Genomic DNA, 72,089 nt, shown 5'->3' with positions numbered 1-72,089 from the left:
CATTTAGAGGGTTGGTAACCCCCTTTTAGATACTTGATAACCCCCATTTCCTCCCTCTTAACGGTTTCTTTGTTCACTGCTTGAGGATAAATTCACCCCCTTTAACATTTTATCCGAGGAAAATATCATTTCCCTTTCTAAATTAACTATATAAATTGGAGGAATAATAGAATGAAGAGCGCCCTCGCAAAAATCAGCTCGAAAGGTGCCCCTATTGCAGAAAACAACCAATAGGAACTCCCTTGGAGTTGATTTTTGCAAGGACGTCCTTCATTCTATAATTCCTCCATAAATTGGGATTTGCTAGGCAATTTCGCATGATGCCATTTTGCGGCTTACTTTTTACAGGATAGAATAGAATCATTCTCGCAGCTGATTTTGTATTATGTAAGAGCTTCTTTTCGTATTATTTTATTTTATTCTCTTTTTTTTAAGGAACAATTACCAAAGGGAGACAACAATTAGGCAGAATTATCAACTCGACCCAGGCATTTCAGGAATTACCAATGGTGGATAAATTTTGTACGGATGAAAAAATGTGGTCGAAAATACCCTTTTAGAAAACACGTGAGCAGGGGTTTTTTTTTTTCATTTTCTCTATCTAGGTTATGTTTTTCATTTTTTTAGGGTTTTGCAATGTTATTCTTTTCTCAATATATGTTTTATCTTGTTTAGGGTTTAGGGTTTTCTTCCTCTCCTATGATTTCAGGTGGATAACCCTATTTTTTTGAGTTGAAAACCCTATTTCAGGTGGATAATTATATTTTGAGTTTTTGTTTTGAGACTTGAAAACCCCTCTTTAGATATTTGGTAAGCCCCATTTAGAGACTTGGAAACCTTGTTTAGAGACTTCAAAAACCCCTTTAAATCTGAGGTCTTTGTGGTGTCACTATTTGTAGTGAGCTATCAGAGACTAACTGGTGGAATTAACACTATTTTGGAGTTTCCATAGTGCTTCCAATTACTGCTTCGGTAGTTGCCAATGTTTAGTCATGACAATACAACAATAAAGCTCCTAAATGTTGCTCCTCTAATTGTGAAACAGTGTTCATAAGCTTTTTTCCCTTAACCAATTGCCTGAACATTGCATGGACTAGATGAATTCAGCTCTGCTCAATAGAAAAGTTCAACTATGGTTGATTGTTCTAAATTCATTTCTCTAAGAAGAATGTTTGTCTCTTCTTCCGTGAGAACACCAATATCGTAAGAATGAACCTTCCTATGAATTAATATGGTTTTTGGATGACAGGCTTAAATAATCTTCTGTTGGATGTGTTGTACCTATCATGATGTATGATTTGATATTTCTCTAGCTATATGCCTTATCTTAGAAGTTTAAGAGCAATGATCGTTCCTCTTACAATTATGCCTCTCAGGAGAAAGAAAAAGGAAAATTCATTTTTTTTATAAACTCTGTTTCTCAACAGAGTTGCTTTAGTTGGAATATCTAGGCCGTATAGAGTTCATTAGTTGAGACACCCCCATTTAGAGAACTAAATGAAACGAACTGGTTATTGTAATCATGAAGATGTTGGGAATGTTTGGTCAATATGAACATGCTCATCACATGATGAAAATGATGAAAAATTATATGGTGGCCATTGAATGATGGGAGTTGCTTGTATTCGAAGTGTGATCGTTTTTTTTACAGATTTGTTGCATTTTTTAGGGTAATGGAAGTCACTGAAATTATTGTTGTAAATACATGGTTCCTTTTATCCCTTGTATAGAATGGCCAGTGGTAATCTGGGGTGATGAGTGACAACCTTATAGTAGAGCATTGTATTTATCAGTTTAGATTGAGTTATTTACTATGCTATACTCATTTTGGTATTTTGAAACGGTTGTGTAGATTTGATTTGTATTGTGTAAGTAGTTTAAGGAATCACATTAACCTTGGATGTGAGCCTAGTGTAGAGATCAGAAAACTGCCTGTTTTGTTATTCTCTTAAGTTTGATTTATGGCAAAATTAGTTTGCCTTGTTGTAGACACTGAAATGTCTGATATATGAGTTGAGAGTGTCTATCATGATTTCTTTTTATATCTGTCCTCCATGATGAAAGCATTTAAATAAGATAATAATAGTGCCGATTTTTTATCAGGGACTTTAACAGGTTTTGATATGGTGAATGATGATGATGATAAATGATTTGAGTTTTGATAGAAAAAGATTTCCCATGCTGTAAATAAATAAATAAATAATAAATAAATAAATAAATAAATATATATATATATATATATATATATATATATATATATATATATATATATGAGAAAACGGTTCTTACACATATGTGTAGATAAGTTATCTACACACTAGCTTAAAATACAGTGGGGGCCACATTATTTGGGTGATCCAAACCATTCATTTTTAAGGCCCTCACATAGATAGGGTGTCCACAAAAAATCAGATCCATAGGATCATCCTAACCATTCGAACTGTGGAGGCAAAAAATGGACTAATTTGTAAAGGTTTAAAGACATCCATTTTACCTCCACAAATCGTAGGGTTGGGATGATCCTATGGATCTGATTTTTTTTAGACACCCTATCTATGTGAGGGCCTTTAAAATGGATGGCTTGGATCACCCAAACAATGTGGGCCCCCACTGTATTTTAAGCTAGTGTGTAGAGAACTCTCTACACATATGTGTAGGAACCGTTTTCTCTCTCTCTCTCTCTCTCTCTCTCTCTATATATATATATATATATATATATATATATATATATATATTTTAGATAGTTATAATATAATTTTTATAAAGGCACAATCGACGGAAGCTAATGCACCCTGTTGTTTCTTTCTTCTCTTGTCTTTGATTTAAAATAATATGAGTTTTGATAACCTTATTATGTAGTTGATAACCTTGTTTGTTTTTTCACAGATCTATATATTGTGTCTATTTTGATAAATGGCAAATGTACAGTAAAAGGGGGGAGGAAGGCTAAGATTCAAAGGGGGAAGATTCTTGAGAGGAGGGGGAATATGCAAAGGGGGAAAATGCAAAAGCAGAAGGGGAAGGGGAAGGGGAAAATTGAAGGGAGGAAGCGACATGTAAGTGTATTCCATGTTTATGTTTTCAATATGATTCAGTTTTCATATGTCATTTTATGTTTTGATGATGTTAATTGATTTGCAGGCTCCTTATGTCCCTGCAAGATGTTCGCCTTCGTGTTTCAAGAGTGCATTGGGTAAGATGGGGTTGTAGCAACACCATTAGGAGGCACTAGTGAAGACCGCATTCAAACATTTGATCCACCTTGAACAAATTGTGATGCACAAGCCTCTTATGAGAGCACTAAATGATAAGTGGGATCCTGCCACCAAATCATTCAGATTAGGCTATATTTCAGTTCCTTTTAAGGCCAACAATGTAACGTTGGCGTTAGGCCTACCAGTCAGAAGGGAGGCAATAAATGTGGACAGGGTTATATCAACTGACAAGAGAAACCCTCCTCCTCCTATTGATGGGTGGCCATTTCCTAAAGCCAATGTTGTGGCATCTGTTATTCTAGAGGAAATCAAGGCAATAGTTGGGAGAATTGAGGAAGAGTACATAAACAAAAACCGTGACATAGTGTAAAAGAAGAGAAACCATTGTTTCGGCCATTTTTTTAAACACCTGCAAAGACACATAAGATACCAGAAGAACAATGTTGAAATAAGGGGAGTTTTCAAATCTCTAAACAGGGTTGTCAACACTCTAAGTGGGGGTTTTAAAGTTTCAAGAATGAGGGTTATGAAGTCAATAAACATGGTTGGCTAGGGGGGCTCAAGTCTAAAATATGGCTGATCAAGTACCTAAATGGGGGGTTTTCAAGTGTCTATAGAGGGCTTCTTAGGTCCAAAGCAGGGGTTTTCAACTAAATTGGATTATGTATAAGCAGGGGCTTTCAACTCTCTAGGAGGGGGTTTTCAAAGCTTCTAAAGTCTATAAGAGGGGTTTTCAACTCTCTAGAAGGGGGTTGTCAGAGGTTTTAAGGTCTATAAAAGAGGGGTTTTCAAGTCTCTAAATTGGGCTTACAAAATATCTAAAGAGGGTTTCCAACTCTCAAAACAAAACCTCAAAATAGGGTTATCCAACGGAAATAGGGTTTCCAACTCTCAAAATAGGGTTATCCACTTGAAATCATAGGAGTGGAAGAAAACCCTAAACAAGATAAAACATATATTGAGAAAAGAATAACATTGCAAAATCCTAAAAAAATGAAAAACAAAACCTAGCTAGATAGAGAAAATGAAAAAAAAAACCCTACTCACGTGTTTCTTGAGCTTTGCCACCTCCAATGGCGGCTACAAGGTGAAGGAGATGACTGGTAGGGTTAAAAAACCAAAGTTCAAAATGAAAACAGTAGAAACGTGGGAAGAGGGAAAGTAGAAAAGAAAATGGGGGAAAGAAGAGAGAAGAGGGGAAAATAGAAAAGTAAAAACGTTGTCTTTAATAAAAGGGCATTTTCAACCACATATTTTCGTCCGTACAAATTTTGTCCCCCATTGGTAATTCCTAAAAAGCCTTGGTCCAGTTGATAATTCTGGCTAATTTGTGTCCCCCTTTGGTAATTGATCCTTTTTTAAAGTAAGCTGGGATTGAACATGCTGTTAAGTTATGTGAGATCCACCGTTGGATTAGGTGTAGATCTCACAGTTAGATCTTCTTGTGGGAGATTAGGCAAATTGGTTAATGAGGCAACCCACTAGAATAGGCAGCTAGATTTAATTAGTAAGTAGATTAGATTAGAATATTCTATCATTATCTCTTTCCATAGTCTGCTTGATCTCTTTCTATGTTTATCATGTATGTGCTCAATATAAGCCCACCTTGAGCTCTATTGTAAATCAATCCAAGAATTAGTGAAATCTCAGAATCATGTCATGGTATCAGAGCCAGCGATCCCCTTGGCCTGAGCAAAACCCTAGCAATTCCGTTCTCCGGCGGATGGCTAGATCAGCCGTCCGCCCGGCCCCATTAGATCTAGGAACCCATGTCTTCCCGCTGCAAACTCGAACTCCTTTCTCCCTGTCTACTTCTCTCTTAGACCCTTCTACAAATAGCTTGTGGGCATCTCTTACAACTTAGAGATCTGCATCTCTAAATTGTTGCATCCCGTTTGCAACCTCGGAGTTGTGCCTTGGCCCTACTTCTGGCTGTTCATCCATTGGAACCCTCGACAGAGGTACCCAAAGGCCATTCTTCTCAGTCCCCAACTTTCTTCTTTCTCATCTCTCATATTACGTATTGGTGAGTGAAGGATATGAAACAAACAAAAAAAGAAGAAAAGAAAAGGTGTTCTTACTTTTGTTTGGGGAGGTCAGAAAAGACCGAGAGATAAAAAGCAAGAGAAGAGGGGTGGAAATTACATCCTAGTATTTTTCTCACACCACCCCATTTCATGTCTTTCAAGTAATTTCTACTCATGTACATGATATCTGCACCCCATTTCATCATCATTTCTTACCTTTATCTCTTTGCACTTTAGAACCACCTATATTTTTTTATCACCTTCATCCCTCCAACATACCCCAAAATGATAGTGGCACCTCTTTGAATTCAAATCCCAAGAAAGAGAAGATGTCATGTGCCACAATAGCACCCTTATTTTACTATGCACACATCCTCTTTTGTCATTAGCAATATTTACACTCCCATATTTGATATTTTCACCCCATTATTCTCTTGGAAACCACCACCTCGCCTTATTTAAGACCCCCAAATTTGATGCTTACACCCGCACTTTCTAAATCCGTAACATTCCCAGGCTTGTTAGAATGCTACTACTTTTTGCCGCATCATTTATCGTTCGTTGTCGCTCATCTTATTTTCTTTTTCTTTCAAACCCTTATCTCTCAAATCTTCTCCTATTTCAGTTGAGGTACCTTTCTTTAGGTGCGTGCCTGAAATATTGACTCATTTCAGTTGAGGTGCTTCATTCATTTTGAAGTGAGTGCCTGAAGGAGGATTTTTAGTTCCATGAGGATCGGTATTCAAAGCCGACCCATGCTATCTCCCATCGAGGCTCCTTCTTGCCCATTCCGGCATTGGTCCATTGTGACCCATTCTTGCCCATTCCGGCATCGGTCCATAGTGACCCAATTTTACTCGCCCATCGAGGCTTGAGTCTTCTCTAGGATCTATGATCCATTGGCTTTTATAAGCCCTCTTGGTGGCATATCAACAAGCGGCATTTTATCAACAACATCAGGATATTATAAGATCAAGGGATATTCATCAGCAAAATTCGTCAGCGTGCTCAAATCATAGGATTCTATTTTCCTATGGGAATTTCAAGTGGAGGTTTTTATTTTTCATATAGGAGATTTTTATTGTAATTAAACGTATATCGATTTTCAATCCCTATACGTTTGAGGGGGCATGTTAAGTTATGTGAGATCCACCGTTGGATTAGGTGTAGATCTCACCGTTAGATCTTCTTGTGGGAGATTAGGCAAATTGGTTAATGAGGCAACCCACTAGAATAGGCAGCTAGATTTAATTAGTAAGTAGATTAGATTAGAATATTCCATCATTATCTCTTTCCATAGTCTGCTTGATCTCTTTCTATGTTTATCATGTATGTGCTCAATATAAGCACACCTTGAGCTCTATTGTAAATCAATCCAAGAATTAGTGAAATCTAAGAATCCTGTCACATGCGACATAGATGTTCAGATAGAAAGCCTCAACCATTGAGCTACATGTCCAACTCCTATTTATTAGGTTAGCTCATTAGAATCTACTATTTTATTTTTGTTTATTAGGTTAGTTTATTTTATTTTATTCTTAATCACACTTACATATGAGCATAAAGCTCATCCACGATTCTAACTTTTTTTGTGTTAGAGGGGTGCGAATTATCCTACAGGAGGTGCGAATTTATCATCTCCCATTTGTAAATCTCAAGACAAATTGTCAAGGAAATTTTCCACGGATAATTATCTATACATCACTAAAAATTGAAATTTTGGCATTTGGCGGTGTCTTCACATGGAAATAATAAATATTAGCTTGCAATTAAAAGGAAGGAAAGCAACAAAGGTTGCTCATTAGGATCTTACTTCCAGTCATTCCCAGCTACCTACCAAAAAAAGGAACGAACTTTCTCTTTCTTTCTTTAATTTTCATTTCATTTTAACTTTTGCTTTTTCCTCTTTGTTTTTTTTTATCCTTTTTAGGTGGGTTTCGAAATATGGCATCAATGCCCCCCTGGTCTGTGTACATACGAGAAAAACAGGCAGAGAAAACCCCATGAACTTGGTCATGGACTAGGAACCAATGCATATGATAACGGACTAGAAATAACTACGCTTTGGTTTTTCTTGATGAAACCACAAAGAGAGACTGATGGATCAAAGATTCAAAGACATAGAATCTTTGATCAAGATGGTGTTCCCAACGGTTCCTATTTCGATACGTTGTTACATAGTGTAATCTCGGAACAGAAGAAATCAAGCCAAAAGGGCAAGTAATTTTGTCCACGCACACCATATCTTTTAAAGGGAATAACTTTCTCTACAGGTATCAGAATCGCTCTTAAGACAAATCATTGAAAAGACGATGAAGAGATTTACATGAGGACCAGTTAACTAAAGTTTGTTGGAAGTTCAAAAGCATATAAGAAGATGCCATTTAGAGTCAAAATTAATTTTGAAGTCGAAATTTACTACATATAGTTCATTTAATACATACATCCCCAATTAAATCACAGTTATTAGCAGCTCCAATGTCTGAGACATGTGGTAGAGATCCTTCTTGCCCGTTGATCTAAGCTTCATTGAATAATGGGGTATGGAAACATTATCAGCAGGTTCACCACTAGGTTGAGTGAGGCAAACGTTGACCATTCTACTTAAAAGAAATTGATTACATGTGCTGCTTTTTAGGAGTGATCGTACTGTATGCCTCTGATGGGTCCGGATTCAGCACTGATGGGTCCGAACTCAGCACTGATGAGGCCCGAACTCAGCAACCAATTGGCTGTTGACACGTGGCCCTCACAGGGACTGCTGCAAAGCCAACACCTGTCCCTGCTAGGTGTGACACCTGGACCAATCAGGGACTTCCACCTACCCTTCCTAGGTATGAGACCTGGTCCATACAGAGGCCACCACCTGTCCTGGACAGGTGGCTCAGAACTACCACCTGTCCTAGACAGGTAGCTCAGAATCACTATAAATAGCCTTCGCTTGTGCTAAGGTGAGGGATCTGAAAATCAAAACCCTAAGCTTTTGCTCTGACATTGCTCTGCACTCCTGCTCATACTGACTTGAGTGTCGAAGCGCCCGTCCGGAGCACCACTCCGGGTTGGTCCTCTGACCCTTTATCTTCTTGTCTGTGCCCTTGTGCAGCGCAGGACTCCACCAGCCCTTCAGTTGTGGTGTGTCAGATCAGCCTTTCCGGCCCTACCGTAACCTGTTACCAATTTTAGACCTAACAGATTTGGCGCCATCCGTGGGACCCCGCAACAAAAAGCTGTTCGGAACCTCACTTAAGTAATGGTAGGAAAAAACGGAAAGCATGTGCCAACCTCCTGGACGACCCGGGCTACAGCCCCCCGCGAAGGAAGAAGCGAGCGATTGGCCTCGCAGATAGAGGTCGGGGCGCCAAGGGAGCGCAGTCCGACTCGCTCGGACCGTTCAGACCCTACCCTGACCCCGAGGGAGATGCGGGCCCTTTTCCAAGAAATGACTGCTGTGATTGCGCAGTTCAGGAATCCGGCCACCGCACTCCAGCAGCACCCAGCCGAGGCCTCTCAGCCCGCCCAGAGGAGGGGAAGCTCCCGCAGAGAACACACGCCCCCGCCCCGGGAGCAGACTCGTCACTCTACAAGACGAGATCACCTCTCCCGTGACAAGCATGTGCGCCCCGAGCCTCGCCTACATCACCGGTCACGATCTCCTTCCGTACAAAAGCATGGTAGCAAGAGAGACGCCACGCACGGAGAGGGATCGCGGCACCGGCGAAGGAGTCCGGCCAGTCAGTCCGGATCGGCTATGAGCCCGCCAGCAAGGAGAGAGAGGCCAGTCCACCGGGCTGAGGAAAGAGAGGACCCGGTGTTGCGAAGGATCCAGCAGATCGACCACCGGATCGAAGAGCTCGCCAGAGAGCAGGGCCGGCCTGCCTCCTGGATCTTCACAAGCGCTCAACCATTTTCGGAGAAAGTGCTCAGCGCGGAGGCCACCGCGGGCTGGAAGATGCCGCAGATTTCGCAGTATGACGGGACCACCGACCTCGTGGACCACTTGGAGACTTTCAGGACCACAATGCTCCTCCACGGGGCGTCAGATGGATTCCTTTGCCGAGCATTCCCCACCACGTTGACTGGAGCAGCGCGGGACTGGTACTCGCGGCTCAAACCCAGGTCCGTGGATAATTTTGATGATTTTGGGGATGACCTGGCCCGTCATTTCATGAGCAGCAGAAGACCCAGGAAGACGACGGCTTCGCTGATGGCTCTCAGACAGGGAGATGATGAGGCCTTGAAAGTGTTCGTTGGTCGCTTTAATAGGGAAGCTCTTCAGGTTCCCAACCTGGATCCCTCCGAGGCCACGAACGCCCTTCTGGCCAGCGCCCGATCAACTGACTTCAGGCGAGCAGTGGCCCGGCGCAACCCGCAGTCCCTCGCAGACCTGATGGCCGGGGCGGAGGAGTACATCTCGGTGGAGGAAACTCTCGCCGCCCTAGACTCTGCTAGCGAGAGAAGGCCCGAGGAGAAGAACCCTACCAAGCAGACTTAGAGAACGGCAGTGGAGCACTCCGGCGCGTCCAATTTGGTGTGGAGATCAGTTCCGACCACATGGACCCGCCCTAGTGGAAACCACCTCAAAGACCTGCCCGGCCTGGCCGCCCTTAGCCGGAGCCGGACAGGATATGGCGCAATCGCTAGACGCCAAAAAGACTCTAAGTGTTTGCAGACTTAGCTCTCATTCTAAGTGTTTGCAGACTTAGAGGACGGCAGTGGAGCACTCCGGCGCGTCCAATTTGGTGTGGAGATCAGTTCCGACCACATGGACCCGCCCTAGTGGAAAACCACCTCAAAGACCTGCCCGGCCTGACCGCCCTTAGCCGGAGCCGGACAGGATATGGCGCAATCGCTAGACGCCAAAAAGACTCTAAATGTTTGCAGACTTAGCTCTCATTCTAAGTGTTTGCAGACTTAGAGAGCGGCAGTGGTGCACTCCGGCGCATCCAAATTGGTGTGGAGATCAGTTCCGACCACATGGACCCGCCCTAGTGGAAACCACCTCAAAGACCTGCCCGGCCTGGCCGCCCTTAGCCGGAGCCAGACAGGATATGGCGTAATCGCTAGACGCCAAAAAGACTCTAAGTGTTTGCAGACTTAGCTCTCATTCTAAGTGTTTGCAGACTTAGAGAGCGGCAGTGGTGCACTCCGGCGCGTCCAAATTGGTGTGGAGATCAGTTCCGACCACATGGACCCGCCCTAGTGGAAACCACCTCAAAGACCTGCCCGGTCTGGCCGCCCTTAGCCGGAGCCGGACAGGATATGGCGCAATCGCTAGACGCCAAAAAGACTCTAAGTGTTTGTAGACTTAGCTCTCATTCTAAGTGTTTGCAGACTTAGAGAACGGCAGTGGAGCATTCCGGCGCGTCCAAATTGGTGTGGAGATCAGTTCCGACTACATGGACCCGCCCTAGTGGAAACCACCTCAAAGACCTGCCCGGCCTGGCCGCCCTTAGCCGGAGCCGGACAGGATATGGCGCAATCGCTAGACGCCAAAAAGATTCTAAGTGTTTGCAGACTTAGCTCTCATTCTAAGTGTTTGCAGACTTAGAGAACGGCAGTGGAGCACTCCGGCGCGTCCAATTTGGTGTGGAGATCAGTTCCGACCACATGGACCCGCCCTAGTGGAAACCACCTCAAAGATCTGTCCGGCCTGGCCGTCCAACGTCTTAGCCGAAGCCGGACAGGATATGGCGCAATCGCTAAGCGACAAAACACCTGCCCGGCCTAGCCGCCCAGAAGGCTTAGCCGGACAGGATATGACGCGTTCACTAGGCGACAAAGGACCTGTCCGGCCTAGCCGCCCCGTCCAGGAGATCTGCCCGGCCACGACGCCCAGGAGGTTTGGCCGGCCAGACTTCTGGTTCAAATTTCGACCGGACTGGATTGCACAGGGGCTCCTGCCCGGCCGTGCTCCTTCAGGCCAAGTCTCAAGGCCGGACCAGGCCGCCCAGAGGCCCCTGGCCACCGCGGTTTTTTCTGGCCCATGCCTGAGGCCGGCCTCAGCTGCCCAGAGGCCTCAAGGCCGGCCAGATGCTGCTTTAACCCTCTTTTTGCTTCCCCTAGCCGCTGTCACGACTCGGAGAACCAGGGGGCAACTGATGGGGTCCGGATTCAGCACTGATGGGTCCGAACTCAGCACTGATGAGGTCCGAACTCAGCAACCAATTGACTGTTGACACGTGGCCCTCACATGGACCGCTGCAAAGCCAACACCTGTCCCTGCTAGGTGTGACACCTGGACCAATTAGGGACTTCCACCTACCCTTCCTAGGTATGAGACCTGGTCCATACAGAGGCCACCACCTGTCCTGGGCAGGTGGCTCAGAACTACCACCTGTTCTAGACAGGTGGCTCAGAATCACTATAAATAGCCTTTGCTTGTGCTAAGGTGAGGGATCTGAAAATCAAAACCCTAAGCTTTTGCTCTGACATTGCTCTGCACTCCTGCTCATACTGACTTGAGTGTCGAAGCGCCCGTCCGGAGCACCACTCCGGGTTGGTCCTCTGACCCTTTATCTTCTTGTCTGTGCCCTTGTGCAGCGCAGGACTCCACCAGCCCTTCAGTTGTGGTGTGTCAGATCAGCCTTTCCGGCCCTACCGTAACCTGTTACCAATTTTAGACCTAACAGCCTCAAATTTCTTGTGGTAGCCCATCGAATTTGAAGAATTCTGTGTAGAATCTTCTCATTGGAACTTCTAGCGTGGTTAGGACTTCACCTACTATTGGTCAAAACCATAAAAATTTCTACAACGATCAGAACTTTTAAGTATGTCCGAGACATGTCAAAGCCTACGATTCAGCATGTCAAAACCACAAGATATAGTAAGAATCCCAGCCTCCAAGCATGCAAGAAGCATTTTTTTCAGAACGTCACCGTGGCTAGACTTCACCGACTACTGGCTTCGTTGTTACCCGATCTCCTTACATGCAGAAATGAAATAGAAGATCCCGTCACTCTGTTTGATATCTCATCAATCTACCGATCAAACCTCTAGGGATGGGAATCACTTCCATTTAACCATTTTATCACGTGCAAAGAGTCACTCTCCACTATGACCCAGTCCAATAGCTCTTGATTAATCAACTTAATTCCATTCCATGGTGAACAGGGCCTCATTAAAATAAGTGTTTCCAATGGGGCCTGAAAATGCCCAAACGTTATTCCCAGTCTTGTCCCTAAGAAGGCTGCTAATTCCTGCTGGCCCCGCGAACCCCATACTAACGCCATCGAAATTTAGCTTTGGAATCCACTACCCGGCAGCTCCCAATGCTGATTTAAGGCCGGTCTCATTTCCCTACAATTGCATACTACTGACCATCCTTGCCAAAGGTCAAATGCCAATACCAACCGGAAGCTATGTAGCGCTCTAACCCGGGCGATGGTTAGAGCTAGAATCTTTAGAAATAGGAAATAAGGGGAATTTACGTTTCCTTCAAAAACCCTAGCATTCCTCACCTTCCATAGCACCTAGATGGGGGTTAATTATATGACCTTCCATAGGATTTTTCCTTTCTTGCTCCAAGGAACCAAAGAGCATCGAAATCAGAGAGCCTGGATGGGAATACCCACGCTATGCCAAATCTGCACAAAATTTTGTTCAACACGTACTTTGCAGTCTTACAATGGGGGAGCAAGTGATCTACAGTTTCACAAGCCTCCACACATAGGGAACAATGGTCTATAATTCACATATTTTGGTTTTTATCAATCTTCTCTTTTAGATGTTAACAGAAAACCACCAGGGTCTCGAAATTGTTGAATGATTGATATCGATGACTCATTGCCTTGCAACACATTGCCCAAATAACCAACACCCTCGATGCATTGTCTTTTGTTGCTTCACATTCGAACCGCTCTCGCTAAACCTCGAACACATCATTCAAAAGCTTCATTTCCTTCTCTCTTTGAAGGAAGCTGCTTGGTCGTACTTTACCCACAATACCTTCTTGTGCAATCAGGTGATCATAGCCGAGGTTTTAAATTTCGGTTTTGGAATGCATTTCTGTCCTCACTGAGACGAAATCCACAAATGGTTATTTTTTCTCACAATTTTTTCGATCAGAATTTCGGCTGAAATTTCGGGATAATATCAAATAATTATACAAAAATTTAGAATTTTGGATGAAATCTCTAAAATTTCAAATTTTCAGCCGAAATAAAGTAACGTTTCGACTTTACCCAATTTCAATTTCGTTATCGACCAAAACCCTAAATTTAAAACCTTGATCATAGCCGTAGCCCCATTTTCCATAACAGCATAGTGCTTCTTTGAAGCTAGAAATCTCAACAAGCATAGAAGCGAGGTGGGCTTCTTGATGGACTAGCTTTGGTATTGGTGAAGAAGCGGTGTTATGTTAAAAACTGAAAATATGTTAAAAGTGAAAATAAATCTGTTTAATTGTCCGATAAAAAAAACAAAGAAACAATATGGGGCGGTAATCCCGGTTGACAATATATCATAGACCAATAGGGGCGACTTTGCAGCTATCTTTTGCAATGGCGCCCTTCAATTTATCATTGCTCTATTCCTTATGGATTTAACGATTTGTTCTACCGATAGAAGACGATGATCTTCTCCTGTCATTCCTACAAATTCATTCCCGCATCAATATCGTAGAGTTCTTCCAGGAGTGCTCCGATCAAAAGTGTAATTAAACTAATAATTATCTTAAGCTCTAAATATTATTTCAAATGCAACCATCAATTATAATAACTCAACAAAATTACCAAGATATTATTTTTAAAAATAAAAAATCTTTTCTCTAATAAAAGATCACATCTGTTTTATAATTTTCTTACCAATATCTTGCAACTCTTACATTTTGTAGGGACCTCAACCAGTTTATTAAATGAAAAAGAACAATAATACATTTAATTATGAAAACCATCAACCCTATTCTCGAGGCACACTAGTTTGAGAGTCATACCCAACTCAGGGACCTCTACCAGTTTATTAAATGAAAAAGAACAATAATACATTTAATTATGAAAACCATCAACCCTATTCTCGAGGCACACTAGTTTGGGAGTCATACCCAACTCACTGCTCTACATCTCTAGAGAAGTCTCGAGAAATGAACGGACCTATAATTGGCCCTTGTAATTTAGCTTACTGTAAAGATTCGTAATTTGAAATTATGAATCCATCTTCGTTGTAAACAAGCTGGGTAAGTTTCCTCTTTCCTATATCACCTGTTCCATCGATGATCTATGTAAATGTTACATGGATATGCTCTTTCGCCCGGATATTTGTTATACACTCTTCATCTTTGTTCCAAACTACGAGCATGTTTGAAGCTCCTTGTCTCAAGCTCATAATTTTCTCCATAAAAAATCCCAACTTATTGCAAAATGAAAATCACGTCAGAAACACAAGGGGAAAACAATTGCCTCACCTTTTTCTAACCAACTCACATGCAGATCTCAACAATCTCTGATTTGAGATGGATCGATTTTTTTTCAACTTGGAGAGCTGTCTTCCTCTGCTCCCCCAACAAACCGTCCACGTTGGAGGCTAGTGGGTTCAGTTTTTATACCAAATCGCTCACATATTCCTCCTTCGCTTCTATTCTGCACAATCAAGAAGGAACAAAAATATGTGCATAAGTAAGAAATACACAGATCTGAGAAAACATATGACAAAACAGTCCAAAACAAACACAAGCGCTTATAAATAGAATGGTATTTCGCAACAACGAAGATTACCTGCGGCAAACGGAGATTGATTTTGGATTTTGAGACGACCGAAGACTTTCCTAAAATGAGAGAGCAAGCAGAGGCGATGAAAGACTCAAAGAAGCGCTTGGATGAAAAGTAGGGTTTTGAGGTCTTTATAAAGAAGTTTGAGTATAAGGATAGAGTCAAATCTACGGTGAGGATTTCTGTAGGCTTACTAAAAGAGGCATAATTATTAAGGGATGGATTTCTGTAGGCTTACTAAAAGAGGCACAATTATTAAGGAACGAGGGCAGGACTTTGGTAACCCGCTCGGCAATTGGTAGTAGCGAAAACCGCGAGAGTTTCTCGAGTAATCTATTGACATTGGAATAGATTCGCACCAATATAGGGCTGGCAATTTCACCCGAAAAAGAGGGGATCCGCCCCGCCCCGTCCCGTTTGGGGCGAGGATTCCCCGATTTGATAGGGGAAGGGGAAGGGGAATTTAAAAATTCCCCGGTGCGGGGAGGGGAAGGGGAAGGGTATGTAGTTGTCCCCGCCCCGCTCGCCTCGTTAATCAATGCCATTTTTTTGTATATTTTTAACTATTTTTTTTTTAAGGAAAACTACTAGAAACTCTGTGGATCGGCTACAAGATTCCTGCAAACATAAACTTAGCTTGTCTTTTCCTTTTAATTAGCTTCTGAGAGCATTTTGGGAACTATAATAACCTTTTGACAGATGTTGAAATAATAAAGACAAGCTGAGTGTATGCCATTATCAAAAAATCGTAGTGCCAACATCGGTGGCGAAAATAAAATAATAAAATAATAAATTGCATTTTTATTTTGGTTAGGGACTTAGGGTTTCCTTAATTCCTTCCCACGAAAGAAACATTGCTCAGGTTAGGGACACAGTTCACTTTTTGCATTTTGGTGATTCCCAAGCCTCTGAACATTGCTCAGGCATCTATTTGGGTTTATAACGCCTGTTGGTGCGACCGCTGCGAGGGCACTCAAGAGTCAAGTCAGTATTTCAAGGGATTTTGCTATCTTCTGAAGAGTAAGAAATATATCTCATTCGTCTATAAGTATGTTAGTTTATAACATTTTTATATATTGAAATTGCATCAAGTTGATTAGGGACACCCATCATCAGTGTATCAATGACTAAAGAGGGGGTGATATTGGAGTGGGGCGGGGCGGGGATTTTGTCCCCGAAGGATGCGGGGAGGGGAAGGGGATTAGATATTTCCCGCGGGGAGGGGAGGGGGATTCCCCACCATCCCCGCAGAGGGGAGGGGAAGGAGAGAGGGGAAATTCCCCGCAAAAGGGAAGGGGTATGGGGACCCAACATCCGGCCCCGACCCGCCCCGTTGCCAGCCCTACACCAATACGAATCTTAGGGCACGTCTCGCTGGCAAAGTGTCTGGTCCGGTCAGAGGTGGGATCCATTCGCACTAGCGAGACAGACCACTTTCACGGAAGATATAATTGCCCTCCCTTTTCTGCCACGTAAGGGAAGTACTGAAAATTCTGTGGCTGTTAGGCTCGTTTCTGATAGACACACGTATAATTTCACATGCAAGATTGGATCCGATTGGTCTGCAACAAGTCAGGCCCAAAAACCCTTTAGAACACTATGATCGTGTGTTCTTAATTTGATCCATCAAGCCTCATTCAACGACCCAGGAACAGAAGCTCAACCCTTCTTACCCATAGGACGTTCTGAAATATGTAAGGTCACCTCGTCATCATCTGCAATTTCAACGGTCTTGATTGCACATATACGTCCCCCATTTGGAAATGGTATTTTCTGCATAGCCCTTCTCTATTATTATTTTTTTCATGACAAGATTATTCTTAACTTTTATAAAATAACATATATTCACTTAATTTGGTATACGTTGGACCACTAAGATATCCTGTTTGTGAAGTTCCTAAAACACAAGTGTCTTCATTATCATTTTCCATATGAAAAAAAAAACACTCCTCTCCTAGTACATCTATTAGCATTCCACTTGAAACTTGAATCTAGATCGTTGATTATTTTTTCTTAATCAACCCTTCTGGTCCAACATGAGGATCATCTATTTAAGTTTCTAGGGCCCATTGAAAAAGGGTTTGAATCATGCTACAAAGTCACGTTGGCGTGGCCAAGATAATATGAGTCCAAGTGTCCAACCACGATCACATTGATAATGAATACTGACGATCATCATTGGACCTCACATGGTGACATGAGTCAAGACAGTTGATCTAGTAGACAAATGAGTCAAGACAGAGATCAAAGTGTGATCATCCGATTGTCAGAACTTTAATCTGCAGCAGAGCCTATCACGTTCAAGTGGCACGCCTATCATGTTCAAGTGGCACAGATGTGGCCCAGAACATTTGTGTTCCCACATACATACAGGTATTTTTAAGAGGCCCACTCCATTGGATGATCCAAACCATTCATTTCTTGGTTCACAACCCAAATAGGTTGTGCCCTGAAAATAATCTCCACAGGATGATCTAACCCTCAGACCTACATAGGAACGGCACATCATAGGAAACTCTACATATTGGGGTGCTGAGAGCATCCTATGGAGATGATTTTAGGGATAAAGTCAATCAACGGTTGTTCCCAAAGAATCCATTCGATGATCTAAACCATTCATTTCTTGCTTCACAACCCAAATAGGTTGTGCCCTCAAAATTATCTCCACAAGATGATCTAACCCTCAGATCTACATAGGAACAGCGCATCATAGAAAACTCTACATATTGGGGTGCTGAGAGCATCCTATGGAGACGATTTTAGGGATAAAGTCAATCAATGGTTGTTCCAAAAAAAAAATGATAGAGCGGGGCCCATTGTAGTTTTTTTTTTGGGTAAATTAGTGTTGCATGCTGCAAATTTGAAAAAATGACAGAGGAAATGGTGACTTTTGAAAAAACTCCACAGAATGCTATTTTATTAAAAGAAGGATCTTTTAGGACAAAAATACCCCTCAGTTTACTTTAATCTTTCTTTTCTTTGTTTTACAGTTTTACTCTTTTACTTTTTCGTCCAGGTTTTACACTTTCTTTCTAGGTTTTACTCAGACCCATTTTGTGTGAAACGGCCTAATTTTCCGACGAGAGAAGCTTTCTTCTCCGGCGAAACATCTTCATTTCTCCTGCAGTAGATGCTCATTTGTCCTGAGAGGGTAGAAGGAGTTCTCTAGAGATGCCCCTTTCTCATTTTCTTTTTCCTTCTCCAAATATCCAAAATCTCATTATCTTTGTTGTGTTACTGTGGCTAATGGAAAAAAGAGTTCCGAATGTTACTGGAATATGTTACTTGAATTCAACATTTTAGTCGAAGCCAAAACGTCTTAGTCAAACCAAAAAACAGTTAGTTGAAGCCAATCAGGTGGTAGTCGAAGCAGAAAAAATATTTGTGGAAGCTAAAAATTGCTTGGTCGAAGACAAACAACACAATGACGAATGTTACTCGAAACACATTTTTGGCTTCGAATAACCTTTTTTTGCTTCGAGTAGTTGTTTTTGCGTCGAGAAGGAGAAAAAACGTTATTCGAAGCTTAAAAAAATTAGTCGAAGCGAAAAACACAAATGCGAATGTTATTGGAAACACATTTTTGGCTTCGACCAAGTATTTTTTGGCTTCGAATAACCTGTTTTCGCTTCGAGTACATGTTTTTTGCGTCGAGAAGGAGAAAAACAGTTATTCGAAGCCTAAAAAATTTAGTCGAAGCGAAAAATACAACTACGAATGTTACTGGAAACACATTTTTGGCTTCGACCAAGCAATTTTTGGTTTCGACCAAGTATTTTTTGGCTTCGAATAACCTTCTTTCGCTTCGAGTACCTATTTTTTAGTCGAGAAGGAGAAAATAGTTATTCGAAGCCTAAAAAATTTAGTCAAAGCAAAAAATACAACTGCGAATGTTACTGGAAACACATTTTTGGTTTCAACCAAGCAATTTTTGGCTTCGACCAAGTTTTTTTTAGATCCGAATAACCTGTTTTCCCTTCGACTACCTTTTTTTTGCATCGAGAAGAAGACGGAGAGATCTCGAAACCCTTTTTGAGAAAGATTTGAGAAGGAAGAAGGCCGATGTGTCCAATTTTGTGCGTTTGAAAAAAAAAACCACTACAAGTTTTCTTTTGCAAATGCAATTTGGAAGCTCCAGTAACTATTTCGCTTCGATTAAACTGTTTTCGCTTCGAGTAACTATTTTTGGCTTCAACTACGTTTTTTGTCTTCAAGATTGAGAGGGAGAGACAGCTCCAAACCATTTTTCAACAGCAAGAGGGAAACCCTAACTGTAATAGAAGATAAATTTATAAAATAAAGCAACCCTAATTTATTCCCTTACTTCCCTTCAACAATGAGAGAGAGAGAGAGAGAGAGAGAGAGAGAGCGAGCGAGCTTGTACCTACTTTAGAAGAGAAGAGAACAGTTCGCCGGAGAAGAGAACATTTCGCCGGCAAACCAAGAGAAGAGAACAGTTCGCCGGAGAAGAGAACATTTCGCCGGCAAACCATCTTCCTCGTATATATGCTTGATGAAGGTAAAAGGTAAATGGAAAAAATAAAACAAATGCTAAAGGGTATAAAGGGGCATTTTCGTCCTTGAATTCCCTTTGTCTTTAAAAGTAACATTTATAAGGGTTTTGGAAACAACCAACATTTTTTGGTTAATTTTTAAAGACTATAGCACGTAACATTAATTCACCCTTTTTTTTTTGAAAAAATACCTGCTAGTTGTTAAAATGGTGAGGTGATGTATAATCATCACCACTTTTTTGTATTTCTTATTTGTTCTTGTTTCTTTCTTGGAATAGGTCCCAGTTGGTCTTCAAGTGGGGTATGTTGTAAATACAATAGGGGAAGAAAGGATTTAAAAGAAGGGCTAGAGAACTTGAGAGGTGTGGAGAAGAGAGGAGAAATCATCTTTAGGGAATTTAATCGGATAGAACTCACCCCTAAAAGCTAGCCGTGAGGGTGCACATTTCCTTATAACCCATCCCCATCCATTTCACTTATCCGATGTGGGACTATTTGCTTTTGAGTGGAACCCCAACAATCTCCCCCTCCACGCGGAAGCAACGTGGACAATCTCACCCTTCCACGTGGCGGCAACCACGAGATACTACACCGGGGATTCCGAGATCTTCCCCCGACAGACATTCCGCCCTCGGAAGCAAACTGCGGTGGTTTCCGAGATCTTCCTCCGAGTGACACTAATGTAGGGTCGACGCAACGGATTGACGCTTTGATACCAAATAACGCAGGGGTGTATAGCGGAAGCTTGTAATTGAAATATTCAACAGCAGGTGGTTGAATTGAGGCGACAAAAACAAGTAGCAGATGGCTTGTTGTAGAGATAGCAGTAGGTGGCTTTCTTTAGCGAACAAATTTCGTGGCAAAGGTAACAACGGAAAGGTAACAAATTTTAATTCATAAAAGCTGTAAAATTTTGTGTACAATGAAGTCTTTTTGTAGACTTTTCATGGACGTTTCGTACTGCCACTAAAACTTAAATTTTGTTCCACTTTGTACGTCCAATTCAAAAGGAATTCCTAAATTTTCTCTAAATCAAAATCATAAAAGATATCCTACTCAACTTTCCTAGTTGTACTAAAACTAAAACTTTTCTGTGATTGGCTAAAATAAAAAAAAGACTCCTAATAAAACTCTAACTCAATCCTAAAAATCCTCTAACTTTATACTTTCTAGAAGAACTCCTAAAAACTCTCAGCATTGAACGTCCAACACTAGTTAACAAAAAGTCTTGATATGTAGTAATCAACTTAGGCCGTTGATTTAGTGATCGTGGAATCCATCGAGATGCACCTCATCAGAAACTTCTGCCCTCGCAAGCAAACCGGGGTTACCATGTCCTGAGCTCTGATACCAATTTATAGGGAATTTAACCGGGTAAAACTCACCCCTAAAAGTTAGGTGTTAGAGGGAGGTTGCCCATTCCCTTGTAACCCATCCCCATCCATTTCACTTATCCGATGTAGAACTATTTGCTTTTTGTGGACCCCGATCCGAGGAGGACGGGTGCGGCGAGGGACGCGAGGTCCCCACATCAATCCTCTAAGATCTCAACAACGTGAAGGAGAGCTCTGCCAAGGAACTCTCGAAACTGTTGCCACCCTCACAGCATAGCATGAGTGGCGATATAAAAAGAAAGAGATACATCCTGATCCGGAGCCAGGACTCGAAACCAAGATATGTCTGCAAATAACTCAGAGTCGCCATCCATGGATGCGCCATGGAACCAAAACAAATGCTCTGTTTGCAATGGATAACCAGAGATACAAAAGGTCCGTGCCTGATGACGAATGGAGAAGGTCCGAAGAGCGCCCTCAATTCGCCCGAGTGCGAACACTTGGTCTCTTATGCCATTTATTATTAACCTCGAAGAGTTTTGGGCAAAAATCATGTGAAATGGGAACAAATATCCCCGAGTGAACGTCTACCTAATCATGCATGACTCGGGGATGAAATAATAAACACACATAAAGTAAGATAGAAGATGTGTCACCTAAAGACAACTAGGTTATGAGTGACATGCCTAACAGGTGTCTAAGTTCTGGTGGACGAACACATGCATGCTACAACTAAAGGTATAGGTCTGCACAAGAAAGTAAGAAAACACAACAAAATATACAATATAACACAACAAATCCTAAGACTCTAAACGATTTAGCCCGAGTCCTCGGATGGTCTGGTATTCATCCAAAGAAGCCTACGTATCCCCGCCTCCACGAGAATCAAGGCAACGTAGTTCTCCGCACCTATTCTAGACTAGGATGCCTAAGACACCTAGACCTCTATCTTAGACTCGATCTAAAAGACCGGACTAGTTCTTAAAGCTTCTTGCGCGATTATTTAAATTCCAAATGGATTGTAGATTTTAGGACACCCTATATGCCCTAACTAAATGCAGGTTAGCCCTAAGCTAATGCAGGTGGTTCCTACAACCTATGTGTAACTAGGCTGTATTTCCTAAGAAAAACAATAGGATTGCTAACGCATCTTAGACCTAGTCATCAGTCGGCGATGTGAATCGCCAACTGACCGGACGGAGGCGCTCCTATTACTCTAGGACAAACCCCTCACTCTAACACAAACACAAACAAACCACACAACACATCAAAGACAAACTCCTAACTCTAAAACTCTCTATCTAGGACAAACTCCTAACTCTAGAAGAAGATCTTGTTGAAAACAAGGTTTTAAAGGTTTTTGAAGAAGGTTTAAAATATTATTTACAAAAGTTTGGCTGCACTTGGGATGTAAATCCCAAGCTGCACTACGTACCTCGGAAGAGGATCAAGCCAACGTAGTTCGAAACGAACTCTCAAACTACGCTTCTAAAAGAAACACTCACACTTCAGATTTTTAAGGTTTTTTATATTTTCAAATGTTTTTGATATTTTTAAAGTTTTCAAATGTTTTTGAGTTTTAAATTTCCAATGTTTTTGGATTTTAAAGCTTTTCCAATGCTCAGGACCTTTAGATGAATTCACTCTTACAGAGAACAAACAAGCATAACCATAAACTAGGGCAAAGCCCTAAAGCAAAAAGGGGAAACCCCAAACAAGCAACTAACGCCTCAAAGAGACGAACCACAACAAGAAAGATAGCGTCCCAAGAAGAGAGAAAACGATCCAAGATCCCAAGCAAGCAAAGCTTTAATAAGACTGAGTTAGCCTCTAATCAAAGCGAAGTAATCAACAACTCTAAAGGAGAAACTCCGAACTAACAACACTAAAGAGGGGAACAAATGAGTCAGAGACTCTCTAATACTACAACTTAGGGGAGGAATGAGTCAAAGACTCCCAAATAACGCCAACAGAAGAACCAATGAGTCAAAGACTCTCTAGTAATACCACAAAAGAACGAATGAGTCAAAGACTCTCTAATAATACCGACTAAGAAAACGAAGTGAATCAAAGACTCTCTAAAAGAAAAGGAAACACGAGTCAGAGACTCCACCAACACCAACTAAAGGATAGATGAATCAAAGACTCTCTAGAAAAACCAATAAGAGAAAAATTGAGTCAAAACTCTTTAATAACACCACCTAAAAGACAAATGAGTCAAAGACTTTCCTATAACACCACCAAAAAGGCAAATGAGTCAAAGACTCTCTAATAACACTATCTAAAGGATGAACGAGTCAAAGACTCTCTGATCAAGGCGGACTCCTATGCGAATGGACTATCGACTAAGGAGAAGCTTACAAGCAAAAGGAATAAGAGACCTTGTGCACATTTGGCAAAGATAAAACACCCAGCCGAGCCGGACAGCTACCTAGCCCTAGGGTGCAACAAATGTGCAACCCAATACCCATAAGGGTAGGGGTATGCTGCCAAGCCGAGTAGGGTGTTCTCCCAAAACCAAACGGCGCACAAAGAGGACTAACGAGAGAATGAGACCGGGCGGGTCTCCCAAACACACACAAAGATGGGTTCCAAGTAACCTTATCATTGCCCTCACATAAGAGGATAGTAAAGAACACTGAAACCTAGAGATTAAAGGTCCCGATAAAGGAAAGAAAATAATAAGGAAAAGAAATAAACACAATTTGAATATAACCTGCAAGTCTTGAAATATGGGGGAGAAAAAGGTTACCAATATCAAGGAGGTGTGAGGGCTGCTAAATCTTGAAGGTGATAAGATTAGAATGAAGGTTTGAGTAAAAGATTTGAAATGAAGCCAAACCCCAGCCCTCCTTTTCTTCTTGGATCTCCTTCACTGTTGTACTCGGAGAACGGATCGGATTCCAGCAAAATCAACGGGAGAAGCTGAGCCGATTCGGTCTCCTCTCTCTGATTCTCTCTATCTCTACTCTCTCCTTCTTCTTTTTTGGCTTTTAAAGAAATGGGGGAAAATGGCGGAGGGTGACCGGTGGTGACAATGGTGGGTGGGCCGAGAAAAATGGTAGTGGGTTTGGAGAAGATGGGTTAGAGGTGATGGGAATGGGTTTCGGATTGCAGAGAATGGGGTTTAGGTGGTGGAGGAATGGGCAGAAATGGTGGTGGCCGTCGGACGAAGCTGATGAAATGGGTTTGGGGTTCAAACAGAATAGGGTTTGGATGGTGATGGTGGCTGTAGAATGGAGGCTGAAGATGGCGGTTGGGGTGGTGGAGCTCCGATGAAAATGGGTTTGTGATGGATGTGGGTTTGATGGCAGAGGAAGTGAAAAATAGGATTGATTTCAGATCTGGGCAGAGGTGGGTTTTAATGGAGGAAGGTGGAGGCGGCTTGGCCGGAGATGCGGCCGGAGACGGGGAGTTGCAGAGATGGTGGAGGCTTTGATTGTGGGTTTGCCGGATTTAGTGGTGGCTCCAAATGGGTTTCTCACCGGAGAAGATAAAGATTAGAGGTGGCGGCTGAAGGTCGAAGACGATGGTGATCGGAGAAGGTTGTGGCCGGAAGTGGAGAGTGATGGTGGCTTTGCCGGAGAAGGCGGCGGTGGCGGCCGGTGAGGGAAGAGGAGATGAAGGTTGGATCTCCGGCGGATTTGCCGGAGATGATGAGCTCTCTCCCTCTGCAATTCTCTCTTTCTCTCTCTCTCTGCTTTTCTTCTCTTTCTCTCTCTCTCTGCTTTTCTTCTCTCCCTCTCTCTGCTTTGCAGAGGAATTTTTTTTTTCTTTTTTTATGTTTTAAGAAAGGAGTTGCAGGGGAGGCTGAGGGTGGCTGACGGTGGAGATGTGGGTTTTGGTGGAAAGGGGTTGATGGTGGCAAGGGTGGTTGGTGGTGGCTGCTAGGGATGGTGGTCGGAGATGGTTTGGTAGTGGTGATGGTGGTGGTGGTGTCGGCGAAGGTGGTTGGAGATGGTGGCTCGGGTGGAGGTGCGGTGGTGATGGTTTGAGGGAGTTACAGAGGTGGTGGTGGCCGGATGAAAAAGAAGAAAAAGAAGAAGAAGAAGAAGAAAAGAAGAAAAGGGGTGGCGCTAACCAGCGGTGGGGATGAGGCTCGCCGGAGAAGGGAGAAGAGAGAAATGGCCGAGCCTCTCTCTCTCTTTTCTCAGATTTTTCCAGAGAATGAATAGTAGACCTAATTTTTTTAATTTTTCTTTATATATTGAATGGGGGAAGCCGATAATGGCACTACTGCCCTTTTGATGAGGCGCGCGGATTGATAGGCGCCCCCCACCCGCTTTGTCTTATTAAAAAAAAGACAAAATTCGGCCATTTTTCCAAAAGCACACCCCCTGTCCAGGATATATCACCCCTCTTTTGGATTTATACTACGACACTGACTCGGTCCGTTCGCAAAGCAAACCAACTCGGATTTCGACGAAATTTTACGGGGACTTGAGGGGGATCCTAACCTAGCTTAGGGTGAAATTAGGGACCGTGAAACACTCATCTGATGGAATTTTTATTCAAAATGATAGCTTGGGGTACGGTCAAAATGGGGTGTCTAGACTTTCGCGTGGAACCCCAACACTAGTGCCTTGGACACCATGTAAAAATCACGATGATAGTCTTTTTTTAGCATTTTTCTATCGATTTTAGCAAATTTCAATCGAGAGATACGAAATTATACTAGTCGAAGCCTCTTACTAGGTAAGCGGAATATTCCTATTAGGAACTCAACCTGAAGTCTTGCTTGAAAGTGGAAACATGGATTATATAATAGCAGCAGTGACTTAGCATTTATAATAACATGAGATCACATATTATTAACACTGCTAAATTGATTCTCGAAATCAATTTTGAGTCCAATAATCAGTTTTGGAGTCAAAATCGATTCTCAAAATCTAAAACAAACAGGCCCAGAAAGTCGAAAGCCCCTACTATTGCCTCTAAGTTCTCTCCCATTGACAACCTGAAATGAAGAAACCACAATCAAATGAACTCAGTTTTTAAACTAATCATGGCACTAGTAATTTATAAATAAAAGAACACATTCTAACTTATTGTGTCCCCATTTTCTCCAAGGAAAAGGCCTACAACCCTTGATGACAATTTTTCTAGCATTACCGTTTATCTAAATTTCTTTGAATGGTCAAAAATTATTTAGAAGGGAAAATTACATATAGACCCCCTGTGATTTGGCCATATTCCGCTTTAAACCCTGTGGTTTGAAAGTCATCAAACACACCCCATGTGGTTTCCATGGGTTTTTTTAACGTGACGGAGTAGACGGAAAGGGGGAAATGACTGTTATGCCCTCGTCTTCTCCAACTGAATTTAGGGTTTTCATACTTTAAAACTTAAAATTAAGGTTTGATTCAAAACCTTGTTTATTTACCAACATAAACCCTCGATTTAGGAGTTTTATTTGTCTTCATTCAAATCATTATCATAATTTGCACATAAACCTAAGGATCTAGGGCCAAAGCAAAAGGGGTTTGGTTTCAATGAAGGTGGAGAAGAGGATCTGATGAGGTGATAAAGGTGGATATAGGAGAAGGTCATGGGCTTTGGGCGAAGTGGGTTTGATGGCTGCAATAATTGGTGAAAAGGGTTTGGGATTTAAAAAAAATAAATAGAGGAAATGTAAGTGGCTGTTGTGGTGAAGGTAGTGATGGTGATAGGAGATCTGGTGGAGAAGAAGAAGATGATGAGGTGGCTGATTTCAAGGATATGATGGTGGTGCTGATGTGGGTTTTCGGTGCGAAATGGTGGAAATGGAAGTGAGAGAGATGGGAGAAATGGGATGTAGCCATGGGTGGAGGTGACGGTGGTGGCCGGATATGGAGACAACGGCGGCGGTGGAGGTAGAAAATGGCATAACCCCAATCCTCTGTAAATGAGGATATTTTTGTCCCGAAGGTGGCGATGACCAAGGTGGAAAATGGCGTAACCCCAATCCTCTGCAAATGAGGGTATTTTTGTCCTCAAAATATTAATCATGGTTAGTTTTAGTCATTCAGTTAGGTTAAGCTAACGGACCGTCAACGGAGGGGGTCTACTTAAAAATGTCAGAAAGTTGAGGGGGCGTGTTTGATGACTTTCAAACCACAAGGTTTAAAGCGGAATATGGCCAAACCACAAGGGGGTCTATATGTAATTTTCCCTATTTAGAAAAAGACAAAGATTGACGCAAATAACATAGAGGAAAAAATTAACAAAGAAAATGCACAGGAAAAGAAGAAAGACAGCAAAGATAGAGAGAGGCTCAAGGGGGAAGATAATCAAACTGCTCAAAAGCCGCCATGTGGACCCCAACTCTTGGAAGCCTAAATTAAGGGCATTTTTTTTAATGGTAAAAAAATCATTAATCAAGAAAATAACAGGGGAGAACCCCAACTATTGAGAAGATCATTGAACATGTTTGGCAGTAGGGAGGAGCCAGGAATTTGCTTCATGGTGGTGCACAGAGTGGTTGTTATAGAATGTTGGGGCCTACCAATTTATACTTCATATTTTGATAGGTGTGGCTTACCATCTCCCCTAACTCATGCATAAGGAAGAGCCCACAATTTACACCTCATATTTTAATGCAGTGGGGCCCAATCTTAGCACCTCATGTTTTGATGAATGGGGCCACTATTTACAGCCATCATGTGCGCACGTGAAGTAAAGTATTTTCAAAAAGTATTGTGGGTCCACTTCATAGGATAATCCAAACAGCTAATGGGCAACAACGTAAATAGGCCGCACTGCGTAAATCATCTCAATAGGATCAACTAACCCTCCGATCTATAGAGGTTCTAAAATGAGCAATCCCATTGTAGATCGGAGGGTTAGGATCATCTTATTTAGATGATTTACATGGAGCAGCCTATTTACTTTGTGGCCCAACAAATGAACGGTTTGGATCATCCTGTGAAAAGGGCTCTACAGTACTTTTTGAAAAATATTGGACTTCATGGGCACATCACGAGCATAAAAAATCTCATAATTACCAATTACAATATTTATGTGAAATTATATAATGGGTGGACATAAAAACTTGTATTTTTCAAAAAGTATGAAGGGGCGGAGGCACATATAGCTTGAGAGGGGCCATGGCCCCGCCCCCCGCCCTCCATGACTTGCAAAATTCCTTTTATGGGTGCATGGCTATACATGCATGCCTAGCTAGTTTAGTGCCCATGCCCCCCTCCCAATGACCAATGCAGAACAGTGTAAATTAATCCGGCCCCACCAACTGTTAACTCCTAGCTTCGCCCCTGATATGGTACGTCCCACTCCACAGGATGGATGATCCAAGCCGTCCATTTGTTCGGCCATAATCTAAAGAGGTTTTGCACCAAAAATTATATCCATAGGATGATCCTAATCCTCTGATCTATGAATGATCCAATCCGTAGCGTATTTTTTGAAAAATAAGAGTTTATTCGGTCGCCCATTACATAATTCCTAATCATTTATATCTGCTTATGCCTCTATATCGTGTAAAAGACTAAAAGGGTTAAAAGACTGATTTTAAAACACTTTTCTGTTCATTTGAAAGGTGTGTTTTAAAAGTGTAGAATAGGAAAACAGAATAGTTTCCGGGATTAAGAGTCCTTGCCGAGAAGGGCATGCATTTTTTTATTTCTAACCTTCTTATTTTAATGCTTGGCACCAACCACCAAGATTCGTGAAAATTAAAACGGCTGTTTCGGTTGTAAATGGTAAACATCCCCTCCTATTGGTGCAGACACCCTGGACACCTCGTAAAGCTTTTCTAAAAAGGTAAAGGTGATTTTCCTTGTTTGAGAGAGAGACTTTTGCGGAAAAACTAAACTTCAAAAAAAAAAAAAAAAAGAAATTTCAGAGGGGGCAATTACTCCCACACCCCCTGGCTCCGTTCCTGTTTGGGAGCCATGCAACTTTTCTTTCATTATCAGTTTATCAAGTAATGGGAGAGGGAGACAAATAAGAGGGCATTAGTGACAGAAGGGTGAGAAGTGGCTTAAAATATGGAAGCAAAACTATACTCAAACTAGAGTTTTTGTTTTCCTTATTTTCCAGCCACATCTCACCATCTCTCTCATTTCCTCTCAATTCTCTCCATCTCCCACTCGCTACCCCTATCTCAACACTTGATAAGCTAATATTCAATGAAAAAAATAAGTTGTGGTACCAAACAAACCTTAGGAAGATTATTTATGTTTCTTTTTCGGATACTAAAGTTGCTCACTACAACCTGCATGGTCAATTTTCACATTGCCTAGGATATATCATTTATAGCTAGATTGCTAGGTTGACTAATCTTCTTCAGTGATAGAGCCAATCTGGTTAGTTCTTTCGGTGGATGTTCCATTTGTGCAATGGCCAAAAATTCACACTGAAATGGCACATGATCTCATAATGATGATGATGCAGCTCAATGAATATTTTAACAGAAATCTTGAATGATGAAGTAGGCATATCAAACAAATCAATAACAAAAGATCTCATTTTTGAGACATCCTATGGAAGTGGAACGATACAGACAAGATTAGCATGACAAAGACAAAAAAAGAAAGAGTACGCAGGTGGGTGAGGGTCATATAAATTATTACCAGCATAATCTTTCCATTCAAAACTTAAAGAAAAAAATCAATAAGAAATAGTATTAGAATAAGATTCTATCAAACTTATTTAGTTTGTCACAAAGCAAGTCTCTTGAGACACTTTCGCTGTCCGACACCATGTTCAGGATCACTGGATGCTCTAGTAGTGCAGTGTCACAGCAAATCTGGATGCTCTAGGTTTTTGAGAAAATACAGAGGCCCAATTCAGGAAGAACCAACAATTCTCTCATTGTTCAAGGCAACAATGTGCAACCTTTTGAATTAATAATCCCTCAAATTTTTAGATGACTTAATGATTTCTCTAGAGCATTTGACGACCGCATTGAGGTTTTATCTATTTAATTTTCAAGGATTAGAAACAGTTGAGGGCCCCTATGCGTGTAACTTAAGAGCAAAGCCCGCCTGTAGTGCTGGATCTTATTCGAATTTCCGGCACTCATTTTGATTTGAAGTATCCAGGTAACATAGCTTTCGAGTCGCTAACCTATTATCAGTTCTAATCGCCAAAGATTATAAAATTAAAGAGGCATAATTGAAGCAATTGTGTCGAAAGAGAAGTATGACATGCTGACACTTAAATGGAAAATAATAAGTCATAGTACCAACTACCAAGAGCCTAGCTATCAAAACCATACATACATGCATATTTGTGTGTATCTCACCTCCTAGGTTTCTCACTACAAGTTATTGCCCAATTCGGATCACAATTAAGCACGCACGTCCTATCAATCTACTCTTTCAGATGTTATCAGAAAGCCAGGATTTCAAATTTAATGTTGTAGAATGATTGAGATCGAGATATCAGTTTCTTAAAATTAAGTTGCCCAAATAACCAACGCCCTCCATGCGTTCCTCTTTGTTAGCTTCCCATTCGGTAAACCTTCAACCGGTGGGCCAGGCCGGGTTTCACCCGACCCGTATGGGTCCGGGTCAAACAAGCTAGCTGGGTCAAAAAATGACCCGGATATTTACGGGTCACAAATGGTTGACCCGGACCCCACTTGTACGGGCCGGGTGGACCGCGGGTTACCCGTTTTTTTGGTAAATTTTTTTTTTTTTTTTTTTCTGTTTTTGTAAGATTTTTATTGTTTTTTTAGGTATTTGTTAGCCACCTTCGCCAAAGGCTACTTTTCGCCCATCCTTTGATGTCAGCCATTTATGTGACTTTTTGTGAGATTTGTCTTATTCTTGACAAGGTGAAAACTGCACCAAAGTACTACTTCTGCAGAGGTGGCTAGCATAATAATAATCATGGTGAATAATAATCACTGGGCCTCACAATAGGACATAGTCAAGGCCGTTGATCTAGTAGACAAATAAGGCAAAAAAATGGATCAAAGTGCTAGGATCATTTGATTTCTAGAACTTGTATATGCAGCAGAGCCTATCATGTTCAAGTCGCACAGATGTGGCCCTGAACATTTGCGTTCCCATATACATACACGTGTTTAACAAAACATCCAGTGGAGCCCACTCCATTCTACGTTCCAAACCATTCATTTCTTCGGCCTCAACACAAATAGGTTGTGCCCTGAAAATTAGCTCCATAGGATGATCTAACACTTAGATCTACAGAGGAACGGTGCATCATAGAGAACTCTACAGATTGGGGTGCCCAGAACATCCTACTGAGATAATTTTAGTAACACAGGCTCTCAACTTTGGTTCCAAAAAAAATGATAGAGTGAGGGCCATTGTTCTTTATTTTAAAAACAAATACGTGCCAAGTGCCCATGGACACCGTATATAATGCCCAAAGAAAGCCTTTATACCATTTTTCTATCGATTTTAGGATTTTTCAATCGAGAGAGACAAAATTATACTAGATGAAGCTTCTCACTAGGTAAACGGAATTAGGGCTGCACAAAAAACCGGCCAAACCGAAACGGGCCTTTCGGTTTGGTTTTTCTCGGCATTGGTTCGGTCACGGTTTAGAATTTTACTGAACCGATTCCATCGGTTCGGTTCACGGTTTTAGAGTTTTAATCCGAAAATTAACCAAACCGAGCCGAGAAATGAAGGAAAAGACGAAATGATTTTGTGTAATTATCAAATCTAAGGTGAGTTAATATCATTTGCAAAGAGAAGATGGGTGATTTAAACAAGGGAGGTGTGTCTATATCAATTCCTTCTATCAAAAGTAAATAATACATTCACCCCTTCCCCTTAGACCACCCCTTAGAAGAGTAAAAAGAATAGTCCTAAATACTTAGAGGGGCTGTCCAAGAGAAGAAAGAGAGGGGGGAGGGGGGATGAATATATCTTCCCCTTTATAAGGCCCTCGGTTAAGGTTAGAGAGGGAGGGGTTTCTTCATTTTTGTTTCATGCAAAAAATAAAAATAAATAAATAAATAAATATATATATATATATATATATATATATATCAAATCCTTTCTCCCCAGTTCAAATCCGGGTGTCGCCTGATCAACAAAAGACTCGGAATCCCTTATCCTGCTAATAGAACTCGAAAAATTCTTGCCCAGCGGAAGCAGAGGCAAAGGGTCGAATGACCCCTTCTCATAATAAGAATGTACATAACCCTATTCCGGTCTGGTCCGGTATGGAATGACTTTTTCGGTTCCAGCTTCACTGAAGTAGGTAGGGCTGGGCGAGACGCCTTTTCGGTTCCTAAGAAAGTCTGCCTTTCATGCATAAGCCGCCCCTACAACCAACGTTTGGCACGTTATTTGTTCCTTCTTTAGGCTTAACAACACTCTCACAGCACCTGCGCCCGAGAAAACGGTTCCTACACATGTGTAGAGAGTTCTCTACACACTAGCTTAAAATACAGTGGGGGCCCACATTGTTTGGGTGATCCAAGCCATTCATTTTAAAGGCCCTCACATAGATAGGGTGTATACAAAAAATCAGATCCATAGGATCATCCCAACCCTACGATTTGTGGAGGTAAAATGGATGTCTTTAAACCTTCACAAATTAGTCCATTTTTTGCCTCCACAGTTCGAATGGTTAGGATGATCCTATGGATCTGATTTTTTGTGGACACCCTATCTATGTGAGGGCCTTAAAAATGGATGGTTTGGATCACCCAAATAATGTGGCCCCTACTGTATTTTAAGCTAGTGTGTAGATAACTTATCTACGCATATGTGTAGGAACCGTTCTCTCTCTCTCTCTCTCTCTCTCTATATATATATATATATATATATATATATATATATATATATATATATATATATATATATATATATATAAAGAGAGAGAGAGAGAGAGAGAGAGAGATACGTATTTAAACCTTTTTTTATTATAGATAAACGTATTTAACTGCTTGATTTGGATTTGTACCAGATAAACCGTGAACCGAACCGAACCGAACCGGTCAAAATCGGTTCGGTTTGGTTCGGTTATACCTCTCGATCGGTTTGGTTATGGTTTGGATTTTCTCCAAACCGATGTGATTGGTTCGGTTAAAAAAAAACTCCCTAAACCGAACCGGACCGAACCGTGTGCAGCCCTAAATTGAATATTACTACTAGGAACTCAACCTGAATTCTTGCTTGAAAGTGGAAACATGGATTACATAATAGCAGCAATAACTTAGCATTTATAAAAACATTAGACCACAGATTATGAACACTGCTAATTTGATTATCAAAATCAGTTTTGAGTCCAATAATCAGTTTTTGAGTCACAATAGATTCAAGAATCTACAACAAACAGGGCCAAATAGTCGAATCTAGAACAAACAGGGCCAAATAGTCGAATCTAGAACAAACAGGGCCAATTAATCGAAAGCCCCTTCCATTACCTCTAAGTTCCCTCCTATTGACAACCTGAGATGAAGAGACCACAATCGAATGAACCCAGTTTTTAAACTAATCACGGCACTAGTAATTTAAAAGTAAAAGAACACATTCTAACTGATCGTGTCACAAATTTCACCAAAGAAAAGGCCTACAAAACTTGATGACCACTTCTCTAGCAAGACCGTTTATTTAATTTTTTTTTTTGAATGGTTAAAAAATTCATTAAAAAAAGACGGAGATGGTAGCAAACAACACGGAGGAAAAAAATTAACAAAGAAAATACACAGGAAAAGAAGAAAGACAGCAAAGATAGAGAGAGACTCAAGGGGGGAAGATAATCGAACTGCTCAAAAGCTCCATATGGACCTCAACCCTAGCAAGCCTAAATTAAGGGCAATTTTTATTTTTATTTTGAATTGTAAAATATTCATTAATCAAGAAACGAAACAGGGGAGAAACCCAACTATCAAGAAGATCATTGGATATGTTTGGCAGCCATGAAAGTTTTTTCAATGGAATATTAGTTTATCAGTCTATGGAGAGGGACAAGGAGGGAGGGAGAGGGAGACAAATAAGAGGGCATCAGTGGTGGGAGGCTGAGAAGTGGCTTAAAATATGGAAGCCAAACTATACTCAAAATAGAGTTTTTGCCTTCTTTATTTTCCATCCACTTTGCATCATCTCTCTCATTTCTTCTCAGTTCTCTTCCTCTCCCACGCCCTACCCCTATCTCAACACTTAGATAAGCTAATATTCGATGAAAAATATAGGTTGTGGTACCAAACAAGCCTTGGGAAGGTAAATTAGGTTTCTCTTTCGGTTACTAAACTTGCTAATTAAAACCTGCACGGTCAATTTTCACATCGCGTAGGACACATCATTTACAGCTAGATTGCTAGGTTGACTAATCTTATTCAGTGACAGAACCAATCTGGTTAGTGCTTTCGGTGGATGTTGCATTTGTGCAATGGCCAAAAATTCGCACTGAAAAGGCACATGATCTCATAATGACGATAATGCGGCTCAACGAATGAATGATGAAGCAGGCATATCAAACAAATCAATAACAAAAGATCTCAATTTTGACTGTGGAGACATCCTATGGAAGTAGTGGAACGATACAGACAAGAGTAGCGTGACAGAAAACAGAAAGTGGCGCGTGCGTGGGTGCGTGGGGTGAGGGTCATATAAATTATTACCAGCATAATCTTACCATTCAAAACTTAAAGAAAAAATTAAGAAATAGTATTAGAATAAGATTCTATCAAACTTACTTTATTTTTTATTTTTTATGGGTAAGCTGGGGTTAGGTAAGACCCCTACCAGATATCATAAAAGAAATACCAAATACAACTTAGGGGGACTCGAAAGCCAACATAAAGGGAACAAGCTCCCAAAAACACCAATCGCACTGGCAGCAAAACAACAACAGATAGAAAAAAAAAATCCGGCCATGTTACTCCCGGGGATATCGAAAACCCGAGGCATCCAGCGTCACAATATTCTCAAGCTCCAAGGGCAACGAGGATACTTCGAGATTCTCTCCATCACAAATGCAATCTGGTTTGGATAGGAAGTCAGTTGCAAGGATATGTCCCATCCTTGCAACTGATCCAAAGATCTCCGGATTTGAGCAACAATCATAATGGCTTTCCAGGGGCACTCCCATTTCCTGTTGATAACATTCACCGCAGTAGTAGAGTCTAATTCAATCCAAATATAGGGGCAGTTTTTAGAAACATCAAGATTGACCCCATGAAGAATCGCAGCTAATTCAAGAATGTGGATCTCTTCACTGGCCACACGAACAGAGAACATGGCAATAATCCGCCCAGCTGAGTCACGTAACAAGCCCCTCCCATCCTAGCTCTCCCATTTTGAATGGCGGCATCCGTATTTACCTTGATACACGGAGCCTCTGGTCTGATCCAAGAGCACCATTTGGTTTCAGTACTCGACTGGAAACACACTAACACAAAATTCTCAGCAATCTTGACATTCTTTTGCTTCAAAGTATCCTCGAGCTGTAGAAAACATATTCTCGAACGAATAATTTCAAGGATGCTGTGAAGGATCTGCTGCTTATGACACCCATTGTTCACATGAAGCCTTCTGTTTCCGTTCCTCCCAAATCTTATACACCGCCGCACAAAATCCGACCCTGGTTATGGTAGCCGCTTGACCAGTGCCACTGAGCTTAGTACGGATCCATTTCTTCTTCCTTCACCATCGACTTTAGCGGTTTCCTCCTATGACCACACCTCCATAGAATTGACCTCAAATCCAAGCAGAGAATGAACATTGGAAGAATAAATGGTTGACAGATTCGGATTCAGAATTACAAAGTAAGCATTTCAGATCTCTATTGATCCCCAGAAAATGTAACCTATCCCTCGTGCTAATTCGGTTGTTGATAGCCTGCCAAGCAATGAGGCTATGCCTGGGTATATACCCTTTTCCCCAAATGGATTTAGCCCAAGGAGCCTCTGGGAATTGTAGCCGAACTTGCTGCCAAGCAGTTTTCAATGAAAACCATCAGGGGCAGGTTTCCAAATAACTACATCCTCCGAACCATTAGAAAAAATACTAGTCCTAATTATTGCATTGAGCTGAGCTAATTGAGGTTGCCTCAGAATATGGTCCCAGGTGCCATCCTCCCTCATTTCGTGAATAGTAGCTTGTTTCATCAGGTTGAAAGATAATACTCTTTGAAGTTTGATTTCGAACTGGACCATTTGGGTGCCAAGGTTGGGTCAAAAATCAATCCTCTTACCATTACCAATGCTGTAACAAATATGGGGTTTGGCAAACTATCAAACTTACTTAGTTTGTCACAAAAAGCAAGTCTCTTGAGACACTTTCGTTGTCTGGCACTATGTTTAGTGATCCTGGATGCTCTAGCAGTGTAGTGTCACTGCTAACCTGGATGCTCTAGTGTAGGAGTGTAAACGGATCAAATTCGAAGTGGAAATGGCTATATCCGAATTCGATTACAATACACTATCCGAATTCGGATTCGAATTCGACGGATATTTAATATCTACTACCGAATTTGATTCCGTCGGATATTATTCGAATTCGGATATTATCCGTATCCGTTTTCGAACATTTTATTGCAGCACATTATCTTTCTTCTCCTTCTTACTCCTCGAATGAATGACATTTTTACCATCAATGACCTAAGTGGCCTTCTTGCTTTAGAATTCTCTAGAAGCTATGCCATCTTCTTTCAATCACCATCATCCATTCGTCTCTTTCATCCTACAGTCCACATTTGTTGCTTCATAAAGAAGCCATGTCAAACTCTAAGCGTGCCCCTTAAGATGAGAGATCATTCCATTTCCCACCCAAAACATTTTTTGTTTTTGTTTGTTCTTTAAAATAAAATAAAATTCACTTTTCTTTTAGAAACAAAGGATAGTGTGTCATTACTAAAAATAAATATTAATTATATTATTAATAATAAATAAAAAGGATGTACTTCTCGGATTCGGATGTTAAACGGATCGGATATACCATTAACCAGATTCGCATCCGCTAAGAGCCGGATATCTCATAAACGGATTCGGATAATATTCGCTTTAAACGGATTCGGATAATATTCGCTTTAGTCATTGCCTCATTTTCTGTAACAGCGGAGTGCTTCTTTGAAGCTAGCAATCTCAACAAGCTCAAAAAGGAGGTGGGCTACACGATGGACTAGCTTTGGTATTGGAGGAGAAAGATTGTTGATGAATTAAATGGCCAATATAAAAATGATAAGAGCTGTGTTTTGTTAAAAACGAAAATAAATCCATATTAATTGCTTTATCAAACAAAAAAACAGAAACTAGAGTGGTGATTTTGATTGACAGATACTGTGGAACAATAGGGACGCCCTTGCTGCTATTTTTTTGCAAGGTTTCCCTTCAGTTTATCATTGCTCTATTTTCTTTAATTGCTATATCAAACAAAAAAAAAGGAAGAGAAACTAGATACAGTAATTCCGATTGAGAGATACTGTGGACCAATAGGGGCGCCTATGCAACTATTTTTTGCAAGGGTTCCCTTTATCATTGCTCTATTCTCTATTAGTGCTCCTTGTGGATTTAATGATTTGTTCTACGGTGGAAGGCTATGATCTTCTCATGTTGTTCCTACAAATTTAGGGCTGCAACTCGAGCCGGGTTTTACCCGACCCGCATCAACCCGACCCGAAAATAGCCTGGGTTGGGTTCAGGTTTCATGGGTTTCGGGTCGAGCCGGGTTGAGCATTCAAAAGCCTGCATGAATCTCGGGTCGAGCCGGGTTTGAAGGAGCCCGACCCGACCCGACCCGAGTTACATAAGTTATAGTATGTACATTTTTTTCTATTGTCAGTTAAAAGTGAAAACCCATGCACCCACTGTTAATGTATGTGAGTGTAATTTCTGCTTCTATGAGCTGAGTTAATTCAAGTGTTTGATTCAGCATTGTTTGATTGTAATTACAACATTGTTTGATTCAAGTGTAATGTGAGTGTAATTTCTACTTCTATGAGTTGAGTTGCCTTGCCAAACAAGAACTTTCATTAAAAAACTGCGTCAACGTGAAAAAACCCGACCCGACCCGAGATTTATCATGGGTAGGGCCGGGTTTGGGAATCATGGGTTTTCGGGAAAAAAACCCAACCCGAGATATTTCTCGGGTAGGGTTGGGTTCTCAAAAACCCGACCCGCCCGACCCGAGTTGCAGCCCTAATCATTCCCAAATAAATATCTCAAAGTTATTCGAGTAAGCATCTGATCAAAAGTGTTATCAGACTTTATCATTATCTTAAGCTCTAAATATTACTTCAAATCGAACCACCAATTATTATAACTCAACACTATTAAGAATATATTATTTTTAAATGCAAAAAACACACCTCTAATAAAATATCACATTTTATTTTATTTTACAATTTTCTTACCAATATCTTCTAACTCTTACATTTGTCCAAACCCACAACCATCATCCCTATGTCTTCGAACTCTTACATTTGTCCAAACCTATAACCAAAACCTGCAGATATCATGCCTCCAAGGAGTCCTAGCATGGAAGGTACCCAAATTCCAAGCATCATGCCTATGTCTTCGAACTCTTACATTTGTCCAAACAAACAACCAAAACCTGTAGATATCATGCTTACAAGGAGTCGTAGCATGGAAGCTACCCAAATTCCATTAAGAGAAGCAGTGAGAACATCTGTCAAAACTGAGATAGGGAGATATCTTTGGATACCTAGTTTATGTTAAGCCTTCTCAAACGATCAAAGAAACCCACTTCTGAAAAATAAATGAGCCTAGAATTGGCCCTTGTAATATAGCTTAACGAGAAGAGCCGTAATTTAAAATTACGAATTCATACATGTTGTAAACAAGCTGAGTAAGTTTCATATTTCCTATATCACCTGATCCATGGATGATTTATGCAAATGTTATGTGGATGTTCTCTTTCACCCACATATTTGTTATACACTCTTTATCCTTGTTCCAAACTACGAGCTTTGACGCTACTTGCCTCAAGTTCCTCACCATCATCTCCATCCAAAAGCCCAATCAATTACAAAATGAAACTCGCGTCGGAAATGGAAGGGAAAACAATCGCCTCACCTTTTTCTCACCAATTCACACGCAGATCTAAATAATCGCTGACTTGAGATGGGTCGATTTTCTTTTTGTCTAGGAGAGTTCTCTTCCTCTGCTCCTCCAACAAACCGTCCACGTTGGAGGCTAGTGGCTTCAGTTTTTATACCAAATCACTCACATATTCCTCCTTTGCTTCTATTATGCACGATAAAAAAGGAACAAAAATTTGAGTACAAGTAAGAAATACACCAGATCTGAGAAAAAAAAAATGATAAAACAGTCCATATATAACAAATACAAGTACAAGCTCTTATAAAGAGAAAAATATTTCCACACAAAGAAGATTACCTCTGGAAGTCGGGTGATTGATTTTGGATTTTGGGATGATAGTACACTTTCCTAAGATGAGAGAGCAGAGAGAGGCGATGAAAGAAGCGCTTGCATGAAAAGGTAGGGTTTTGAGGTCCTTATAAAGAAGCTTGAGGATAGGAATGAGTCAAATCTACGGTGAAGATTTCTGGAGGCTTATACTAAAAGAGGCACAATTATTACGGTATTAGGGCAGGACTTGGTAGCAGCGAAACCCGCGAGATAAAGTTTGGCATAAATCTATTGAGATTGGAATAGATTCGCACAACACGGACAAAGTGGTTCTTCAAATACGACATAACGGCCTTCGCATTTCCGCCACGTAAGGGAATGCAAAAAAATTCGGTGGCTGTTAGTAGGGCTGCAACTCCAGCCGGGTTTTACCCGACCGTATCGACCCGACCTGAAAATAGCATAGGTTGGGTTCAGGTTTCATGAGTTTTAGGTTGAGCCGGGTTGAGAATTCAAAAGCCCACATGAATCTCGGGTCGAGCAGGGTTTGAAGGGGCCCGACTCGACCTGACCCGACCTAAGTTACATGTTATAGTATGTACATTTTTTTCTATTGTTAGTTAAAAGTGAAAACCCATGCACCCTTATTGTATGTGAGTGTAATTTCTACTTCTATGAGTTGAGTTGATTCATGTGTTTGATTCAGCATTGTTTGATTGTAATTACAACATTGTTTGATTCAAGTGTAATGTGAGTGTAATTACATCATTGTTTGATTCAAGTGTAATGTGAGTGTAATTTCTGCTTCTATGAGTTGAGTTGCCTTGCCAAACAAGAATTTTACTTAAAAAATTGCGTCAACGTGAAAAAATCCGACCCGACCCGACCCAACCTGAGATTTATCATGGGTAGGGCCGGGTTTGGGAATCATGGGTTTTCCGAAAAAAAACCCGACCCGACCCGACCCGACCCGAGATATTTCTCGGGTAGGATTGGGTTCTCCAAAACCCTACCCGCCCGACCCGAGTTGCAGCCCTAGCTGTTAGGCTCGTTTCTATTATTTCACACGCAATATCTATGAATTTGGATCCGTTGGGTCTGCAGCTTGTTTGGCTAAAAACCCTTGAGAACACCTTGATCGTATGGTGCTAATTTGATACACAAAGTATCCGGCTGCATTTGGCACCCTCTATCAAAATGATACTTTATGCTTAGCCGTTCTCTATTAAAAATTGATTTTTGATTAGTTTCTTCTCTCTTTTTTTAATAAAATAACCAATATGCCCTTACTTTGGTACTCGTGGCAACATCAAGATAGGCCTGCTTGGGTCATTTCTAATGTAGACCGTTGATTAGTTTTTCTTCATGGGGAAATGAAGACCGTTGAACTAGATGGCAATATAAAGGTCTTGCTCCCATGCCAAGGGAGATCCATCAGGATGTTAAACCCTAAAAAACCATCGCTTTTCCTTCTCCTGACAAAACTGTAAACAACTCCTATTAGATCCAACGGCTAGGATCATCCAATCAAGATGGAGACAATCCACGACATCTGCAGCAGAGCAAATCATGTTAATTTAGCACAGATTCGGCCTAGAACTTATATGGTGTCCCCTCACACATATATGTATTTCTTTCAAAAACAAAATACAGTGGAGCCCACTCCGTTCGATGATCCAAACCATTCATTTCTTTTTCCCCAACGTAAATAGGTTGTGCCAGGAAAATTTTCTCTGTGGGATGATCAGCAGATTATAGGAAACTCTACATATTTGAGGGTTAAGAACGACGATGGACTAGCTTTGGTATTGTCGGAGAGAGATTGTTGGTGAATTAAATGGCCAATACAAAAAAAGAGGGGTTTTGCTAAGGGCACTTGTTAAGGTGCTTTGGAAAAGAAAATTCACAATCAATTTTCACGTTGTTTGAGACTTCTACAAATGTTTTTTGGTTTTTCTATCAAAACATGAGTGAATTTTCTTTTCCAAAGCAAAACCCAAAAAAGAGATAAGAGCTGTGTTTTGTTAAAAACGGAAATAAATAGGCATTAATTGCTTTATCAAACAAGAAAAGAGAAACTAGATTGAGTGGTAATTCCGATTGACAGATACTGTGGACCAATAGGGGCGCCCTTGTGGCTATTTTTCACAAGGGTTCCCTTTATCATTGCTCTATTCTCTATTAGTGCTCCTTGAGGATTTAATGATTTTGTTCTATGATTGAAGGAGATGATCTTCTCCAATAGTTCCTGCAAATTCATTACCACTACAATATCACAAAGTTATTTGAGTACACATCAATTCAAAAGTGTTATCAAACATATCATTATCTTAAGCTCTAAATATTACTTCAAATCCAACAACCAATTATAATAACTCAACAAAAGTAAGAAGATATTATTTTTAAATCCAAAAAAACATACCTCTAATAAAAGATCACATTTTACTTACAATTTTCTTACCAATATCTTGTAACTCTTACATTTGTCCAAACCCACAACCAAAACCCGCAAGCATCGTGCCTGTCTTGTAAATCTTACATTTGTCCAAACCTACATCCAAAACACGCAAATTCCATTAAGAGAAGCAGTGAGAACATCTGTTCTATCCAAGAGATGGAGATATCTTCAGTGTTCCATCCCTTCCTTGGAAATTGACACAAACCTTATAATACACGAGGTTGAGATGAGAAAATGGGTGTACGTTGTGGATCACATCTTGAATTCCCGTTGAGCTCCCATCCACAGATGTAGTATCTAGATTTCGATGAGTTTGACCTCTTTCTTTGTGAAAAAGGCATCCAAGATCTGGAACTCGATGATTCGATGATTTCCTATCAATTTTCTACTGATGCATACTTCTGTCAATCTCTAACGAAACTGACATTAATCAGGTGCAAGGTAGTTCTTCCTCTTCTTTTTGAAGGCATAAGTTACCTCACGACCCTCACATTAAGCATTTTCTAATTCGAGCCGTTGAATGTTGTGAGAGTGTCCAAGAATCTGATGATTAGACCAATGGCTAACAGGTTGGATACCTAGTTTATGTCTGCTTTGAATACGATGCCCAACCACCCCATTAAGAATGATCACACCATGTTAAAAGGGAGGTCAATATAGAGAAGGCTTTGTTTGCTTGTTATACTCCTTGCAAGCAATATGACATATGAATAAATGGCTAAAAGAATAAGGCATGAAGACTGCTCAAACGATCGAAGAAACCCATTTCTGAAAATTAAATGAGCTTATAATTAGGCCCTTATAATTCAGCTTAATGTGTAGAGTCGTAATTTAAAATTACGAATCCATCTTCGTAGGTTTCATATTTCCTATATCACCTGTTCCATCGATAATTTATGTAAATGTTATTTGGATATTCTCTTTCACGCACATATTTGTTATACACTCTTTATCTTTGTTCCAAATTGCAAGCTTTGATGCTCCTTGCCTCAAGTTCCTCACCATCACCTCCATCCGAAAGCCTAACTTATTACAAAATGAAACTCACGTGGAAATGGAAGGGGAAAGCAATCTCTTCACCTTTTTCTCACCAATTCACATGCAGATCTAAACAATCTCTGATTTGAGATGGGTCCAATTTCTTTTTATCTTGGAGAGTTCTGTTCCTCTGCTCCTCCAAAAAAACGGTCTACGTTGGAGGCTAGTGGCTTCAGTTTTTATACCAAATCGCTCACATATTCCTCCTTTGCTTCTATTCTGCACCATCAAGAAGGAACAAAAATTTGTATACAAGTAAGAAATACACCAGATCCGAGAAAAAAAAATATGATAAAACAGTCCATAACAAATACAAGCTCTTGTAAAGAGAAAAGTATTTCCAAACAAAGAAGATTACCTCTCGCAGTGTAGCGATTGATTTTGGATTTTGGGACGACAGCACACTTTCTTAAATTGAGAGAGTAGGCAGAGGCGATGAAAGAAGCCCTCGCAAGAAAAGGAAGGGTTTTTAGGTCTTTATATAGAAGTTTGAGGATAGGAATAGAGTCAAATCTACGTTGAGGATTTCTATAGGCTTCCTGAAATAGGCAAACCTAGGGAAATACTGAAAATTCGGGTGGCTTTTAGGCTCCTTTCTGATAGACACACGTATAATTTTGTTGGAAATTAACCTTGACCACTAACTTTATTGGTTTCATTCCAACAAATTTTACATGCAAGATTCGATCCGATTGGTCAGCAACAAGTCGGCCAAAAACCCTTCAGAATATCATGATCGTGCGTTCCTAATTTGATCCATCAAGCCTCATTCAAGGACCCAGGAACAGAATCTGAACCCTTCTTAACTTTTATAAAATAACATATTTGCCCTTAATTTGGTACACGTGCCACCATTGAGATAGGCTGTTTGTGACATTCCTAAAACACAAGTGTCTTCATTATCTTTTTTCACATAAAAAAAAACCTTCCCTCTCGTACATATATTACCATTCCACTTGAAACTTGAATCTAGATCGTTGATTAGTTTTTCCTAATCAACCCCTCTGGTCCAACGTTAGGATCATCTATTTAAGTTTCTAGGGCCCTTTGAAAAAGGATTTGAATCATGCTACAAAGTTGGCGTGGCCAAGATAAGGTTTTCACTTATTTTTAGTCCAGATATGGAGTCCAACCACGATCGAGAAGATCACATTGATAATTAATACTGACGATCATCATTGGGCCTCCCATGGGGACATGAGTCAAGACCGTTGATCTAGTAGACAAATAAGGGCTAGGATCCGATTGCCAGAACTTGTATCTTTAGTAGAGCCTATCATATACAAGTGGCACACATGTGGCCCAGAACATTTGTGTTCCCACATACATACAAGTATTTTTTTAAAATATATATATACGATGGAGCCCACTCCATTCAATGATCCAAACCATTCATTTCTTGGGCCACAACACAAATAGGCTGTGCCTTGAAAATTATATCCACAGGATGATCTAACCTTCATATCTACAGAGGAACGGTGCATCATAGAAAACTCTAAATTAGGGTGCTAAGTGTTGGATTTTGTATCCAAAATTAAGTTTCAAATATTAATAAAAGAACTGAGGCTTCAAGGTGTATTTTCATGTTCCTTGGTACTCGAAAATCATTCACAAAAGGACAAGAGAGTTAGCTTTTCTAGTTGACTATTTGTATTCCATTAATGATGACTCTTTGGTTTTCTCACTAATAGTGTGCCTTTAGTGTTCTCATTACAGGTGATTCCAAAAAATGAAGACTCTTGGCTAGCTTTTATTAAGAGAGAAAAAGTACAGCTTTTCTAATAGTGAGAAAAGAGAAAAGAGAAAGGAGAAAGGTTATCTACCATTGTTGTAGTGTGAGAAAGGAAAAGCCAACCAGGGTGTGTCTCATATTTTTGGTGTATTTGTTCCACCATTTCTGTGTGAGATTAAGGTCCACACAAAAAGCTTCAAAGTGTTGTGTAGAGCCCGATTTGCTTAACTAGAGAGACTCGAAGCTTTGCTTTTAAAGTGTTTGGTAGGTACACATCAACACTTAGTTGTTAATCCTGAAGAAGGTTTGGTTGTCATATCCTTGCACCGGAATAGGGCCGAATAACATCTTAAGCGAAACGTTCAAAGACGTACAGCAGTTCTACATATATTGAGGATCATCTATATTCGGTTTGGTCTTTCCATCTTTCTCTAAGATCATATTATTGCAGTTGTCATTTTATAGTTTTCTCTATTTGTTGCACCAACACTAAGAACATCCTATGGAGATGATTTTAGGGACACAGTCTATCAATGTTGGTTCCAAAAAAGAAATGATAGAGTGGGGCCCATTGTATTTTATTTTAAAAAAGATATGTGCAAGTGCCATGGGCACCATATATAACTCCAGAGGATAGCCTTTCTAGTATTTTTCTACCGATTTTAACATTTTTAAATCGAGAGGGACGAAATTATACTAGATGAAGCTTCTCACTAGGTAAGCGGAATATCATTACTAGGAACTCAACCTGAAGTCTTGCTTGAAAGTGGAAACATGGATTATATAATAGCAGCAATAACTTAGCATTTATAATAACAATAGATTGCAGATTAAGAACACTGCTAAATTGATTCTCAAAATCAGTTTTGAGTCAAAATCGATTCTCAAAATCTAAAACAAACAAGACCCAATAGTCGAAAGCCCCTACTAGTCCCTCTAAGTTTCCTCCTATTGACAACCTGAGATGATGACCACTTCTCTAGCAAGGCTGTTTATTTTGTTTTTATAAATGGTCAAAAAATTCATTAGAAAAAGACCGAGAATGGTTGCAAACAACATAGAGGAAAAGAATTAACAAAGAAAATACAAAGGAAAAGAGGAAAGACAGCAAAGATAGAGAGAGGCTTAAGGCGGAAGATAATCGAACTGCTCAAAAGCCTCCATATGGACCCCAACCCTAACAAGCCTAAATTAAGGTGCATTTTTTTTTTTTGAATGGTAAAAAATTCATTAATCAAGAAACGAAACAGGGGAGAACCCCAACTATCGAGAAGATCATTGGACATGTTTGGTAGCCATGAAAGATTTTTCAATGGAATATTAGTTTATTAAGTAATGGGAGAGGGACAAGAGGAAGGGAGAGGGAGACAAATAAGAGGGCATTAGTGACAGAGAAGTGGCTTAAAATATGGAAGCCAAACTATACTCAAAATAGAGTTCTTGTTTTCCTTATTTTCCAGCCACTTCGCACATCTTTCCCATTTCCTCTCAATTCTTTCCCTCGCCCACTTGCTACCCCTATCTCAACACTGTTAGTGTTCGATACAATATGAACACCGGCAACGGATCTTAGCGATTCAACATTGAGAAAAACAAGATTCATGGCTTCCGGTATGTCTTTTTCTCATTTCAATTTATTCCATATTGTTATCTGTGATTTTCTCAATGTTGAATAGCTAAGATCCGTTGCCAGTGTTCATATTGTATCGAATACTAATATGTGGTATCAGAGCCACGGTTCTAGCGAGAAAACGGCGAGAAAATCCGATTGAAATAGAGTTTGTGAAATTTTATTTTTTTTGGGATTTTTTTACATCGCCGGAAAACGGCGTGCTGCCGAAAAACAGTTGCTCCGACCAGAGATTTTCCGGCATGGATGTGAAGTTTGTCGAGAGACGAGTCTAATGGAACAAACGGTTCCTAAATCTGATGTCAAACGAACCCAGAAAATGAAATCGAAATTTGTAGTTTTTTTCGGTTTTTTCTGAAAAATTTTACAGAAATAATAATATTTTATTGCCAAGGAAGACGATGAACAATGTTATAGTTTAAAAGGGCATGAATAATTATACTCACACTCCCTGTTTTCATACTTGCACTCCACCTGTTTTTTGAATTCGGATTGCCTACTAAGGGCATATTAGGAATTCTATATGGGAAGAGTCAAAACTGCTATTATTATAATGGGATGAATAGTGTATCCTGTGTGACCGTTCAATTCTATATGGGAAGAGTCAAAAGAGCTATTATTATAATGGGATGAATAGTGTTTGTGGCCATTCAAAGCATGAACGGTATTGCACAATTAAAAATAATAATAATAAAGATGACGTGATGAACAATGTTGCATGTGTAATATAATATTTATATTATACGGCGTCACCAACGTGTCCTGATGAGTCGTGATGCTGTCACAACCCACCTAACCTTACAAAATCAGAACCGACCCAACCCAATCATCATTTTGGCCGTTTCAGCCATTATTTTTATATTGTGACCAATATAGGACCGGTTCTTGGGGTTTTTGACCCTCCTGAACCTATTTTTGACATCGGTCTTGGGTTTTGAAACTTGGTTTTCAAAGTTACAGTATAATTTTCAAAACTTTGGATTTTTAAAGTTTGGTTTTGAGTCAAATATTTGGCGATTCTATATAACCATCTATGGGACCAAAATTTTGACTTGAAAACGCATTGGTTTTGTCAAATATACCTAAAACCTTTGTCTTTTGGTTATTGAATTGGTTGTGTATATCTTTCAAAATCCTTATGCATTGATTTTGATATATTATGAAACTTGATTCCGTCTGGGAAACGGAATCGCTTAGGGTTAGTGGTTTAAATAAAGAATAGTGTCGCATATAGTGACACATTATGAACTACAAAAACCACTTTAAGTTGCGTCTATTTGTCCAAGAGCAACACTCAGCCCAACGGATGACTGTTGCTTTGCACAAATAGGCGGTGTGAGAGGGCTAGGCCTGGATAACTTGGTTTGGGGTTGCGCTTCTGCCCAACGGTGATGTGTACCTTAAATATAGAGTTATTTGGCCCTAGTTAGTCTCATTGATGAGAACCAATTGTGTGTCGTGGCACGGCCCAACGGACGACCCATGATGATACGCTGGTGTCTCCCTAGAATCACATTTATGTGTTTCTGTGATTCCAGGCAATCCAACTGACTTCCCGAAAGATAAATTGACTTAAAAATGGAACCAATTGTGTATCGTAGCATGGCCCAACGGACATCCCACGGTAACACACCGGGTGTTCCATCAAGAACACACTTATGTATTTTGTGTTTCTGTTTACTTTAGTCATTTATTTTAAAGTTGGATTACATTAAATCATGGATTTTACTGAATAAACTCCTTTTGTGGATTTAAATGGTGTCTTAGATAGTGAGCAAAATTGTAACTGTCTGTCTTTTTCGTTTACAACATTGAACCCTAGTTCTATCTCTAGTTATTTGTCCGGGATTGAGGTTTTGAGTGGGACTAATTTTGGAAAATGGAAGGATCATATTCACATAGTCTTAGGGTGTTTGGACCTAGATTATGCACTTAGGAATGACAAACCTGAAGTGCCTTCTAATGAAAGTATTGCTGCAGATTTGGCTACCTATGAAAAATGGGACGGTCAAACCGCATGAGCCTTATGATTATGAAAAGCACGATCTCTACCTCTATCCGAGGAGGCATTCCCGACTCAGAGGAAAATGAGGAATTTACTGCTAGAGAGTAATTACAGGCAGTAGAGGATCAGTTTAAGGGATCGTCTAAGGCTCTTGCCAGTACACTGATGATGGAGATGATCACTATGAAGTACAATGGTAGTAGTGGTGTGAGAGAGCACATTATGCGAATGAATGACATGGCCTCCCAGCTAGAGAAAATGAACATGGAGATCTCTGAGGGTTTCCTTGTTCATTTCATCATGACATCTCTTCCTGCGCAGTTTACTCCATTTAAAATTAATTACAATACGCAGAAAGAGAAGTGGGAAATGAGTGAACTCATAGCCATGTGTGTTCAAGAAGAAGAGAGGTTGAAGATCGAGCAACCTGAAAGTGCTCATTACACCACAGAGGGAACATCGAAGGGTCACTTCAAGAAGAAAACCAAATGAATGGGCTTTGGGAAAGGCAAGAAGAAGGTAGCAAGTGGTTCGGTTCAGCAGGGCTTGACTGGTGGGATGAAAAGTCGCATTAGGTGTCATTTCTGTAAGAAACTTGGTCACTTAAAGAAAGAGTGCTCCAAGTATGAAGAGTAGTTGCATAAGAAAAGTCATAATTCAGTTTTTGTTTGTCATGAATCTTTCCTTGTAGATGCTCCTAGAAATACCTGGTGGATATAGATACAGGTTCAACTATTCACATCTCGAATTCCTTGCAGGGATTTCAAGAGAGACGGAGACTCAGGAAGGGGGAGCGAACCATTAAGATGAGAAATGGAGTAGAAGCAGACGTCAAGGCTATTGGCACTTTTTGTCTTGTATTAGATAGTGGCTTCGTTATGTATTTGGAAGACACATTTTATGTACCTGCCATGAGCAGAAACCTTGTATCTGTATCCAAACTTGATTCCTTTGGATTTGAATTTAAGTTTGGGAATAAAGGTTTTACATTACTCCATGATTCCAATGTTGTTGGTTCTGGTCCTCTTGTGGGCAATCTATATATGATTAATTTAGATAGCTCGTTTGCACATTCTTTGTTATCCATGCATGTGAATGAGGAAATCAGTTACCGTGGCAATAAACGAGGTCAAGTTGATGAAAACTCTTCCAGTTTGTGGCATAAGCGTTTAGGCCACATTTCCATTAGTCGTATGGGAAGACTGGTGAAGGATGAAGTTCTTCCTCCTCTTGACTTTTCTGATTTCGGAATTTGTAGACAGTGTCTTAAGGGTAAACAAACCAAAACTAGTAAGAAGTGCGCCACTAGGAGTATCCGCCTGTTAGAAGTTATTCACACTGATATCTGTGGGCCATTTCCTACTCCTGCCCTAAGTGGCAAGAGATATTTCATTACCTTTATCGATGACTTTTCACGTTTTAGCTACGTCTATCTCATCAAAGAAAAGTCGGAAGCAGTGGATACCTTTAAGATCTATAAGGCTGAGATTGAGTTACAACTTGACCGAAAGATTAAGGTTGTGAGGTTCGATAGAGGTGGGGAGTACTATGGCAGATATTCCGATACGGGCCACAGTCCAGGTGCGTTCGCACTTTACCTGCAGGAGAACGGTATTGTCGCTCAGTACACGATGCCAGGTACACCTGAGCAAAATGGTGTTGCTGAGAGACGAAACCGTACTCTTATGGATATGGTGAGGAGCATGATTTGCAATTCACCATTGCCTGAGTCCTTGTGGGGAGAAGCATTGAAAACAGCCGTTCATATCCTAAACCGTGTACCGAGTAAAGTTGTGGCTAAGAACCCTTATGAGTTATGGGCCGGTAAAAAGCCTAATTTAGGATATTTGCAAGTTTGGGGCTGTATGGCTGAAGCCAAAATATATAACCCACAGTTGAGAAAGTTAGACGCTAGGACCATCTCTTGTTACTTCATAGGTTACCCTGAACGGTCTAAGGGTTATAGGTACTATAGTTCTACTCATAGCACCCGGATTGTAGAGACTAGATACGCTGTATTCTTAGAGGATGGTGATCTCAGTGTTTGTTCTGTGCTTAGGTCACTTGCTTGTGAGGAGAACCGGGTATTTGTTCCAATACCGGTAATCCAAGAAAGAGTAGTGTCGATTCCTCCACCTGAGGATATTGTTGCACCAGATGGCACATTGGAGGTTTCGTCCCACATTCCTTATGCTCCAACGACGATTGTCGCTGAGCAACCTGTGCGTAGATCACACAGAGAGAGAGGAGGTCAGCCATCTCAGATGACTATATTGTCTATTTAAACGAGTGTGACTACGACGGTGAAATGGATAATAATCCACTTTCATTTGGTCAGGCCATAAATAGTGACCGATCAGCTCAGTGGCTTGAAGCCATGAAGGATGAGTTGCTTTCGATGGAAAAGAACTGTGTCTGGGAACTCACCGAGTTACCTAAAGGGGTCAAGCCTGTAGACTATAAATGGGTCTTCAAGACCAAAAGAGACTCTAAGGGCGGGATTGAAAGAGGGAATAGACTAGTCGCTAAGGGGTTCACTCAGAAAGAGGGAATAGACTACAAAGAGACTTTCTCTCCAGTATCAAGGAAAGACTCTTTGAGGATAGTTATGGCTTTGGTGACTCATTATGACTTAGAGTTACACCAGATGGATGTGAAGACTTCATATTTAAATGGTGATCTTCATGAGGATGTCTATATGATTCAGCCTGAAGGTTTTAAGGCTGAGAGCGAAGAGCACCTAGTCTGTAGGCTTAAAAAGTCTATTTACGGACTTAAACAGGCTTCTAGGCAGTGGTATCTGAAATTTCATGAGGTAGTGTCTAGTTTTGAGTTCAAGAAAAATGTTGTAGATCAATGCATATATCTTAAGGTTAGTGGGAGTCGATTCATCATCCTAGTGTTATATGTTGATGATATACTACTTGCCAGTAGTAACCTAGGCATGCTGAAAGAAACAAAACAATTTCTCTCAAGGAATTTTGATATGAAAGATCTTGGTGAAGTTTCCTATGTCATAGGAATTGAGATTCATCGAGATAGGACTCGAGGATTGCTGAGATTATCCCAGAAGACCTATATAGAGAAAGTCTTTAAGAGATTCAGCATGGATAAATGCTCCCCTAGTCCTGCCCGTATAGTTAAGGGCGATATATTCAGTCAGTTACAATGTCCCAGGAACGCACTGGAACGGGATGAGATGAGACAGATTATTTATGCTTCCGCTGTTGGTAGTCTCATGTATGCTCAAGTTTGTACCCGTCCAGATATTGCATTTGCAGTTGGCATGCTTGGGAGGTACCAGAGTGACCCAGGTTTGGATCACTAGAAGGCAGCCAAAAAGGTTATGCGTTACCTGCGAGGGACTTCAGATTACGTGCTCACATTTAGGAGATCAGATAACCTTGAGGTGATTGGCTATTCTGATTCCGACTTTGCTGGTTGTTGGGACACCCATCGGTCCACTTCTGGTTACATTTTTATGCTTTCAGGAGGACCTATTTCTTGGAGAAGCGTCAAGCAGAGAATGACGGCTTCATCCACTATGGAGGCGGAGTTTATTTCATGTTCGGAGGCTTCGGCTCACGCCTTATGGTTGAGGAATTTTATTTCAGGGGTTCATTTGATTGATTCTATTGAGAGGCCGCTGAAACTTCTCTGTGATAATTCCGCTGCGGTTTTCTTTTCCAAGAACAATAAGTCTGGAGACGGCTCGAAGCATATAGATCTAAAGTATCTTGTTCTGAGGGAAAGAGTTCAGAATCAGCATGTATCTGTGGAATACATAAGCACCGCACTTATGTTGGCGGATCCCTTGACTAAAGGCTTGTCACCAAAGCTCTTCAGAGAGCATGTAGCGCGCATGGGATTGGTTGACACTTTTGATAGCCCATGATAGTGGGAGTTTGCATTTGGTATTGAGATACACTGTTGTGATTACATTATATTTTATGATTCTAATATATATTATGATTATTTTCTACCGCTCCATTTTGTGCACATTATGTAAATGGATTGTTAATAAGAGGTAGAATGTGTCTGTATGACTGTTTTGGACCATGTTTACATCTTATGCATGTATGCTTTTACATTCATGTTAGTAAGAATTACTAATAATATAATCATGGGGTAGGCTATTGGGTAGAGTTGGTGACCCAATGGTTACATAGTTTATTGTTGGTAGTTTTTACTGAACGGAATGTTGTGTTTATTATCTAACTAACTTAAAGTTATGATCCTTATGTTTGGCTCAAAGATCTTGCTAGTTAAGTGGGAGAATGTTAGGAAATAATCCTAACGGTGGATGTGGCTTTTCCAAGATCGATGGTCGAGATCATTTGGTTAGTTAATTACTTTTGTGAAAAGTCATTAATGAAAAGACTTTATGTGAAAAGGTATAAACATTTAAAAGAGACGTTTGGGCAAAGGGATCGGCGCGATGAGGAGTCCCATCTCTTCCCACAAACGCTTATAAAAAGAACTCTTGGGTCCTATTCGCAGACAATGAATTTGTTTCCAAACTTTGAGAATCCACGCTTAAAGAGAAAGGAAACCGGTCCCCATCACCGACTATTGTGTAGCAGTGAGAAACCTTAAGAGAAAGAAAAACAAGATTCATGGCAATAATCCTAACAAACACTTGATAAGCTAATATTCCATGAAAAATATGGGTTGTGGTACCAAACAAACCTTGGAAAGATTCATTAGGTTTCTCTTTCAGATACTGAAAAGGCACATGAACCCATAATGATGATGATGCGGCTCAATGAATATTATAACAGAAATATGGAATGATGAAGAAGACATCAAACAAATCAATAACAAAAGATCTCAATCTTGAGACATTCTACGGCAGTGGAACGATATAGAGAGGATTAGCATGACAGAAAAAAGGAAGTGTGTGTGTGTTGGCGCGGCGGGCGCGGGGGGGGGGGGGGGGGGGTGATCATATAAATTATTACCAGCATAATCTTACCATTCAAAACTTAAAGAAAAAAAAATCAATAGGAAATAGTATTAGAATAAGATTCTATCATACTTATTTAGTTTGTCACAAAGCAAGTTTCTTGAGACACTTTCGTTGTCCGGCACTATGTTCAGGATCACTGGATGCTCTAGTAGTGTAGTGTAAAAGCTAACCTGGATGCTCTAGTTATTTGAGAAAATTAAGGGGCACAATTCAGGAAGAACCAACAATTATCCCATTGTTCAAGGCAATAATATGCAACCTTTTGAATTATTAATCCCTCTAATTTTTAGATGAGTTCATGATTTCTCTAGAGCATTTGACAACCGCATTGAGGTCTTATCTATTTAATTTTCAAGCATTAGAAATAGTGGAGGGTCCCTATGCAAGTAAGTTAAGAGCAAAGCCCGCCTGTTTCTTGCCAAGAAGAAAGTGCGGGACCTTATTTGAATTTCCGACACCCATTTTGATTTGAAGTATCTGAAACTTAAATGGCAAATAATAAGTCATAATACCAGGAGCATAGCTATCAATACCATACATACATGCATGTTTGTGTGTATCTCACCTGCGATGTCTAAATAAGACTCAAACAAGGCTCCTAGTTTTCTCACTACTAGTTATTGCCCAATTCGGATCACAATTAAGCATGCGTGTCCCTATCAATCTACTCGTTTAGATGTTAACAGAAAGCCAGGGTTTCAAATCTTATGTTGTTGAATGATTGAGATCGAGATCTCATTTTCTTGAATTATGCTGCCCAAATAACCAACGCCCTCCATGCAGTCTTTTGTAGCTTCACATTCGGTAAACCTCCAACACGTCCTTCAAAAGCTTCATTTCCCTCACTCTTTGGAGGAATCCTTCATAACTTGTATAGTTGTATAGCTTCTTGGTCATACTTTGCCACCTCCACCTTCACTCTCTGCCTCTCTGGTATTGCAAGGCCTCCATTAGGAGAATACCTTCTAGTGCAATCAGGTGATCATAGTTATTGCCCCATTTTCTGTAACAGTAGAGTGCTTCTTTGAAGCTAGCGATCTCTACAAGCTCAGAAAGGATGTGGGCTACAGGATAGACTAGCTTTGGTATGGGAGGAGAGAGATTGTTGGTGAATTAAATGGCCAATGCAAAAATGATAAGAGTTGTGTTTTGTTAAAAACGAAAATAAATCCATATTATTTGCTTTATCTAAAAAAAAGAAAAAAAAGAACAGAGAAAATAGATAGAGTGGTAAGTCCGATTGACAGATACTGTGGACCAATAGGGGCGCCCCTTGCGGCTATTTTTTGCAAGGGTTCCCTTCAGTTTATCATTGCTCTATTCTCTATTAATTGCTTTATCAAACAAAAAAAAGAGAAACTAGATAGAGTAGTCATTCCAATTGACACATACTTGGGACCAATAGGGGCGCCCTTGTGTCTGTATTTTTGCATGGGTTCCCTTTATCATGGCTCGATTATCTATTAGTAGTGCTCCTAGTGGATTTAATGATTTGTTCTACGATTGAAGGGGATGATCTTCTCCTGTCGTTCCTACAAATTCATTAAGTTATTGGAGTACACATATGATCAAAAGTGTTACCAAACAGAACATTATCTTAAGCTCTAAATATTACTTCAAATCCAACAACCAATTATAATAACTCAACAGAATTAAGAAGATATTATTTTTAAATACAAAAAACTTACATCTAATAAAAGATGACATTTTATTTTGTTCTACAATTCTCTTATTAATATCTGGTAACTCATACATTTGTCCAAACCCACAACCAAAATCCGCAAGCATCATGCCTATGTCTTATAACTCTTACATTTGTCCAAACCTAACCCTCAAACATCATGCCTACAAGGAGGCCTAGCATGGAAGCTAGCCAAATTCCATTAAGAGAAGCAATGAGAACATCTGTTCTATCCAATCCAAGAGATGGAGATATCTTTGGTGTTCCATCTCTTCCCTAGAATTGGACACAACTATCAATTTCCTAGCTGACATCAACCTGGTGCAAGGTAGTTATTCGTCCTCTTTTTGAAGGCATAAGTTGCCTCATGAGAGCTTCAACTGTCCAAATACAATGCTCTTATAAAGAGATCAATATAGAAAGGCGGCTTTGTTTGCTTGCGATAAATATGCAAACAAACAAACTATTCAAAAATGGCTCACAGAGCCAGGCATGAAGCCTGCTCAAACGATCAAAGAAACCCATTTTTGAAAAATAAACAAGCCAAAAATTGGCCAGTATAATTCAGCTTAACGTGAAGAGCCGTAATTTAAAATTACGAACCCATCTGCGTTTTAAGCAAGTTGAGTAAGTTTAATATTTCCTATATCACCTGTTCCTTCGATGATGTATGCAAATGTCATGTGGATATTCTCTTTGACCCAGAAATTTGTCATATCTTTATTCTTGTTCCAAACTGCAAGCTTTGACGCTTCTTGCTTCAAGTTCCTCACCATCGTCTCCATCCGAAAGCCCAACTTTTTACAAAATGAAACTCACATCGGAAATGGAAGGGGAAAACAATCGCCTCACCTTTTTCTCACCAATTTACACGCAGATCTAAACAATCGCTGATTTGAGGTGGGTCGATTTCTTTTTAATCTTGGACAGCTCTCTTCCTCTGTTCCTCCAACAAACCGTCCACGTTGGAGGCTAGTGGCTTCAGTTTTTATACCAAATCGCTCACATATTCTTCTTTTGCTTCTATTCTGCACCATCAACAAGGAACACAAATTTGTGTACAAGTAAGAAATACACCAGATCTGAGAAAAAAAATATGATAAAACAGTCCATAACAAATACAAGCTCTTATAAAGAGAAAAATATTTCCAAACAAGAAGATTACCTCTGGCAGTATGGCGATTGGTTTTGGATTTGCGGACGACAGTATGCTTCCTAAAATGGGAGAGCAGGCAGAGGCGACGCGCTTGCATGAAAAAGTAGGGTTTTGAGGTCTTTATATAGAAGTTTAAGGATAGGGATAGAGTCAAATCTACGGTGAGGATTTCCGTAAGCTTGCTAAAAGAGGCGCAATTTCTAAGGTACGAGGGCAGGACTTGGTAGCCCGCTCTGCAATTGCTAGTAGCGAAACCCGCGTGATACAGCTTGGCAGAAATCTATTGACGTTGGAATAGTGGTAGATTCGCAGTCCAAAAAGGAAAAAGGGCGATGATAAATTCGCTCTCGCTGTAGGATGATTCGCACCCCTTTAACGTTATAGAATGTGGTAACGTTAAAAAGGTGCGATCATCCTATAAGTGGTGGGGATTTATCATCTCCCAGGAAAAAGTGGCTCTTCCAATACAATACGACATAACGGTCCTCGACATGGGAATTACAAAAAATTCGGTGGCAGTTAGGCTCGTTTCTAGAAGACACTCCTATTATTTCACATGCAATGTCTATGAATTTGGATCCGTTGGATCTGTAGCAAAGTTTGGCCAAAACCCTGGAAAACACCTCGATCGTATGGTACTAATTTGATCCACAAAGTGTCTTTCAAGGTTCCACACCATCATCGTAAACGTCCCCATTTGGGACCCTAGAGTCGATAGTCACCTTGGATCAAAATGATAGCCGTTCTCTATTAATAATTAAGTAGTGGGACCTTGGTCGATGCACGGGTTGGAAAATTATCTTCATTTGAAAAGAAATGCCAAGAAATTAGTTGATTGAGCTAAAGATGATAGCAAATGCATGTTCCACCATCCCATCTGGCTGATTTTCTTTCTTCCCTAATGAGCACTGGATTCGTAATCTGCTGCAGTTGGCTATGCCTTGGGCTGGGGTAGAATAAGATTTGCATGGAAAAAAAGATTTGTAGTTAGGAAGAGAGGACAAGATACTGGTCGCGAGGAGAGGGAGAGGAGGGAGAAAGAGCGATGTGAAAACTGAAAAGACCAGTTGCTCCAAAAGCTTAAGATGTTGGAGAAGGCGTTACTTAATCTTCTTTTATACTTTAACACTCGCTCTCACGTGTGGCCCCTCTTTTTTAGAGTTGACCTACACATAACTCATGTGGCCCCTCTTTTCGGTTTAGCCATTGCATGTGGATTTTGCTATTAAAGAGGTTTGAACTCAGGCATTTGCTCTGATATCATGTGAGGCGTTATTTAATCTTTTATACTTCAACACTCCGTCTCACATGTCGCCCCTCCTTTTTAGGGTCGGCCTACACGTGGCACAATACTTAGAGAGCCTTAGAATTAGGGATGCAACTCGGGTTTGATTAGAAAAGGATGCCACGTTGGATTGAAGGCTGGATTGGGGGACTATTTACGTGGGCGTGGACAGTGAAACCCCATCCTGCTATATTATAATAGATTTTTGATGAGTGGACTTTCTTTTCTTTTTTTAAATAACAAATATGCTACTTTGGTACATGTGGCGTGCCAACATAAGGTTCTCCAGTGTTTTCTTTTTTATTTGTGTTTTTTTTTGGCCAAATTAGGAGTCGAACTACGCCACAGAAGCACATATAGGATCAATACTAACGATCAACATTGGGTCCCAAACGGGGACACGAAGACCGCTGTACTAGTAGGCAATATAAAGCTACCAACATGGTCTTGCTCCCATGCCAAGGGGGATCCATCAGCATATTGAACCCTAAAAGCCATCGCTTTACCATATCTTGACAAAACTGTAAACAACTCCTATTTGATCCAAGGGCTAGGATCATCCAATCAAGATGGAGACAATCCACGACATCAGAATTTGTTTCTGCAGCAGAGCAAATCATGTTAAATGTAGCACAGATTCGGCCTAGAACTTATATGGTGTCCCCACGCACATATATGTATTTCCTTAAAAAAAAATACAGCGGAGCCCACTAAAGGGACTGCAAAATGTTTTGTCTTCACTGTTGTATTCTTTTCACATTCATTCTTTATAATATACTAGTTGCGAACCCCGTGCGTTGCACAGGAACGAAAAACAGAGAATCAAGTGAAGCGAACGAAAAATGGGAGAGGGACATAGAGATACATACACCAACATTACTCTTTAAGTTTTAAAGGCAAAGAAGAACGTTAAAGGGGGTGAATTTATCCTCAAACAGACCGTTAGGGGATTGTATAAACCTCAAAAATATCAAGACAAATCCAAAAATATATATACCAACACAAATCCAAAAATGCTAGAAAATGAAATAAACAAACTCAGTAGCCGTTATTGGATTTAGTACAAAAAACACGCACCATTCAACTTGATTCATGTGCAGTAGTAGTTAATATTGTCGCACATAACACTGCACCAGACTAAATGGGAAGAAGAATTTTCTAAACAAATACATCATTTTTAGAGTTGAATATCAATTTCCTTGTCACAAAGAAAAAGCCCATTCAAAGGCAATACTTTCCTCCAATATCCCATTCAGTCGACATCTCCACAATTTGATTAAGCCTCTTTGACCAGTGGTGAGATCTTCCCTAAAAAAATAAGGGAAAAATCTTCAAAGGGAAAAAATTCTGAGAAACATGAGAACTCTCTGCTCGTCGTGTGATGTTACATCGGAAAAAGAAAGAAAGAAGAGTTTTATGCTATCTATAATAGTAAGAGAGATGCATTCCAACGTTTTATGTATTTAATTGAGAGATTTTTGGGAGGGGAGAGATTTTAGGAATAGATAAACTAACGAAAGAGGGATCTAAACTATTTTCTAGTTTCGTTTAGGAGTAGTCTCTAAAGATCTCCTCTAATTAAGGCTTTAAATAGAAGAGCTCTACGGAATATGGCAACTGTTGTCAAATATAGGTGACGAATATTAGAGGGTGTTACCCAAATAAGAAAATATAGGAGAATAAATTGAAATATAGCTGATTTTTTTGCTTCCCACGCATTTAGATGAGAATAAATAAGAAGGAATTATTGCACATTCCAACTATTCGAAATTTCTTGAAAAACATAAAAACTGAATATAGAGGGATTGCCACGTGCCGCACCCGAAAAGAAATCCTTTGACTTTTGCAACTTCCTATTTCCTCTCTCTAACTATTATTGGAAAAGTTGGGAGAATCCCTACAATTTAGCTCCTAAAATAGGGAGAGGGAGTTAACATATTTAATTCTTCTCTTCTATACACAGAAGTTCAGTGTATATTACCCTTTCTCTTAAAAGGGGCTATACACAAAAGATGTGTGGGCACCACCACGTTGTGCGACATTCAGCTTTACTTATATATATATATCTATACTAGTTGCAGTTAACCCAAAAAAATAGTAACACTTATATTCACATTTCGGACAGAAAGAAACTATTAAATGTAGGAACCTTCTTTATTTTGATACCAATAAGTTCAGAGAAGCTGCGTGTATAGAGGAGGACATGTGGCAGCACCACGTTGAGAAGACTTGGAATTCCGGCTTTTTAAAATTAGAATACAAAGAGTTTTTATGGAGATTATTTATTACCTCGCACTTATTTTGGGAAAGTCCAAAAGTCATGCTGTGGAATTTGTCAAAATATAAATCGTATATTTAGTGATGCCACAAAAGCGTGGTTGAAGAGTCAAGCTATGGAAATATAAATCGTATATTTAGTGATGCCACATCAGCATGGGGGTATTAGTAGAGTCCCGATTTTTTCAAACAAGGTGCCACGTGGCACACCCTCAGCGTACCACATTCAGGTTTATATATAAGTATATAGATAATTAGATTACACGTGTACAATTCTCTCTTGAGCTCTACCAATCTGTAGTTACATGGATAGCATAGACTCTATCAAGATAGCTACTACTAACAACTAGTGTGGATATCCTTATCAGATATTCTAAAGAGTTACAAGATATGAGGTAACTTGAGTAGTTGGAGATACTCAAGATCTCGTCAACGACTTCCGCTTACACGCCCCCTCAAACAAAACTCACTTGTAGTGAGTTGAAGTTTGGACCGAAGATCTTCAAAGGTTCTGGCTGGTAGTGGTTTAGTCATAATGTCGGCAAGTTGATCCTTTTTAGAGATATATCGCACTGTAAGGAGCTTCTTCGCTACCCGATCACGCACAAAATGGAACTCAATTTCCTCATGTTTTATTCGGGCATGAAAGATGGGATCCGTCGTAAGGTAACTTGCGCCAACATTGTCACACCATAAGATTGGTGGCGTGGGTACATGGAAGCCAACTTCTGAAAGAAGAGTTTGGACCCAAATGAGTTCAGCAACGGTATTTGCTAGAGAGCGATATTCTGCTTCCGTACTTGAGCGGGCCACCGTACGTTGTTTACGAGAGCTCCATGAAATGAGGTTTGTGCCCATAAAGATATCAAAACCACCTGTAGACTTTCGATCATCTGGGCATCCAGCCCAGTCGGTGTCAGAATATGCATGTAGCGAGATAGACGGGCTATTTGGAATAATAACCCATACTGCAATGTTGATTTTAGGTAGCGCAAGATCCTCTTAACAGCTGACCAGTGCTCGGTAGTCGGATTATGCATAGTCGGGTTATGCATAAACTGGCAAACTTTGTTGACCGCAAAAGCAAAGGTCAGGACTAGTTAACAATAAGTATTGAAGGGCACCCACGACTTGTCTATAATGGGTGGCATCTGGTAATGGTGAACCCGACTTTAGTGAGAGTTTAGAATTTGATGAAATCGGGGTAGAAACCGGCTTTGCATCCACCATATTTGCTCATTGGAGAAGTTCTACGATATACTTTCTTTGGCAAAGAAGTAATCCTGCGGGCAAGAAACTTGATTCGATGCCAAGAAAGTAGTGCAAAGGGCCCAGATCTTTGATGGCGAAGGCTTGAGTTAGAGATTCAACTAATTTTGACATAGCCGGTGTATTATTACCCGTTAAGAGGATGTCATCCTCGTAGATGAGGGCAAAAATTCGGAGGCCATTTTGTTATATATGAATAACGATGTATTAGTATTAGAGCCCTTGAAACCAACAGCTTCCAGATATGTGGACAGTCTCTTGAACCACACTCCTGGTGCTTGTCGTAAGCCATACATCGCTTTCTTAAGGCGACACACATATGTCGGATAGCGAGAGTCAACGAATCCAGGAGGTTGGGCCATGTAAACTTCTTCATCAAGCATGCCATGTAGGAAGGCGTTTTTAACATCAAGTTGACGAACTGACCATCCATTGGATAGAGCGAGGGACAAAACAATGCGAATTGTCGTGGGTTTTAATACCGGGCTGAATGTTTCTCCAAAATCGATCCCAGCTTGTTGATTGTACCCCTTGGCAATGAGACGAGCCTTATGTCGTTCAATGCTACCATTAGCATGCCTCTTAATTTTGAAAATCCATTTGCACCCAATAACATTTGAATTACAAGGTGGTGGTACCAACATCCATGTGCCATTAGAGATGAGGGTGTTAAATTCTTCTGCCATTGCTTCTCGCCAGTCAAGGGATTTGGAGGCTGTTGTGAAACTGGTTGGTTCCTCCTCAAGTGAGGCAAGAAGTGCTTGTGGGATTCGATGTTTAGAAGTGAAGAATGTGCGAGGTTTGAGAGTCCCATCTTGAGCTCGAGTAATCATGGTATGAGTTATGGGTGCTTGCCTTGGGGATGGTGGTATCGGAGGGTTAAGATCAGCACCAAGGTTAATTGCAGTAGGAGAAAAATGGGTCGTGGGGCTGGAGATAGAGGAATAAATTGGGCATACAAGTGGCTGTGTTTGGGGTGTAATGGCTGTTTGTGATGGAGTACAAGGACTAGGGTGTAATGGTATGAAGAAATTGCCGACCTTCACTTGTTCAGAATCGACATATGGACTGTGTAAGGTCAAGTTGGAGAGATAGGCAGTAAGATGATTTGAGGCACCAGAGTCAGGATACCATGTCGTCTCATGAGGGGCAGTGAAGGTAGGTGCAATCGCCATATTACCCAAGGGGTCATGTTCTAATTGAGGATATGGTCGATGATAGCAATTGTCGGCTGCATGGTTTCGGCGTCCACAGAACTGGCACGGTGGAAATGTAAGACGGCCTGAGCCTGGAAATTGCTGAGGTTGGCCGCGACCACATCCACGATTTTGAGCGCGATAGCCGCTGTTGTTAGATCGTGGTGCTCGACCGCGGTTATATTGATTTGTAGGTCCCCTTGTAGAGAAGTTGGCACATACATCAATCGTCTCAGTTGTATCTACTAGCTGAATTTCTTGACTAAGTAGGAGTCCATGGAGATCTGTCAGAGATATGGGTTCCACTCTTGTAATGATTGAGGTAACGAAAGGTCCGTATTCAGATCCTATACCACGGAGAACTCGAGAAACAATATCATCTTCATGGAGTGGTTGACCTATTGCAGCAAGGCTATCAGTAATTGCCTTAACCTTTTGAAGGTACTCATCAATGGAGGAGGCACCTTTCTTAAGAATTTGTAATTGAGAAGAGTTGTTGGACATGGGCTCGTGTTTTGGACGCATACGTTCTTTCAAGAGCGTTCCACGCGGCTTGAGAGGTGTCAAGGCCTACGATTGGGCGATAATTGATTCAGTTAATGAAGAAATGATCCACCTTAAGAGGAGTTGGTCTTGGCGATTCCAGGTTATATACGCTGGATTAGGAATGGGGTCTCGTCAGGTGATAGGATGAATCGAGGAGGACAAGGATTAGTGCCATGAACATATCCTATTAGATCATGGGACCGCAATAGGGGGAGGAATTGCGATTTCCAAAGCAAGTAGTTGGTGGTATTGAGTTTGAGAGGAAGGAAGTGGAGTACATTTCCAGAGGATAAGGGAGTAGACGTCAATGGTGTGACCGGGGATGAAGTGGTAGAAGAAGTGCGGGATGGTGTTATTCCATCAGTCACCGAAGGAGTTGATGCCATAGAAGGGAAAAAAATAAAGATTGAAGAAGAAAAGGACGTGAGTCACTTTAGCTCTGATACCATAAAGCGACTGAAAAATGTTTTGTCTTCACTGTTGTATTCTTTTCACATTCATTCTTTATAATATATTACACGGATACAATTCTCTCTTGAGCTCTACCAATCGGTAGTTACATGGATAGGATAGACTCTATCAAGATAGCTACTACCAACAACTAGTATGGATATCCTTATCAGATATTCTAGAGAGTTACAAGATATGAGGTAACTTCAGTAGTTGGAGATACTCAAGATCTCGTCAATGACTTCCGCTTACACCCACTCCGTTCGATGATCCACAACATTAGTTTCTTGGGCCCATAGTGTTGCGGAATTGGGGCTCCAAATAGCCCTCCACAGTTAATAATTAATTATCCGAACATGAAAGTGTGTTTTTGGTATGTGTATATTAACACTAGGCAATGTATCCGAAGTAAATTTGCAAGAACAAATAAAGTAAAGTGTAGGCCAAACCACAAATAAAACACACAAGATTTACATGGTTCACCACACGATGTGTGTGGTTACGTCCACGGAAAAAACTTCAAAAAATTTCACTATGTGGAAAATAATTGGGTTACAAGAAGAAGCACCCGATTACAAAAGCCCAAGCTTTCTCCGGACTAAACAAGAATTAAACTCTACGCCGTCTAGGATCCAAGCCCTTCGCTCTCTAGCCGTGCTTCTTCTTCCTCTTCTCAGGAGAGAACCCAAAATCAAACCCTTCACTTTTCCCAAGAGAGAATCCAAAGAAACACTCGTTTGTCTCTCTTGTTCTCAAAGAGCCGAAAGACTCGTTCTCTTTTCTCAAAGTCGTGAAACACTACAGCACTTTTCTTGGGTTTGAAGACGTTCACAAAAGTCTGTATCCGACTCTCTTTTTACGTCAGAGGATAAGCGTCCACCGTTTTGGCACTGTCCCTATGTAAATGGGATACAAGAATTTTTCACAGTAGTAAACTCTTAATAGAAGAGTCCTAATTCAAGGCAACTTCTACACATAGTCACAGTAACAAAACTCCGTTTTAAACCGTGAAAAAAAAAACACGTGTTTTATTGGTGTGTTGTTTTAAACTTTTACAATGAATAAAACTCTGTTTGTTTGGTGCAAACGTTTAAAACCCGTTTTTTTGGGCCAACTTTCCAATTTTAACTCCATAATATTTTGTAAATGACAAAATTCTAAACTCATTTTCTTGTGTTTCCGTTTTTTTGAACCAATACCTAATTAAACTCGAATTTTTGCCGTCCCCAACGTAAATAGGTTGTGCCCCGAAAATTTTCTCCTTGGGATGCTCGGCAGATTATAGAAAACTATACAGATTGGAGGGTTAAGAACATCCGATGGAGTTGAATTTCAGGGCACGGTCTATTTACACTGGGCCCGGACAATTGAGTGGCTTAGATCAACGAATGGATTGTGGCCAATTATAATTTATTTTTAAAATACGTGCACGTTGACGGGGACCACATGTAAAAACTCATGAGGATAGGCATTTTAGCATTCTTCGATTAAGAAAAGAATTATACTAGTTGAAGCTTCTCGTTAAGAAGTGCAATAGAGAACTTAACCAGAAGTATTACTTGAAAGTGAAAACAAGGATTACATAATCGCAGCAATAACTTAGGCCCCTCTTTGTTCTAACCGGAGAAATTAATAAAGAGACCCGTCTAAAGAAGATTCTACATAAGATGATAGGAAATAGAAATCAAGGAAGACGATAATGTTTAATGCCCAAAATAGGGCCATGAATGAATAAATTTGTAGGTGTTCCATAAAACACCAATGACGACAGCTTCTCAAAAGCCCATGCACAACAAATAAATGAGAGAGAGAGAGAGAGTCAATTCAACAAATAATGATAGAGCAGGAAAAAAGAAATTATAATAGAAGAACAGCAGCAGAAATGGAGACTTATTTTTCTTCTTAGATAACTACATGAGCTTATTGTTGTCTACTCTATTTCAAAGAGAATCAATTCAGCGTTAGTACTTTGATTATTGTCAAGCTTTTTAATGCAATTCATGAATTCTCACAACTCATGAACTGCAATCATCCCACTAACGAAACGCCTGTCATTTCACTCTAATCAGCATGTATCTAACCAAACTAAAAATCCCCAAAAAATTCGCATCTCTATATAACTCTACGTACATAGTTTTGAGAAAAACCAATAATAAGAGCCCCTCCCCCCCAAGAAAAAAAAAATTTAGATGTCCCACAATACAAGTGTAAAGAGTGATCTAGAAAGAGCCACAGTTATCAGTCAAAAAATTAGATTGAACTCAAAGTTCAGTTGTTAAATCACTGCATTTCCTAGTTCAGTGGGCCATCTACATGGAGCCCTCTGAATGTGCTACCAGATCAGCATCCATATGGCCACGTGTACGGTGGACATGGAGGGAGTTGTGGTAACAAGTGCACAAGAAAATCAAGAATCGTACACTCATTAAGGTCAGAAAACCAAAAAAAAAGAAAGAAAGAAAAGAACTTCAATCTTTCACATCTTGGAGAGAGAGAGAGAGAGAGTACCTAAGACATGGCGGCAACCATCATGAACTGCCTTTTGGTCATTGGATAAGGTGTTCAACACAGAGGGGCTCTTCATATAAAATTGAACTTGAACATCATCCGTAACATACGATATCCAGCTACAATCACCATTTGTAAGAGGATAACCTGCCCAATAACACTCCAAGAGCAGTTCCAAACAACCGACATTCTAAGCAGGCAAATGTCATTTCATAACTTAGCATTTCAAGTAGCACATACAATTAGCAAGCTATTTAATACCAGAAAAACCCATAAACATGTCAAAACATGGATATGTAAGCGATATCCTTTTAAGTAACGGAGAACCGAGAAAAAAAATCCGTGATATACTGTTGCGTGCCTAATCAACCGTAACACAAATAAACAAAAAGAAAATAGAAATGAGTGGGAACGAGGTTGATACGAGGCAACCGGACCTCCTAATGGCTCAAATTTAGAGGAGCCATGACTCTCCCAAACAAAGTCTCCTTCGCTATTGTAAAAATCTTCTCTTCTTCATTCCATTGAAGTACAAACTTAAATACAAGCATAAAGGTAGTTTTACAGCATTACCCCACTAACCCACTAACATAACACATAGGAAATAGCTAACATCAACAACCTTAAACCCATAACCACATAATTAATAAACACAATCTAACTAACCCCACTAGCATGCACATATCATATACACATCCAACAGTACAAGATGGAAGGAGAACAAATGAACACTACTCAAGTGCTCAGATCGAATTTAACCTACAAACAAAAACGGAAAACAAACAATAGAGGAAAAATTAGAAATCTTCAATCAATAAACAAAAACGTAAAACAAACAATAGAGGAAAAATTAGAAATCTTCAATCAATATTTAATCATGCACCCAATAAAAGAACAAGTCATTCACTTACCAATAAGGTAGGTCATGCGACAGTAACTACAAGGGCATCCATGATATTTCTGGTATGTTTGTATGGTCGTATTGTTAGTTGGGGATAGCACGAAGCCCGATCAAACAAAGAATTTGGAATAGGCTAAATCTTATTAATTGTGTTTCATGGAGATTCGAGCTCTCTTCAAAGCCTTTTTGGTGTACGTGGCACCAATAATTGATCCCCGTTATTTTTACCAAAACAGATTCCCATTTTGCTAGCACTACTCATTTGCAAATCAAATGATAAAAGACTACATAAAATGCCACTGCTAGTAATTAAGAAAAGTTAAGTGAGGGCCATGACATGTATTTATAATTAAATAGCCTAATTGACAAATGAATCAAAATTATAATACAAGTGAATCTTTTCAAAGCACGGAGTTGTTCTGTTTCAATCTAGTTGCTTTCTTGGTGATGGGACATGGCTGAAGTGTGCGGAAAGAAGCCGAGGATAACTGTCTTCACTGTCTTCCTTTATTGAAAACCATTGAATCTGATGGGGTGTAAAAACAGCAGCCTATCACAGGCCGACACCTGTCCTGGAGTAGGTGAACTCAAGCCTATCACAGGCCGACACCTATCCTGGAGTAGGTGAACAGCAACCTATCACAGGCCGACACCTGTCCTGGAGTAGGTGAACTCAAGCCTATCACAGGCCGACACCTGTCCTGGAGTAGGTGAACTCAAATGTATAGCAGGCCTGCACTTGTCCTGGCGTAGGTCATCCCACGTCATCAAGTTTTCATCTATAAAAGGGGGTTCAAAGTTCAAACCAATGGGTAAGAACCTTCCTCTCCTCAAAAAAAAAAAAAAAACTCTTAAACTAGCTCTGCACTCCTGCTCATATACTGACTTGAGTGTCGAAGGGCCTATCCGGAGTAACACCCGGGTTGGTCTTCTGACCTCGTTTGCTTCTGTGCAGAACACAACCACTTCATTTCAATCCCGCCGAACTCGACTCCTTCACTTCGGTTCCTCTGGTCATCCAGCTCAGCCCTTACGTCACTGCCGTACCTGTTACCGATTTTCGGTCTAACAGAATCCACAAGGAAATAAGAAGGAAAACTTAAAATCTTTATTCAATAAAGATATATCCACATACATAGTCACACAACCATATATTTATAGTTTTTCTCTCCTTTCATAACTTATGACTCAAACTTTTAGCAACTAGGATTCTAAGAAAACTCTAACTTCCTATTCAAGAATGATTCTTAAAAAAAAAACAGGACTCCTAACTTCTATCTAATAGAAATTGTCCTACATCATAATGTTGACATGTCATACTAAGCACAATGGTAGACAAGCATGGCATAGTTAAAATCAACAAATCTCAACTTCCTAATAAGGTGAATGGGTGCAAAGGGGACAGTAGTTATCTAAGGATTTGACTTCTTTCATTACAATTGGAATATGATTAATTGTGTGCCTATAGGTCATAGTCATTAGCACGAATAGTACGATACACATGTCATCATGTAATTCTGAAATACTTATAGCAATCTTGAACTAGATTTATTTCCATTTAACACATCTCAGTCTCCTTAGCTTTGTACTTAATAGGTTAATCATCCTAATCTACTAATGAATTAGGATATCCAATCATCTCCACATGATTGGCCTAATCTTGAACATACACTAATTTCGGGGTTGATCTTTGTCATGTGACTGGCATACCATATCTATTGCCGATTATTAGTATATTATACTATTAATTGTCTAATTATCCGAGTTTCATAATATGCTTCACCACAAGTATGCAATAACATGTTTTTTTTATATAGGTAAGCTGGGGTTTGGTGGAGACCCCTACCGGGTTTATTTAAATGAGAAAAATGAAACAGTCAGCATACAAACTCTAAGCCTATCCCAAGCATAGGGATACAAACCGAAAGACAACAACAACAAGACCTATCCTTAGAAGCAGAATCTAAGGAAAGGGAAGTACAAAGAATCTCGAAAACTCATAATAACCAAGAGCGTCTATCATCCTCTTATTGAACTTCCTAGCACTCTGGCTCATTGAGAAAACACAATCGAGGTTATCTGCAAGCAAAAAATAATACTTTTTCATCATATCTATGCAAAACTGACTGAAATTCCACATCAATGTCTAACAGTAAGTCAGTGTGGCATGAGATGAAGACCATGTCCCCTCATTGTTTGTCCTTTATTCTCGATGCTGTGAGAGTAAAAACCAAGATAGACGAAAACTGAGAGATGATCCTGATTCAGCTGGGATTGGACATGGATCAACTATGTGCAACCTGAAAGAGGAAGAGAATTGAATTTTCCCTAAGCATTCATGCCTCCCACGTTTTGTACTCTACTTTCTTCTCTGACTTTTCAAAACCCTTTGCTCTGTGTTCGAAACGACAAACCACAACACATACTTCCTTGATGCCTTAAATCCACATCTTCTTTTAATATCCAACTCATGAAGATAAGCACAAAATATAGGATAAAGCACAAGAAAGAAAGGAAAAATGAGAAAAAGTGCGGTGAAGTAATAAGATTTTTTCTAGTCATTTTTTTTCCTTCTAGCTAAAATGCACGTGAGTGCACTAACATTCTCGTATAGCAAATCACTGCTTTCCCTGCTAAGAAGTTGGGTTTTCAAATAATCCAATTCGGATAAGGTCCACCTATATTTCTGTAACAATCCATTTGAATCCTATCTCGATTAGGTACAATTCAGTTAGATCCTCAAATCCTATTTTCTATGTTTGTGTGTGATGCAGCCCGAAAACCCAAAACTACATTGTTGTGATTAATCTATAAGGAAAAATTACAATTTATGATTGTGATTAATCTAGGGCGATGATATCTCCTCCCCCCACCATTACGCACTCACCCCACTTTTAATGTGATTTGACGTCAAAAGCGTTAAAGTTGCCTAATGTTCATGTTATAAGGGGGCGAATGCGTACTGCAGATGGGGTGGAAATATTATCTCCCTTAATCTAATCTTTAGTTAATCGTTTGATTCTATTCATTCTAATGAGATTTTTTAGTTTTGTTATGTTAGATGCTATATGCCAAAAAAATTCCCTCATGTATACCTTTCAGATCCAGGGCACTCCTACTTTGAGTCCGTTTGAGTCTCATCCGATTAGTTAAAGATTGTGTCAATGACACGCATGATACACTTTCCCGAACTCATCCGGTTAGTTAGGGTAGTGTCTATGTCCCAAATCAAGCAATCCCTCAAACCCAAATCATCCATTTATGTCCCACTCCCCTTTGGATACAAGGATTTAATAATCCAGGTTTGTAAAATCCTGGATCCTAAAAGCTAAGATCTGGATTTTATTCCTGGAAAGAAGAATACACCTGCCCATTTTATAATCTAAACTCTAGATTTTACCACCTATAAAACGTACAATCCAGGTTTTAGCTTGTAGAATCCAGGATTTTACAAACTTGGGTTATAAAATCCATGTATCCAACCGATCAAAAAAATAAAATAAAATAAAATCCATGTATCCAAATAGAATGATCTCAAAACCCTAAGTCAAGTCAAAGGACGAGGTGGGGAATAAAAAGAGAGGTGGATATGCCATAGCGCTATTGAAAGTTTTTAGGCATAATCCACCCCTGATGAATAGTCGTTTTCGCTTGTGTTTTTTGCTTGTTGGACAAACTCGTATGCCTAACTTGGAAGGGTGGCAACACCAACCACGAGGGGTCTTGTTTTTTGAGTTATCACCCTCGTGCCTTTCCACTACTTTCAGAATTTCGCAGTACGACTCACGTGACGTGAGATCAACTCCTTTAAAGCAAAAAGGTGCCAACTTACAACTGCCCCAATGTCACAACCAATCTCATTCAGCATCTCAAGATAAATAAATGACTCCGAGATTCGGCTCTCCGATCGTGCTTTTTTAACCGTTGATCTTCCAGATAGAAGCCATTAAAATCGTGCAGATAGCCAGATTCAAATCAGATAAGACCGAGAGACAAGACCACAAAAAGGCCGAAATCACAGGTTCACCATCTGGCCTTTGCCACGTGTCACTTGCCGACATTGATGAAAAAGGCATCGTAATTGCGTAAAGCTGGTGTGCATCTGTAGTGCATGTTTCGCTCTTTTCGACGGGCCCACATGAAACGCTTCACGCCCAAAAAATTCTTCCACCGACACAGGCCTGATATCTAATAATGGGACTGTTCACGGGATAGTAGATGTCTTTGTTTAGGTTACTTACAGGGTAAATTACTGTTACGTATGTTGGAGAGTAAAAGAAATGACATAAAAATATCACCTGCTTAGAAAAAACGAATAAATGCTGATTTATAAAAAAATCAAAATTCTATGACTAAAATGCCCATCAGTATCTGTATTCTTCTTTCCTTCTTTTTACAGTTTTACTTTACTCATTTTGTTCGAACCCTATTTTTAACCTAGTCGAAGTGTTTCTTCTTCTTCGGCGAAACCTACTCTTTTCTCTGGTAATACGTAAGAAGGTAAGCCTGAAATCTCATTCTCCCTCTCTCTCTCTATATATATTTCTATTTTTTTTTCAAATTCCATCTAACATCATCTCCTTCTTCTCTCTCATTTTTTAGGGTATTCAAAGATTTTTTTACTTGAAATGCACAAAATTTGACACATCGGCCTTCTGCCTCATCAAATCTTTCTCAAAAAGGGTTTTGAGATCTGTCATTCTCCTTCTCAACGCAAAAACAGGTACTCGAAGCGAAAACAGGTTATTCGAAGCCAAAAATTACTTGGTTTAAGCCAAAAATATGTTTCCAGTAACATTCACCGTTATGTTTTTCGCTTCGACTAAATTTTTTTAGGCTTCGAATAATTAGTTTTTTGCTTCGACTAACATGTTTTTGGCTGCGACTAAAACTTTTGAATTCCATTAACATTCGGAACTTTTTTCGTCTTTGACTAATATATTTTCAGCTTCGAGAAATATTTGTTGGCTTCAACTATCACGTTTTGAGCTTCAAGTAACTTTTTTTTTTGCTTTGACTAACACGTTTTGGCTTCAGCTAAATTTTTTTAGCTTCGACAAGTTTTTTTTGGCTTTGACTACCATGTTTTTGGCGTCGAACAACTTTTTTTTGCTTCAAGTAACTTTTTCTGGCTTTGAGTAATTTGCTTTATGGTATCAACTAGTTTTTTGGCTTAAGTAATTTTTATTTTTGGTTTCGAGTCAGGTTTTTTGGCTTTGAGTAAATTTTTGTTTGTCTTCGACTAGCATTATTTTTTGCTTCGACTATCATTTTTGGCTTCAAATAACTTTCATTTTGCTTCGAATACCTTGTTTTACCTTCAACTACCAATTTTCACTTCTTATTTTGGCTTCAAGTGACTCATTTTGGATTCGAATAACATATTTTTGGCTTCGAGTTAGTCTTCTAGCTTCGACTAATCACTTTTTCGGTTTGAGTAATCAATTTTGGATTCGAGTTTACAAGTTTTTGACTTCGAGTTCGTCTTTTGGCTTCGACTAATCACTTTTTTGGTTTGAGTTATCGATTTTGGATTTGAGTTACTTTTTTTAGCTTCAAGTAACCTATTTTTTGGCTTCGAATAACCCGTGTGAGTACCATTTTAGCTTCGTCTACCATCTCAGGACAAATGAGCATTTGCTACCTGAGAAATGAAGATGTTTCACTGGAGAAGAAGGCTTCTATCTCTAAAAAATGAGGCCGTTTCACACATAATGCGTCGGAGTAAAACCTACAAATGAAAGAGTGCAAAACCCGGAAGTAAAAGAGTAAAACTGTAAAAGGCCGATGTGTCCAATTTTATGCATTTCAAGCCAAAAACCTTCGAATACCCTAAAAAATGAAAGAGAGAATGAGATGATGTTAGATGGAGTTTTGAAGAAGAAAAAATAGAAATATATATATATATATATATATATATATATGAGAGAACATTTCC

At 40.1% G+C, this 72,089-nt stretch overlaps 1 protein-coding gene and 4 long non-coding RNA genes across 6 annotated transcripts in view; all 5 read right to left on the bottom strand.

Annotated features, from left to right (window-relative positions):
- Positions 1–68, bottom strand: part of LOC143876444 (uncharacterized) — an 8,734-nt gene extending 8,666 nt beyond the window's left edge. The window contains exon 1 of the mRNA XM_077378141.1: positions 1–68. This exon is cut by the window's left edge and continues 341 nt beyond it. The gene's annotated coding sequence lies outside the window, so the exon portion shown is untranslated.
- A 13,839-nt stretch (positions 69–13,907) lies between these two features.
- On the bottom strand, positions 13,908–15,256 carry LOC143876443 (uncharacterized). The gene is made up of 2 exons (XR_013250386.1): positions 14,950–15,256; positions 13,908–14,814 (listed from the first exon to the last, which is right to left on the bottom strand). It is a non-coding gene; the product is annotated as an uncharacterized LOC143876443 (long non-coding RNA).
- A 22,773-nt stretch (positions 15,257–38,029) lies between these two features.
- Positions 38,030–39,519, bottom strand: LOC143876442 (uncharacterized). Its single transcript, XR_013250385.1, has 2 exons — positions 39,078–39,519; positions 38,030–38,924 (listed from the first exon to the last, which is right to left on the bottom strand). It is a non-coding gene; the product is annotated as an uncharacterized LOC143876442 (long non-coding RNA).
- Positions 39,520–41,350: 1,831 nt separating this feature from the next.
- LOC143876441 (uncharacterized) lies at positions 41,351–43,795 on the bottom strand. 2 transcript variants are annotated; one of them, XR_013250384.1, is made up of 3 exons: positions 42,905–43,795; positions 41,714–42,765; positions 41,351–41,601 (listed from the first exon to the last, which is right to left on the bottom strand). It is a non-coding gene; the product is annotated as an uncharacterized LOC143876441 (long non-coding RNA). The 2 variants fall into 2 exon arrangements; XR_013250383.1 differs by having other exon boundaries at positions 41,351–42,765.
- A 10,739-nt stretch (positions 43,796–54,534) lies between these two features.
- LOC143876440 (uncharacterized) lies at positions 54,535–56,108 on the bottom strand. Its single transcript, XR_013250382.1, has 2 exons — positions 55,729–56,108; positions 54,535–55,591 (listed from the first exon to the last, which is right to left on the bottom strand). It is a non-coding gene; the product is annotated as an uncharacterized LOC143876440 (long non-coding RNA).
- Between the last annotated feature and the right edge of the window lie 15,981 nt (positions 56,109–72,089).

Source organism: Tasmannia lanceolata, unplaced genomic scaffold, assembly GCF_043159265.1.
Source record: "Tasmannia lanceolata isolate RefF3 unplaced genomic scaffold, GAP_Taslan_0.1 ptg000005l, whole genome shotgun sequence".
In the NCBI taxonomy this organism is placed as follows: Eukaryota; Viridiplantae; Streptophyta; class Magnoliopsida; order Canellales; family Winteraceae; genus Tasmannia; species Tasmannia lanceolata.
The sequence above is the reverse complement of the archived record's forward strand: the minus strand, read 5'-3'. Positions and strand labels throughout refer to the sequence as shown.